Source organism: Vicugna pacos, unplaced genomic scaffold (genome assembly GCF_048564905.1).
Source record: "Vicugna pacos unplaced genomic scaffold, VicPac4 scaffold_137, whole genome shotgun sequence".
Taxonomy (NCBI): domain Eukaryota; kingdom Metazoa; phylum Chordata; class Mammalia; order Artiodactyla; family Camelidae; genus Vicugna; species Vicugna pacos.
In genome coordinates, this window is record NW_027328817.1 from 13,706 (window position 1) to 85,323 (window position 71,618).

Here is a 71,618-nt window from a genome sequence, read left to right on the forward strand (position 1 = left end):
TCTGTTTTTGTCTCTCTTCAATATCCCTAGCAGTTGCCACCTCTTACTCCCTTCAGCAGCCTCCCTCCCAACATCTACTCTAGGAAATCAGCTGTGATGAGGGGCCCTGGGGCAGTCACAGACGATGCAACTAAGGCAAAGAGAGGGTCCATAATTTGCCCGAGAAGATCAGCTTCAACCCCCAACAATGTGTGCCACGTCCCTGTGTTTAACTCTTATGCTAAGCAAGATAACTTTTTGTAGATTATGGTTATAAACAGATGAGGTATAAAAATACATACAAGGACACACATCTACTCTAAGATGCTCACTAACTCCACTATTTTGTTTCTACTTATTTCTATTAAAAAATATTAAGAACCTCTGCAGTCAGTATAGCAAAATGTTACTGGGCTTTAAATCCAGAATATAGAGGTGTTAAATGTGTCATTACTCATACTTATTTGTATGTTCACAATACAAAATTATTTGAAAGTCCCTCTCACCTCCCCCTACTCACTACTGGCTCTCACCTGAGCTCCCAGACCACACATCTAACAACCTTTCACTTTACCCACAGCTGAACTCATCAGTTTTCCGCAGAACTCCCTCTGCAGCTTTCCCTCCTCAGAGCACAGAAGGACCATCATTTACCTCATTAATCCACCCAGGAACCTGGGCCTTACTCCATCCTGCATTCACAGCCAGCCTTCATCCTTTCCTTTTTACCATCTAAACATGCCTTCAATATGTTCGCTTTTAAACACTGACCGTCCCACCGCTCAAGTGGAAGCCACCAACACTGCCCACCTGGACTCACGAGTCTCCTAAGTGGCCCCACAGCCGCTCTCCCCTACTTGAGACAAATGGGACTGTGCCACTCCCGCGCTTTTTGGACTCTTTTAAGACCCACTCTTCTTAGAAGAAACTCCAAGTTCTTCACCAGGTGAAAGTCTTTGCCATGAAATTGTCACCTCAGGGAGGGCAGGACCCGCCCTCTCCCCTCGGCCCCGCCCTCTGGCAGAGCATCAGCTTGGGAGGACCTGCTGAGCTACACCAACCTGTATTCTAAACCTGGTCTGAGTTCTTAGCAAACTGCTTCACTTATCCATACAATTCCAAGGTAAATTAGAAAGATTTTAGATGTTGAGGTAGACTATTGATTTTGGGATTTTGCACTAGCAACCTGCAAGGACATGTTCTAAAGATTCTGTCTTCTTAAAACCACACCCAGGTTAAAGGAGTATTTGTGGAATGTCTTTGGAGGAAAAGGGACTGTACTTTTACAGGCTTTATGTTTTATAACATGAACAACCCAGACAGGGTCACAAATGGAACCGCCTCACAAGTGACAGAAGACAGGTGAGAGGCACAAAGCAACAGGTTGCAAAGATGGTAAGAGCAAACATGATTCTCCAACCCCCCCAAAAAATTTTTGAAACAACCAAAAATTCTGAATTTTAAAAGTAAAAGAGTATCATATAGAGAAATGAAATAAATAATGCTCTTCATCAGGGTTTCAAGATCTCACTCCAGAGTTTTTAGCAGGCCATACTGAATCCTAGCACAGAAAAATCAAATGGACTTGTAGTGAGAAAGTTCCAGGAAAACTGCAGTAATTCCTCCACTTGTGTAAGGACATACACTCACCTGCTGAAGGTGAATGTAAACCGCATTCTGGATAAATTCGAAAGCTTCCAGGCTCCGCTTCTGGATGCCAAGGACATGGACAGCTTGGAAGCATGCTTCTAACTCAGTCACCGGCATTTTTACACTGCAGGGGAAACGGAGGCACCCAGTCAAGAGCAGAGATGTTCCTGTCGTGTCTCACAGGCCGTGCCTCGGGGATTCAGTGCCCTGCAGCAGCCCGGCCCCAGGCAAGGACCAGCAGCGTTTTCCACCCAAGCAGGAGGGGCACTGTGCTTGAGAAAGCCCATCTCCGATGGGGGCAAGAGGGGCTGGTGGGGTTCAGTGAACCTATAAATGCCCACAGAAATATGCCTGCATTCATTCAAGTGATGCAAACAACTGTAGCAGGCTATTTAACAAAATTTCAATTGTCAGTGGAAATTTTGCCATTCCTTTCCGCTTGTCCCCTGCACTCTGAGACAGGCTTAGGCTCTCTTACACCTGCAGCTCTGTGCAATAGTTGTGAAGTCATTTTACTTTACAGATACCACGGTTCTGCCCAGGGTGATATCCAGCCCAGAGAGGTGGCCCAGGCCAATTTAAAGCTATGTGGCTTGCGTGCAGGGACAATTACAGGAGCTGGTTCCGGAGCCAGGCCCCTCCCCACCCCTGCTCCCCTCTCTCCCGAGGCCCCGCTGCCAAGCACTCAGGCTCCGTGATCTTAAGTCCTACTCTTCTACTCTACTCCAAACCCTTTTCCTTTTCTTTTTTTTCCCTAATTATTTCCAGCTGGAGTGATTTTTCAATCTCAATATCTGAAAAAATTCCTGCAGCCGAAAAAGAGGTCTCCAGAGGTCAATGCCCATATGCTGGTTCCTGAAGAGAGCCCCCCTGGCTACGGGGACCCTCACCAACACTCACGGGGCATCAGAGATGTTGCAGGGTCGGCCACCCCCTACAAGAGTTTGCTGTCACCCCAATGCCTGCACAGCATCCCTGCTCACAAAATATAGTTGGTACATTTATCGGTTATTAAGAAGAAAAATACAAAATTGCTCATATTTCTTACTAATATTATCTATGAAGCTGGAAACGGAATTGTAATAAAATGTAACAGTTTTTACCCTATGTTAAATCTGTTCCTTTGAGTTTAAACCTGTGCCCTGTTTCCTAGGCTCAGACTTGGTAGCTCTGCACCATTTGAAAAAGAAAGTTGCCTTTAGCCTGAAATCTGCAGGAAACCTATTCTCCTGGCCCTGATCTTTAAAAATGTTAGCTCATCTGCACTTCTGTAGAGATGGCAAGTTGCATAATAGAGAATAGCCTTTGTTTTTTTGGAGGTTTTACAGGGGTACCATGATTTGATCCACATGGACAGCTGCAAGAACAGCGGATTCAAAGGACAAACAATTCATAAAGCAAGAAGTATGCAACAACCAACCACAACCCCCCCCTTTTTAGTATAAAAGGAGACTGAATTCTTACTTGGGGAAGATAGTTCTCCAGGACATCAGTCTGCCATCTTCTGGGTCTGCCAGCATTGCAAGTGAAGTCACTATTCCTTGCTCCAACACCTCATCTCCCGGTTTATTGGCCTGTCATGCGGCGAGCAGAACGCGTTTGGACTCAGTAACAAAATGACTGCATTGGAGGTAGTATGTCTCCAATGTTTCCTCGTTTCCAATATGTAACATGCACATCATTTATGATCTAGTGCAAATAATTCATCAAAGACAACCACAAAAAGAAACTATACTCACCTAGCTATCAACACTGAAGTCACAACCTGTCAATTTTATATGATGTTGAACAACACAATGGAAAAACCTAACATAGGGAGTTGATTCCACGGAAATAAAATTATTTCTACTCCTTCAATACTTTTTCTTTTCTTTTCTATTTTATTTTGTTTTGCTTATTGAAAGGAAAATAAAAGTCAAGTCATTTTATTTCACGTATTTTTGTTATAGCTACATTCTTTAAATACTACAAAGAGATTTAAACTGCAAAAAAAATTGTTCATATATTAGTATAAAGATATATACACAATCAATGGGGATTAGGAAAGGAATGGACATTTACTAAAAATCCACTGCAATCCTGTCTTTTACAAGCATATCCTGGAATATAAGCTGTATGATCCAGGGGGCTCCACCCCCATTCTCACTGTTGAGTCCCTTAGCAATCAACTACTAAGGCACCAGCATAGAACCATGTGATCAGTATTTTAGGAATAAATTAGGGAATTAGCACATTCAATTCTAAAACAAAAACCCTAAAATAAATACTGAACTTATTTACAGATAAAGAAAATTGGAACCAAAAAAGTAGTTATTTCCCCAAGGTCACAAAGCTAATAACTGGTAAAGACAAGATTTGAACTCATCTGCCTGATTCTAAAAACTAAGGTGGAAATCCCATTCGACTGGGGAGGGTCCAGCAGCAGAGCCTATCACCCTATCTTTGTTCAGATCTAGCCTTAGACAGCCTGAGACAGCACCCCATTCCTATGGAACTCGAGGGCAAATGATAACAATAAGGATTTTATATCCAGTAGTTTGTTAGGTCTCATTTATATAAAGTGTCAGCAGGTCAGCAGAAAAACTCTGGAAAATATGAGTGGGTCCAGAGCTTTCTGCTGATTAGTAACTCAGTCTCTCAGGACATAGTGACCTTCCCATGAGAGGCCTCATGGACATAAACTAAAGGCAGCTGAGCAATGAAAACTAACAAGAACCTGGAACTCAAGCAAGAAGTTTCCCTGCCATCCCCCACCCAGTTGCCTCTTCACCCGCATGGACACGATGGCAGGAGACCCAGATTCTTGTCCAAGTTACATCATCATGAATTCTCATCCATAATAATGTATGACTCTATGCCGCCTTATGTCCATTAAAACTCAAATATGATAACACCAATATCTCAGCAGAATATCTATGTCTCCACTTCCTGTCTTCTAATAGGAGAATATTTTTATGGACAAAAAGCAGAAATCCAATTTAAAAAACCATGCACGAAGCCAGGTGAAATTCTGCTTAAGAGACTGCTCTCACGCTGAGTAAATGAAAACTCAGAAAAAGTGGCCTTTCTCCCTCAGTAAATGGGAGGTAGCCTGATGTGTGTGTGTGTGTGTGTGTGTGCACGTGTGTGTGTGTGTAAATCTAATACAATGAATTCTGGGATGTGTACAGTTTTTTTAAGTCACTGTCATTTCATGGGAATGAGCCAACATTTAAATAATTTGAATCTAGTGTTCTGAGAGAGTCTCGGGCTCTTGGTGGAGGAGGTGAAAGGGGAGAGTGAAGGAGGAAAGAGGTACATGAAGCAAAGAAGTAAGAATACTGCCAGGGAAAGGCAAGACGTTAGTTTTGTTCTTCCTTGCACCACATACAAATTAGGGACTCGCTTTCTGCTGATGACTTATCGAGCACTGAGTTGCAGGAGAAGAGGGGACAGCTCATTGCTCACTGAGCTTGTGACTGTACGTGGCATCTTATAGACACAAATCATTTACCCTGATCAAACACTCTAGCAGCAGGCTGTAATTCTTCTGTTTTGAGAGACAACAAAGCAGGAGTTCAAACAGGATGCATAACTTGACAAAAGTCAGAGGTCCAGTAAACTAAAGAGGATTAATTCAAACTCAGATCTGAATGCAGAGTCTGAACTTCCCACTCCCAGGACTGGAAAATCCTTAACACAGGCTCCCCTGCATTGTTCCTGGCACCAAGCATTTGCCATGGCAATGGTCACCATTTCTCACAGACACAGCGCTCTGTGCAGCAAATGACCTTGATCAGACCTTGATCATCTACCTGCCACGCCCACCAGGCTTCACCATACAGGCAGGAAAGCTGGCTTTCAAGTGCATACAAAGCCACTCCTTGTCTAACCTGGGCTCTTCTGTGGTTTCTCCAGCCTAAAGGCAGCCATGAAACTGCTCACAGTTTGTACATGAGCCACACTACCTCTCTCCATCTGTCTCCCCACCTATACTACTTAGCTATGAACATTTTGAGAATCTTCGACACAAATTTTTAAAAACAAAAAAGAAAGGATTCTGGAACAACTACTTAATACTTACAATTTTAAATGACAAATTACAAAGTGAGTATTTACAAACCGAATCTTCCTTTCTAAATTTCAGTTTTAAGCGTTTAAAAATATAATAGCAAAAAATTTTCACTTACAAAATTGACAAAAACATAAACAATAATCTGGAATAAGTTAAAAAATAATGCCCATGTTCTAAATGGAGAAACTTCAGGGCTGTACTGAGGGGTAAAGTAAGAGGTGAGAATGTAGAGACATCAACAAATTGCATGGAGGAAAGCAGTTTTGTAAAGATGTAAGTTCTCATCAGAATAATTCAAAACTTACTGAAAACTCCCATGACAACTCCAAGCTGATTTTTTTTAACTTGAACAAAATATTTTGGAATTCTTCAGGAATAATAAAATCATAATACTAGACAAGAAAATTTGGGATGGAAGAAAAGAATGAAAAAAAATTCAGACTGCCAATTATTAAATAAATTTTTACAATATGTAAGTTATGGTGCTGGAGTAAGAAAGGCAGATTGACAGAAGGGAACCATGAGCTCAAAAAGAGACTCTAGTGTACATAAGTATTTTGTAAAGGTGGGATTTCAAATCAAAGAGAAAAGTATGACTTCAGTAATTGTCCTGAGACAATCAGACAATCACCTAGAAAGAATAAATACTATTCCTCTCATAAGGACCACAAGATAATTTACAGACAGTGATGTAAATATAAAAAAGTACTAATAACAGCAAATACAACACTTTGCTCTTATTAACTCAACTTACCCTTACATTAACAAGTACTATTATCATCTCCATCTTAGAGATTAAAAAAAACCTACAGAGGAGATTTATTCCAGTATAAGAAATTATTTTTAAGAATAATTTCAAAGATAAAACACATAAGGAATACATTTATTATCATAAGAATATTTTGAGACACTACCAAAATTAAAATCCTCCTAAACAAAATGAAAGGAAAGAAATGACAAGAAAAAGCTCTGTGATACATGTTGTTGAAGACAAGAAGTTAATGTTCATAACATACAAAGAGCTGTCACAAAGCAACAAGAAGTTCCCCACTTAAATGTGTGCAAAGGATAAAAGGAATCATTCATTTTAAAAAAGTCAAATGGCTAATGAGTGAAAAATGCTCAATACCTCACTGGTCATCAAATGCAAACTAAAACAATGAAAAAGCACTTTTGCTCATCATATTGGCAAATATTTTTAAAAGATATTCTATCTAGTGTCCATCTGTGGGAGAAGAAACCATGAGCGACATTTTCAGAGGACGACATGTCAATGGATATGTAAACTCTGAAAAACGTACGTACACACTGACTCAACACCACTTCTACGAATCGTTTCCTCTAGGAAAAAACAAATTTAGTCCAAAAAGATGTACCCATCAGGGCATTTACACAGCACTGTTTACAATGGTGGGAAGAAAAACTGAAGTGAAATCATATCCAGCAATAGAGAATTGGTTACATAAGTAATTGTGCATCTTTTCATTCCCCTATGGAAGGAATTTCTAGAGTTACTTGAATGGAGTCTGTGATGAATGTAAATGTCACATCCAGGGACTAAATTTCCAGAAGCCTTAACTAAAGGAATACTCATAAAAGATCACAGGAATGTCTGTACAAGAAAGATGCCAGTCAAATATCCTTTCTGACAGTGGAAAATGGAGAAACCTTAACTGTCCACCATCAAGACAATGATGCGTTAAATCACGACGAGCTGCGAGCAATGAGGGAGCCGGCGTTTCGCCGTGGTCCAGGGCCTTGTCCACAGCATTCTCTCACCAAAGGTGTGCGTGGGAAAGAGACCACACCCGCAAATCAGGAGACCCCTCCACTCTATCTGAAAGGACCGTGTGTGTCTGGAGTGGGAGGACGTCTATGATATACACCTGAGTGATTAAAGCGAGCTGCAGAAAAACATATAGTATGGTCTCATTTTTAAATAAAGCATATATACACACACGTATACATGGAATTCTCATATGTGTGTATATATGTATGTCATAGGCATAAAGGTCATGAAACATATATATCAAATTTTCAACAGTTTTTACTCTTCGGAAATAAGGGGAAGGGAGGTAGGGCCTTCCTGTACCACCACAGTTCTCTTTTCAGTATTTCAGTTAAGTATACTTGGAATTTAAAAGTTTATTTAAGTCCGAAGTAAAATGGACAATGCCTCCACAAGACAGAATGCTATACTGGTCATCAAAAATCATGCCAGAGGAGATAGAATATTGTAGAAAAACATATAAAAAGCCGAATGGAAAATGGAGGTGTCCACACAGTAAACAGTCACAGAGTGCTCTCTGGTTTTTTATGACAGAGGTGATCCACACTGATGAAAATATACGTTAACGTGTTAATTATTATCTTTGAATAGCGGGACAAGGATAGCCTTTTTTGCCCCCTTTTTCAGAGTTATTATTTTAAATGCACATTCTTTTTCATCTGAAAAAAAGCATTTTTAGGTGTGTAGTACTATGCATTGGAGAATAATACAAGAATACTTAGAGAAACAAGTAACTAGGAGACAAAGCAGCAGCATCACACAATGTAGGACGGGCGATCCTGATTAACACCACGCAGTTACATAAGGACCCACAAAGTGAGAGCACCTGCTGTAACAGGGCGTGGCCCCCTTCTATTTGTCAGCAGTGTCTTCAGGGCTGAGGCAGTTCTGAGCACGGCCAGTGTCAGTGCTGGTGTCTTGATTGATGCTACTGGGGGTGAGGGCACCTGCAAGCCGAGAGGAAGAACAGAAATCATCCTCTGCCTTTTCTGTCTTGTTTCTTTGTTACTTTAAAAGAGAGCCATATATAAGATAAACCGTGTATCTCCCCAAATGAAATTTCAGTAATGAAACCGTTTTTAAAGACTTCACAGCTTATATTCTGCCTATAACTGTCTTTTCAACAAAGATCATATTTATTAAATGTTAATTAACTCAGTTAATTAACTCCCTGTTGAAACATTCTAGTAAAGAACATGAAATGCAGTATGTAAAAGAACCACACCTGCAGTGACTAGCTCAGCTGTCTTGACGGCAGTGCAGTCAGCCCCCACCATCCCGTGGCCCTGAGCTCCTGATGCTGGTAAGAGATTACGCTGCCGCCTCAGATGGAGAGAAACGGTGAAAGCATTTCTTGAACCCTACAGCACTGACAAAACATAACTGACAAATCCCAGGCCCCTTTGAGGCTCTCATTTTCTGTTTCTGGCCAACCCCCATCAATGAGCAGAACCACCCAATCCCCGAGCCATGGGACTCACGTGGGAAGCAGTTTTGGAGAAATTTCCAGGTATAGAATGTAACCAACTATACATAGAACTCTGAAAAAAGAAAAGATGCCATACTCTGATTTTGGAAGACACTCAAAATATTCTCCTAAGCCTTAGTAGCTGGAAAGGCTGGGCTTCTCCTAAGTCACTTATTTATTTCACAGCCAGTAAGCATCTCCTTCAAATCCTGCTTCCCTGTGTCTGCTGGGAGCTTGAAGCACACTGCTGCTGTCGATCTTATAAGTCACATGGCAGAGGCATGTGTCTCACGCCTGCAACCCTCACACAGGCTCGCCTCCTAGCCTCACTGTCTGAACTGGGCCCCATTTTCTCACCTGTTTATTTGGTATCTGTTCTTCTGTAAGCTACCTGAAATGCGTTTTGGAACATGTCAGAAGAAGCAGTGGGTTGAGAAATGGACAGATTGAGAGGTGAGAGATGGGCAGACAGAGAGAGAGACTCCAAGAAAAGGGGAACAAATAAAATTTCCTATGCAAAACCCTCTTCTAATCAGGGAAGGAAACCACCACGGAAAAGTGTGAAGAGGCAGATAGCTTAGGACTGTTTCCTGGATTCCATGAAAAGTAACACCAAGAGATGAGAGGGTAGAACTTTAAATAGTAAAAGAAAAAAAGCACGCATGCTTGAAAAATATATCTACAATATGTACTTTCTAAAGAATAGACTGAAATCAGCAGGACCCAATAACACTATACTTGGGTATTTACAGAAGTGAGAATCCCATCTCCAAACCACAAGGCATCCCTTCAGAGCACTGACAGTCTACATGGGGCGGTCATAAAGCCATCACCGCAAAAGCTATGCTACCCTGCACTTACGAGGAATGAGCAGCTGTGCTCAGGCTGCCCACGCGCGTCATTTACACCCCACAGCACCTCTACGGGGGGGACGCCTAGCGAGCCCCGTCTCTGCAGGACAGAAAACCAGTTCTGGAGAGGCTAAGCCGACTTACCATTCTCCATCTCACAGGACTGGTCTCTCCAGAGCAGGACACGAACTCGGACCCACGATTGTAACCATGGTACTACAGTGCTTTGTGTGCTGTTTGTGTGTATAATACATTTGTTTCTATCATGAAAGGTTATTTAATAAATGATCGGTTGTCTTGTCTATCTCATTAGCTCACAATCAATCTTTATACTGTTGAATTGTACTCTTTTCCCCTGAAGAAAGGAACGGAAACAGCGGGGGTCAGAAAGAGGTGGGGCTCCATTCTTTATCTGGGATCTCATCTCATTGAAGTCCCCAAACAGGGAAAAGGAGCAAATGTTCTCTTTATCTTTTAAAGAGAGGGCTCCAGTGATGGTGACTTATTCAATTACAAAATCAAGGCTGGGGATAGGGCACATGCAGCAACTAGAGCAGTATCAGCTGTAGGAAGGTCAAAAGTGCTCATGGGAGGGCTCAGGGGGCAGCCTCATTTAATTTCAATCAATAAAACAATAACAAACTCTAAAAATACTGGCCTACAATGGATTAGCTCTTTCTTGACATCTAGCAAGTTTCCACAGCCCACATGTAACATTATCGGGAACCAGTGAAAGGAAGAGTCCACAGACAAGGAAAATCAATGCCACAGACAGGCTGAAACCCAGGCTGGAGTTTAGGAAGAGAAAGGGCATAGTTAAGAACTGGGGAAAGGCTGGGGAAAAAAATCATCACAAGGACTCTCAAGCATCATCCAACAATCATATAATCATTCATTCAAGAGAGAGTTACTGAGGTCGTATTCTGTGCAAGATTGTACAGCGGGTGAAGCAAGAGCGCAGCGTCCATGGTGGCAGCAAGTTGCGGGGCTCATATACACTTCTGATCCCAGTACCTTGCACACTTGTCCTCAATATAAAGGCAAAGATAATTAAAGTAAAATAATACTCTGTAAACTCAAAGCATTGTTGAAAAAAAAAGTTAAAGAAGACCTAAATACCAGGACAGACACTCCACACACATTCCCCTATCAAAAGAAAGTGCTCTTGGAATGGCAGTGCTCCCCAGAGCGATCCGTATATTCAACGTGGTCTCGATCACAATCCCAGCGGGCTCCTCTGCAGAAACTGACTATCTGCTGCTACAATTCATATGGGAATTCGAGGATCTCAGTAACCTATACGTACTTGAAAAAGAAAAATTTGAGAGGACTTATAATTCTCAATTTCAAACCTTACAACTGTACCTCCAGGTGAGATTAGAGGCCATTGTGAAGTTATTACTGTGTTAATCCTTATTTACTAAATTCTCTACAATGAATATTACTGTTACAATAAGAAAAATAAAAAGTAAGTTATCCTTTAAAACATGCACACCAATTCATTCATTGGGAAAAATTATTCTATCAATTAAGAGATAAATATCTATTGAAAAAGGACAACTTAAAAACAAGAGTGCATTTGCATTTTTCATAAATTGAAAACTGAAAAGTACAAAGACGTCAAGTTTCTAGGGAGACCAATGCAACATATTAATAGTTATTTTCAGAAATTCTAATTTAACAATGAAAACTCTGGAAAGGGAAAATCGTGACTGAGAGCCAACTGCAAACACATGGAGAGCAAAGGCCTAGAAATCACAGTTCCTTTAACTCTGCTCCTAACACAATAGGAGAGGAAATTCCTCACTGAGGGGACAGTGGAATCCCATGCATAAGACAGGATACACAGTACAAACTGCACTAGAATTGGGGGTGATTTTTTTAGAAGAATTCTAAAGTTACAAAATTGCTGAAAAACTATTAAAACACTGACAGAAAGATTAAAACACACAGTCATATATATTATATAGAAACATATGTAGTCTGCTCCCATGTTGCATTTAAATACAAATATATTTGTTCATTTATGGGCACTTATGACTTTATCCCTGGTAGAATATTTCAACTAAAACAAATAATATAACACTCCTTTGTCAAATCTACTTGATAAGTTACTCTGCTATGTAAACATAATGTGTCTAAGATAGATCTAAAATTAGTGAAAAAGAGCTTTGTATGGCTTCTTGAACTATTCTCAAAATTCAAAGCTTAATTTTAAAACAGATCTGAACAGTAATTCTATATTACCTTTTCCGTCGTGAAATGAACAACACAGTCTGTTGTCAAAATTCTGTCCTTACAATGATTCACGAGCACCGTATCCTCACAAAACTGCTGGACAGCAAGGCACTATCCAGACACTGTGACCCAACAAATGAAACACAATGAAGACAGTGACCCTATTTTGGAGGGCTTATAGTCTGTGTCAACACCAGGGTTTTATTTGATTGGTTTGATTGGTTGGCAAAATAAAATCAATCAAGTACTTTCTTCTTTGAGCATTCTATAAGTCATGACTCTGCTGTTAGTGTCATGAGCAGGAAAGACTTAAGCATGACTTGATTAGATCAACTAGCAACAATCATCACTGGAGAGTGAGTAATAAAGAAGTTAACTGATAGCAATGCTTCTCCCTACATGAGACCTAAAATAAATCGACACTGATATCCGAAAAGAAAATGAGAATTTGAGGTCCCCAATAAGAAAAAAATCTAACAAGAAATCAAAAAAGTAAAGATTGTTTCATTAACGTTTCCTGGAAAGATTGGAGCATGGTGGTGTTGAGCTCAGATGCTAGGGAAAAACATGAGGGTCTGAATTCCCACAGCACTGGGTAGCTTTGACACTAATATGTCAGTCAAATTCTCTGCATCTCAGTCTCCGACGCATAGACTGGGGACAACAACCGCACCCATCTCCTAGAACGGTCCTAAGAATTAAGTTATTTTATATATACAAGTTTTAATAAAATACATCAGATATTAAATATTACCCCAAAAGCACAAGGAAAAATGAAAACAGAGATAAATTGGAGTTCATTAAACTTTAAAACTTTGCTTCAAAAAACACCATCCAGAAAGTGAAAAAACAACACTCAGGAGAAAATTTTTTCAAATCATTTATCTGATAAGGAATTTGTGTATCAAAAAAAAAAATTCCACAGCTCAACAATAAAAAGGCAACTCAATTAAAAAATGAAAAAATAATCTGAAAAGATATTTTTCAAGGAAAATGTACAAATGGCCAATAAGCACAATGAAACGGTGTTCAATAACATTAGCTCTAAAGGAAATCAAGTCAAAACAACTAGGAGAAACCGCTTCACATTCACTACAATAGGTTAAAATCAAAAAAAGATTAACAAGCACTAATGAGGACACAGAGGAAGCGGAGCCCGCAGCCATTGCTGGTGAGGATGTAACACAGCGTGACCACTTTGGAAAACATCCTGGCACGTCCTCAGAGAGTTGAACATTTGGCTTCTGAATGATCCAGCAATTCTGCTTCCTGGGCACACAAGTAAGAGAACTGAAAACAAATGTTAACATAAAAACTCCTACAGGAATATTCACCATTACTTTTCGCCATTAATTTTCAGAGCCAAAAAACAGAAACAACCCAAATGTCTATCACGTGATGAATGGGTAAACAAAGGGGCCCAGCCATACAGTGAAATATTATTCAGCAATAGCAAAGCATAGAGTACTGACCCAGGCCACAACGTGGACAAACATTGAAAACGTTACTCAGTGTGAAAGAAGTCAGTCAAAATAGACGGTTCCACTTACATGAAGTGACTCGATTTGCATGAAATGTTCAGCACAGGCAAATCCACAGAGACAGAAGAGTGGCTCCCTGGGGCTTGGGGAGGATGGGGAAGTTGATAATGTCTGCTTATGCGTACTGGGTTTCCTGTTGGGGGGAAGAAAATATTCTAAGATTGACTGGGATGCACATTTCTGGGCATAGAGTAAAATCCGCTGTACATTTTAATGGGTGATTTGTATTAAAACTGTTAAGAACAAAAGCACCTCGGATTAGTACCTTCCATAGTAAATGCAAATTGCTAACATTTATTACAGGAAGAAGAAACTGCCCTCAGCATGAAAGCAGGAGATCAGCAAATATTAGTTAACCGAAATTGGACAAGAGCATTTCACTTGAAACTGTTGCTGAGTGTACAAGAAATATTCAGACATGACAAGGAAAATCAGTTTGACATCACGAAGAAGCATTCTGCTTCAAATGCAAATCAAGGATTCGGCAAGCCCAGCCGCTACAAATGACCAGAGAAGAAACCTGGTTCTTAAAACAAGCACCAGAGCCAACAAGGAAATGGTGGTGAGGAAAGCAGGCGGCCTAAAATCTGGAACAGTGTGCTACAAATAATTTCTCCACTGAAAATTCAAAAATAAAATGAAAGTGATGTAATGCTGTGTTGAACTCACGTGAATGGGCTTCCTGCAGTGCTTGACAGTTCTGTAACCCCGAATGACTCAGGAGAATCAGCATGGCTCCTGGGAGTCCCCAAGTAACTGCCCATCAGCACGCTGACCACCATCACATCTGCCAGGGTTGAATTGCAGAGAAGAGAGCAACCTCTGAAAGGCACAGGGAATGTTGACAAGGGAATAAAAGGCTGCGGTCAATCCTGGGACAGAGGCCCTGTGAGCAGAGGCCAGAAGGCTGCAGGTGAACTGGAGTGGCCCTGGGGCAGGAAGGGACCACAGGGGAGCATATCTCAATTATCTCCTCTCTCTCCCTCGGGTAGGAGGGATAAAGCCTGCATCCTTCTCACCTGGAACTGTGGGTTCTGGCTGGCGGAAGTCTTACCGACACGGAATAAATTTCTCAAGACTGCGGAAAAAGGAAAGAAAGCGAGAGGGATTAGGGAGCCAAATCCACGAGTCTCTCAAACGCTCCCATATTTATTGTGTATAATCAAAGTAAAAAGTCAATAACAGTTGTGAGATAGTAGGCAGGAACTTGGGGAAAGAAGGGATGAGACAGAGATTGTAGACTCCACCATGAGTACTAAGGCTTAGTTTACCTTTAGGGAAGTCATGGGCTGAGGGGAACAAGATACATTTTTTAGACATGTTCATTACAAAGCAGACCACCAGACCAGCCTGCTCCCTGTTTTGGGGATAATAGACTATCTAACACCACGCAGGCCTGGCGTTTATAGCTGAGGGCCTGGGTCATTGCTGTGCAATAAGCAGTGTGCTATCTATAACCTCAAATATGCAAGCAAGGCATTGTCTCTGCTTTTTATGGCAAGGAGACAGGAGTGAGGATGCACAGGTGTTTGCTTTAAAGCAGTTAATAAGCACATTTTTTCTTCTTAAAGTTGACAGGCGGCTGGGATGTGTTACAAAGTGTTAACTCAATCATGGGCTCCCACATGGAACCATTATGGAGGACATCCTAGGATGAAAAATCCTGGCTCTGGATCTTTTCCTGCCAGCTTCGGCCACTCCAGCAGGGTCTAGACACATCCCTGAATAACGATCCCACAGAACCACCTAAACTCTTAACTCCTGGTGCTTGAAACTTAATTTTAGCTCTACACAACTTAATGTAGAAAAGTTTCAGAAATAAAAGATATTATATTCTTTTTATATCTCATCATAAGACTGATTTTTCTGATTGCTCTAAGCTGCTTCTACATGGTAAAGCACCTAATTCTGCAGGTGAATTCAGTACTTTCCTTTGGGCATAACTAGACAGTCTGGGCTGTCTGACTTCTATTAGTCAAATACCAATACACTTAATTGATTTCTTTGTTCATCAATTTCAGCCTGGAGGTGAGGGTCTATCACTATTTTCCTCAGCCCACCCTCTACTCTTTTCTCATCAGCATCTCAGGCCTCCTGAAAACAAAACAAAGCATTTGTTTCCCTTCATCTACACTTTCCACAAAGGCAACAGGAATCATCATGTCTAGAGAATGAATTCAACACAAATGTTAAAACAAAAATCTATAAACCTGAAGCAACTCCATCTCCGACTCATGATACACAATGACATGAGAGTAAGTGTGTCAGGTACAAAGCATGCGTGAGCCTGACCACCTCATTTCTATTCTTCAAAGGAAGGAAGGTTTTCGTATTTTTTATTATCATTCTTTGTCATTGTTTCTGATTAAGCCAAAAAATTTTTTATGAAATAATTAAGCACTGCAATAACAGATTTTCGCTGTATCAATTACAGAAGGAATTCAGAGGGGATAGGAAAACCCACCTCTGTAAAAAATGCAAAATTCCTTCCCCTGTTAAGAACACGAATACAAAATGCAACAGAGAATTCAAATTCTTGTGGAGAGGACAAAAGCCACAGAATCAAAGCAAAGTCATTATTATGACTCAATCCAAAATTCACTGGACAAACATGCTCAATGCATTCAAATAATTTTTAAGGCACACTGCAAACCATTCACTTAATTATCTACAGGCTAGAGGAAGAATTTCCCTCTATAACAGACAACATAAATCAATAGGTTGCCCCACCAAACAAGGAACAAACATCAGGTTTTTTGCAGTTCTGATAAATCAGCAAGTTTTAAAGATCAAAATCCAGAAATTTTAAACATTCATTCACACCAGAATGAATCAAGCACTTAAAAAAAATAAATAACCCAAAGAAACTAAACACATTGATCACGTACCTGGATCAATGAGAAATTCTTGTACAGCTGGAAAAAAAGAACAGTCTATAGACTTATACTTGAAAAATAAAACTACTTTTAAAGATAACTGCTAAAACACATTTCATCATTCATGTTGCCTTGAAAAATCTGAGGCACTTGTCTCTGATCAGAAAAGCAATTCTGAGTATTAGTATGTTACAATTCAGTGCCAGTTTGCTTTAGAAGAAAAAAGAAAAGCTACTGTTTCTCATCTTGCACAAAGTTTAAAGAACTTCCCTGCCTCTATCTCCTCCCATTTTCTAAGCTCATGCTCCCCAACCCTTCTGAAACAATTATGAGAACCTCTTATTCCCACCAATATGCCAAATCACAAAAGAGTATCAATTTATTTGTGTAAATATATACCTACACCTTGAACTGGAGGAGAAAGATTTCAGAAGGCTATATGGAACTTATTGCTACATTCCTGAAATCACACACATACACGTTCACAGAGACACAGACATATACAAACTGAATTACTGGGCACTTCACAAGCTAAGGACTTACAACTTCTAGAAGATAACTTTGTAGTTAGTTTAAAATACAAAACGGTCAGCTTTTGAAAGCCTTGAACATTGCAAAATCATCCAAATATCAATGAGATCCAATTAGCCTTCTCTGTAGAATGTAATTCCCCATGATGGCAAAGCAGACCCTAAGAAGTAGTGGATCCAAGACTCGTGTTTTTCACTAGCTATGATCGTTTTAAAACACGTAAACAGATTTAGAAAGGTATGTCCCTATGACATTTATTCTTATTGAGATGGCATATGTATTCAATTGTCTATGCAGAAAATAGGACCCATGATGGTGTTTAAGAAATATTTTGTGTATTGAAATATTTATTTTTAAGTGCAGACAAGGAGGGTGGGTATTACTCCATTGTAGAGCACCTGTTGTGCACGCACATGTTCCTGGCTTCAATCCCCAGTACCTTCATGAAAATAAATAAATACAAGTGCTTACTTAAAAATAAGAATAAATTTATATAAAAAAATAAATGCAGAGTAAAAACCACTGCAATCTAGGAGCCACAATTATAATAAAAAACAAGTGTTTCTATCAAATATTGACTATACGCCAATCACAGACACAACCACAAATCACACCTGACAACCATCACGTGTGATTCTCAGCAATCCTACTAAGTAGACACGGATGAGAAACCCGGCTCTGCGGATGAGGAGACGGAGCTCGGAGGAGCCGGGGACACTGACCGTCCTGCTCCCCGTGACACCGCGTCAGCCCAGGGCAAGCGCTGACAGAGCTGCACTGAGGGGACACCCAGCTGCATGGAACCATGGGGGATTGGGGAGTCCTAGAAAATACTCAAAAGTGTTCAATGAAAAACCAGCTCAAATATGTTACTCTGTGCCCCATCCTCTAAACAGAGAACATGTCTGGGACCTATTTGATGCCTCCGTGTCCTTTCTGCCATCATCAGTTACGTGCCCTCTCAGCGCGACCAGTCATGAACTGGACCCCATACGAAGTGCACTCAGATGGAAGAGCTTTAAAAGCTGTTTTATGAAGTTTGTAAGACTCTGTCTATTCCTCACACAGGCGGTCATCCAGCACTACTCACCGGTGCGGATGTACCACCTGAAATCACACCTTTCTGCTTTTTAAAATCCCTTCATGTAATACAGACTTTTAAACAGCAAAGAAGCAGCTCAACCACAGACAGTGGACATCTTTTCACCAAACGGACTCAAACAGCCCATCGGACTACCTGGAAGCCCTTTTCTTCTATTAAACCCACTTCCAGGTACTTCATCTGATTGGTGGACTCGGCCTCTGAATGGCCTACTCAGAGAGATCCCATCCTCACATCCGGGGGTGGGAGAGGACCCTGCTGCTGGGAGAAATCAGTGAGGAAGGTGGACATCCTCCAGCCATTTCTGCACGGGTAGAAATGCCACATGCTCAGAAATTATACCGTCAGCACCCCTCGGCTCCCATGGACTGGTTTCACATTAAGCAAACTTATGACACACTGATGCAAGAAAACCAGAAATTCAATTTATTAATGTAACAGGAGATGTGAAACTACAAACCAGATTGAAATATCAGAGTTCAACCATGAGTACAGATTCTCCTCCACGGCCCAATCTCGGGCAGGCAGTCACATGGCAAGCGTGGACAGAAGCAGAGCAGGAAGGGTTTCTAGATTAATTCAATGGACTAAATTTCTGTTATAAGAACAGATCTACTGCCTGGAAAACAATTAATGCCAATCACGGGGCACACTCCATGGACAGTGGCTGAAACACGACTGTGAGTACCTGTATAACTCCACTTTCCCTGTCCTTTCTGGTCTAACTGATGCAGAGGTACAGAGATCCAGGGATGCAGATACCTGTAAACACCCAAAGCCCATCCCTGGGAGCCTGGAAACCAGATAGCCAGGATTTAAATCCCAGCTCTGCCACTTACTAGCTCTGTTACCTTGGCCAAATTACTTACCCTCTGTGTGCCTCAATTTCCACACTGTAAACCTGGGATAACAATCAAATCTTTCTTACTCACTTGTTGTGAAAATTGGAGGATTCATTTCTGTAAAACTCTCAGAAAAGAATGTAGCACATTTTTGGTGCCCAACAAATTTCAATTTAATAAGAAAGTGATTTACAAGTCTCCCATCTAATCATCTTCTGTGTTTCATGACTATTCTGAGTCCCAAAGGAAATCCTTATTTCCCCTCTTATAAACTCTTGAGGAGCACCCTTCTGTTTCAAGCCACCACCTGTTTAATCTGAGGGGGATTCCCTCCTCCCCACTCCTCTGGTCCATGGGAGACTGCTTCTCCCTTCACACCCCTGACCACTGGCCCACGGCTAGCCCTCCTCACACTAACAGATTGAGGTATGAGTCCGGGGAGACAAGCAGGGCATATGAAAACTTTCCTTCCCCTCCAGTGTTGGCCACCCTTAGGAAGAAGCCGGGATGCTCAGTTCCATGGCAAGACAGTCCTGTGCATTATGGGTCAGAATCTCTCAAGGGAATGCTCGCTGTGGACCAGAGTTACCTGGGACTGCGTAAGTCTCTAATTCTGGGACATAGTGTCATGACACTCACTCTCCCACAGCCCTGAATTTCATGGAGAACGTGGCTTCATCAGTAATAAAGGAGACATTTATCGCCTGCCTGTTCTTCTTTGTCATCTCTCAGTTGGCTGCTGGACACAACATGTGTATAAGTATTGGGTCCCCTTAAGCCCCAACATATATGAAGTAACAAAAATTCTGTGGCTTAACATTGGTTCAGGGCGACTGTGTAACTGTCCTGACTCTGCTGATGCTAAATTATGTATATAGGAACTATGGAACCTCCTCAAATATCTTTCATCATAAAACCAGCTTTTCTTATTTTCCTGTTTCTCAGTAATTGCCAAAGACTATCAAATGATGGCTTCACACCAAACAGCAGTTAAGATTATGAGCCCTCTTGTCATACACACTGTGCTAAACACTTTACATAATTTCTAATTCTCACAATTCTACAAAGCAGAAATGAGTGTCCCCATCTCACAGACGAGGGAAAAACTCAGAAAGAACTGACTCAGGATCACGTAGCTCAGTGGCAGCGCATGCACGCAAACCCAAGTCAAAACACCACACCCCTTTGTATATGTACCAAATCTCCTACCACCCATTGACACACAGCGGTGGGGATAATACTTAGGGAACTCAGTACACTTTTCAGCTTTAAGGTGTTCCAGAGGCCGCTTCTAGCTCTTTTATAAAATCCCGGCTCACTGGTTTCTAACACTGCAAGAAAAGTCCGATGTTGCAACTGTTTGCACAGGAAGTCTGAAATGTTCACAGCGAGATGATAGAATAAAACTAAGACATAAGCAGAATAATAGTTCCAGGTAGTCAGACGTAATGGACATTGTGCTACCCTGAAGCACTAAGCAAAGGAATCAAAAAAAAAAAAAACGTTGTTTAAGACTTCCTTTACAAACAGGAAAGTTAAGACTGTAAGAAGGTGTAACAGCGCCACCTATGGCTTAAAAGGCCTTCCTGGTTGCCTGGAAAGGTGCAACACAAAAATTGCCTGTGGATCAGAAACAAGAATCAGATAACTAAAAGCTTATGTAGCACATACTGCTCTCCTAGTCCTCATGTCTTGCACTGTAGCAAAAACCAACAGACCTGTACTAGGCCTATATTCATAAAAGTCATGTCTGTATTTTTCCAACAGGAGGTAATCTAAGTATCTTGCAAAATACTTCTCAAAGAGCCAGGAAATCATAGAAGTGTATTGAAATACAAAAACATTTATTTACATATTAAAACAGCATGAGCTTTTTTCTATTAAAAAAGCTGACATGTCAAATCAATGTTTTGATATTTTAAAACCTATTAAGAGTGCAGAAAAATAAATCAAAATTTTCTTTAATCACAAAAGAGAGAAGCTTATTCCCTGAAAATGATCAATGTGGATTTTTCTAAACTTAATGCTTCTGGTCAGAGTCCTACGAATTTAAATGTCTGAGTGTATAGTTACACGGCAGCATGAACACTGAGTTGTAACAATACACATTCTGTGTAAATAATCTTCAAGGTCGTCTGCTTAAGTCAATTTAACTAGTCCCTGTCTCAATAGAATGATACAGATTTCATTAAAACTTCATACTGCACGCACACACACACACACAACCCTGAATCCTTGTTACTTTAAGCCATATTCATATATATCCATATTGAATATGCATCAGAAACAAGCCACCCTCTTTAGTATTCACAGTTGATCCTTCTAAACTATCTGTCATTGTGACAGCACATTTTTACTAAGCAGCTCTTGGATGCTTTGTATATAAGGCGTCTACCTCTCACAGTCAGACATGGTAAACGGCATCACTCAAATTTCACAAACGAGGAAATATACTTAAGCCATGGAAACAACGTACATATTTATCATCAGGAAAGAAAAGAGTAAAGATTTTACTTTCAATATGCACTGACAAACTTTTCCTCCATAATAAGACTACATACATAAAACAAATTCAGTCATTGTAAATTATTCTGTCAATAAGCACCACTAGAGAAAAACAAGCAACATCATTAGCAATGATTGGACTTTCAAAGCCCACTCCTATTTTGCACTATAATCATTTTTAATGTTTTGTTTTTAGTGCTTACATAGCACTAATATAAAGAAAACATAAACTATTTAAGTCATTACCTGAGAATGCAACATTTGTGAAAATGTACAATTTTAATTTATGCCACTCTGTCTCACATTCTCACTGGTGTCTCTCCTTTGAAGGCCTCATCAGGCTGAGATCGCCAAAATCGGTCATTTATGGACTCACAGGAGTTCGGGAAACCACTCAACGGGAGGCTGATCAGAGGAGAAATTGAGAATGCATCCTGTGCAGCCTGGGTTCCAGCACTGAGCTAGGCACCGCCAGCTGCGTTTGATTTGGGACAAGCTGCCCACCTCTCAATCCCTCAGCTGCAAAAAGGAGACATTGATACCTACCGTCAAACACCTGCTTTGAAGTAAAACATGAGAAAAACAGTTTAGCCTTTGGTAGGTGTCCACTCACAGCAAGCTTGGTCATTATGATGATGAGGATTACTTTTAATAAGTTAAGCTAGACCAAAAATTAGAAATCACCATAAAGGAGAAACATTTTAACTCAATAAGCATTTCCTTTTGAATGGATTGATAAAAGTTCTAATGATTTTTTTAATAAACCAAATTTTGTCCATTAATTTTAGATTTACCGGTTTATGGACAAGTCTCCAAAAAAAGAATTAGAGGCCTCTAACCTCTGAATACTAAGAAAGTAAAGTTTAAAAAAATTATGGGGGAGAGTATACCTCAGTTGAGAGAGTATGTGCTCAGCACGCATGAGGCCCTCAGTTCAGTCCCCAGTAACTCCATTTAAAAACTTTTATTTAATAAAAAGGAGAATTAAAGGAAAAAGATGGAGGACTACAGAATTTTTTTTAGAGAATCCACTCAGATTTAAGATGGGGAAAAAATATCCATTTCTCACAGGAAATCTTGAGAACTATGTAAACCGGATCTGAGTTGTCTAGTCTTTAACATTATTCATGAATTCATATTACCAAGTCTTAAAACTACCTGATAACCCACAGTGGTGATAGTGATCATAAAACCTGCCAATGCGGATCGAACTCTGGCTAGGACTGCTCTGTTCTGACATCTCTGCCCCTGAGGCCTCACCAGGCTGAGAGCACTAAATTTTGTCATTCATGAGCATCTCGTGTAAGTCTTCCATTTGTGCTTCTCAGTCTCCTCTCACCAGCCCCTCTGAGGGAAGCACTGTTATCATCTTCCCCACACACAGATAAGGTCACTGAGGTACAGAAACTAAACCTGCTCCAGGTCACATCGGCATTAAAGGACGTCTGTATTTCTGCTGTTTTGCGATTGACAAAGGAATCTGAGATATCAATACAAGATAGACTGTTAAATAATCAAGTCTGTCAGCTCTTCACCTCAAAGAGCAGATACTATAAATTCCTGATGTAGGATGAGGCTGCTGCCACAAAATGACTCAGCTAGAAATTAATATCCAAGATGAAGCAGCGGATACACATAAATATTCATGACTGTCAACTCCTCTCACGGGTCTTGGCCCTTCACTGCCTGAATGGGGGTGAAATCCCCACCCGTGTCTGGGAGGGTAGCGCGGCTCTTCCAAGTCTCACCCAGGCTTCACAGGCTGTTTCCCCCTACAGACTGTCCTAAATGATTAAAAAGCTCACAAGATTTTTACACCAGCCAAAACTGAAAGACATTTCTGCATATGGAGCACTTTCTCAGGCTTAAACCATTTTTGCCTACACTCAGCAAGGGGGAAAAAAGAAACATGACTCTGCAAAGTCTCTTAGCCTTACCACTCACAGGAGTTGAATGGTCTCAGCACAAGATGACCCTTCACATTACAGGATGAGAACAAAATAAAGCCGCCCCAACAACAAGCACTCCCAGAGACAGCGCTCAGCAGTCTTCTGCACACTCACGGTTGTGCAGCCCTCACCACCATCTATTTCCAGAACACTTCATCACCCCAATAGAACACCCCTGTCACTAGCAGTCACTCGACAACCCCCCTCCACCCAGCCCCTTGCAACCATCATCTGCTCTCTGCCACTGCATGAGCCAATTCTGGGCATTTCTAAGATCACTGAAATCAACAATATGTGGCCGTTTGTGTCTGGTTCCTTTCAGTTAACGTGCTGTTATCAAGGCTTTCCCATGTTGAAGTGGTATCAGCATGTCTCTTTTTTTTTGAAAATGTTAAACTTTATTAGAAGGTGGTAAATACTATCAAAAATAGTAGAGTGGGGTATAAGGGGTGGGGTTTCAAAGGGAAAAGGCCGGGTTGAGCAGTCAGGGTGGACTACCCAGAGCAGATGGCTTTTTTCATATTCCCCTTTATTTATTTTTTCTTTTTTATTCACTCTTATGTCTGAATAATATTCCACTAAATGGAGATACTACATTTTGTTCTTTCATTCAGCAGCTATATATGGACGAGGTCCAGAAGAATGAGTGTAAGTGGTGGCTAGCAGGGATGGCATTTAAGCAAAGGGCAAGATGTGCTTTCAAAAAAAAAGTGAACAATCAGAGGCACAAGGAAATTCAGCGCGTTTCTGAGAAAGTGCATGGTTGCTTCAGTAGGACTGCCATGCAGGGCTGTGGGGGATAGTGACAGGAGACACAGTGAGGGAGTCACCTGAGAATATTCCCCACTGCAAGCAGCTCAGCCAATTCTCCTCCCTCATCCTGTATTTTAGAGACATTTTTGCTAGCTTTTCTCTTATTTCAAGTAACAGTACTTTAGTTACACATCTGATCATCTGCATCAGACCACATTAGCTCCAAGCCACAGAAAATCATTCACTGACCGGAGCAGCTCCAAGACATAACATTGATGGACCAGGGAGTCCTGCAGCATCCCATCCTGCAGGCACAAACCACACATGTTCCCTGGTGATGTCCGGAAAGTAAAATGCATGGAAATATCTCACTGCTGCTGCACGACATCTGCCCACAAATTGCCCCCAAATCATGCTGGCACAGCACTACTCAACCCTCGCACTACCCAAAAAAAAAAAAAAAAAAGAGAGAGAGAAAAGAAAAGAAAAGAGAAGAAAAGAAAAGAAAAGAAAATATAAGAAAAGAAAAGAATAAAGCTAAGAAAGCAAATTTAGGCTCTTCCATTGAAAACCAGCAACCATCACTGCCAGTATCTGAGCTGGAATGATCCTGACTTCAAAAACCACTGTGCAGTTACTATTCAAATGTGACAGACATATATGTATTTCACTTAGATGATATTACAATAGGATTTTTCTTTTCAAAATTTCCAGTTGCAACAATAGCACAAGAAAGTTTATGTTTCATTTTTTAAAAAAAATCAATTATTTTCCACTTTGTTAATTTTGAATCTATTATTATTTTATAAAGGGAGCTATGCTGCAGATTATAAACCAAATATCTGGCTTCTGCAAACAAGACCTATATGACTTCACTATTTCAGAGCAAGCTTTAATGATGCTTTCAAATTGGGGGCGCTCACTAACAGCTCTTTAAATACTGTCAAAGATGTGCTATTATGTAATGCAAAGGGTCTACCTACACATCAACTCAGAAACCAAAGAAACTACACGAAAGCCTTAGTTTATCATTTTAAAATATTACTATTATTTTGAATATTAAATTTCTTAAAAGATAAGATATTTTTTGAGAAAGACATCAGTTGTATTAAATTTCCTCTCACCAAGAAAGCAATCTTTATCAAGAATTACTACCCCTATGAAAATCCAAAAGACAGGACGTTTCTAGCTAAGTTAACTTACAGAACTCAACACAAGCCTAAATCCTATCTGCTCTCACTTGAACGAGCCCAGCAAAGTCCTGGGCTACTCTGGAACTTAGCTCTTCTGTTCCATATGTTGGCAGAGCTAAGATCATCACACAAGGCAGGGAAGGAGAGAAGAGGTAAGTCCACCTGGCGGCCTCCATCTGTTTACTTCCAGCCACAAGGTGTCGCTAGAGCGACCCCGCTAACAAGCCCTCCACACAAGGAAACCCGGCATCCACTCTGCCCCTGCGGTCCCCAAGCAGTCCCGACGCCCCTCTCCCACTGGTGGCCTCCGAGCCTGTGAATGGTCTTCTAATGACCCTCCCAGTTGGTGACACCCTCCCCCTCTTCCCCGCTACACACACACACACAGCCAAGGCAGCCTTCCCAAAGCACAAATTTGATTACATCTCCCCCACTTCAAACCCATCAGAGGCTCCCTGGTAGAGTTCTAGCCCCACCCCCGACCCTGCTTGTCCATCCTCACCTCAGTACCAGGTCCCCAGTGACCTCAGGGGCCCCGTGACCTGCTGCTACTTCCCACTAGCCTCCAGGCTCATTTTAACTGTTTGTCAAGGAAGTCTTCCTTCCCTCCAACCTCCGCACTTTGGATTAGGTGCCCTGCTGTGTTAATAAAACATTTTAATCTAAGTCAACTTCTGACACTGCTAAGCTCTCAAGAAGCAAGTACATTTTGCTTACTACTGTGGGTCCACCCCCTCTCCCCTAGACACTCATAATTGCGTGTGTTGTGAATAAAAGAATGAAGGCGTGGGACTCAAAAGGACAGGCAGAGCTGCTCTCCTAAGGGTCACTTCCTGCTGACACCCTTCACTGCCTCTTCTGTGTCAGTTCTAGTAAAAACCAAGCTCCTCCAAAGCCCTCCACCCCTAGGCCCTCTCCAGTGTCCTTCAAAGCAGGGTCACCCACCACCCTGGACCACACAGGGCAGTCTCCCCGAGTCCCCACCCCACAAGCCTCCAGGCCTCTACCCGGGCTGCTCCTGCCACCTGAGTCACCCTCTTGATTCCTTCCCCTGGCTGACTCTTACCCTGTCCCCAGAACTGAATGTAGAGCCAATTTCTTCCAGGAAGTCCTCCCTGATGATGTCCTTTAGCTCTTGGCTGGGCTCCATCTACAGCAGCACTGCTTGGCGACCAACTGGTATTTGTCCACCTGCTCCTATGAGACCATGACCTCTTGGAGGCCACGTGGGAAAAAGGAGTGAGGTGACAAGAGGGGTGGGAAGAGCAAACAGGAAAGTCGCAGCTCAAGTCCCAAATTCAAGGATTCTGTCTCAGATAAAAAGAATAAACTGTTTCATACGTGTGTCATTTGGCTATGATTTTTGTGGCTCATGGAAAACAAGAGCTTGGTGTTCAAGCCTGAAATCCAAGTTACATGCAAAGAAATGTATATATTCATATCCAAAGGAAACCAGAGCTGCTCAACAACACTTTGCAGTTAAAATCCAAAGGAACTTTGATAAAGGCAATCTCCCTCTCTCTCTTTATTTTTATTTATTTATTTTTTTTGGTATCATATAGTTTTAGAAGTATTTGTATAACTAAGTGATGGCTACAGCCTATGATTCTGCACTGGAGTGTTTGGGGCTAAGGAAGCCCAGATTACATGCACTGTGTAAATGCAATCACACCAACACAATGACAGGCGCCCTAGTGGCTGAGCTGAAGTTCCAAAGCAGAGAACCTTATGTTGGAAGACAGCTCTCAGTAGAAAGTAAGAAATGCAATGTTCTGTACTCAATTTCATTAGCTTTATGAGCCATTAACAGATAGTATGTCTTGTCTAATGAAACCCCAAAATATATTGTCATCTTCGATTTTCTCCATCTGACTGTTCTATGCTAAATTTGGATATCAAACCCTCACTCCATACGGAAAGCTCAGGCCTTAGCTGCAGCACAGTTACATCCCGTGGAAGAAAGCCGATCAAGGGAGAACAGGAGAGTTTCCCTTCAGAAGCTGCTAAGTGTGGTTTTGCACCTGTATGTCATTTACAACCACGCCATCGTCAAAGGAGTAAGACCTTACATCTGTGGGGCAAAAAGCACTGCGGTGGTTCCGAACCATGAAAGAACACTGAGCTTTGTGCAACAGTCCTGAGGCACTTAAAGCGTACTTTCTCTGAAAGGCTCCGAAACTGACTCACTTCACCATTTCAGGTACAACCGGAATTAGTAGGGAGAACATGCCCTTGAAGTCTGACAAGGCCCTGCTGGAATCCTGCTACAGCATTTACTAGCTGCTAAATGAACCAATTCCTTAAACCTCTGAGGAGGCTTCCCAATCTTCAAAACGGGGCTGCCACCGCCCACTTGGGAGGCATGGATGTGAATGCAACACGCAAGTAGGGCGGCCGACTGGTACGTGACACGGGACCTGGCTAGTTTCCCTCCGCTGCCCTTCTCCCCCTTTAAACTTGCACTGTTCCCCCTGGTAAGGGTGAAGCCCCAGGAACAGACTGCCCGATTCTTCTGTATATCCCCGGATACATACCTTACCCTTAGGAGGTCAGAAAAACAACTGCCTCCTCCCCAGTCACTATCAATATTCTTAAGAGTCTGGGTTTCTTTAACTCTATGTTTCAGGGAGACTATTCAAGAATTGTTCAACCACCGTTCTCCAGGTTGGCTCCTCTCCCAACGCCCATCCCTTCTTACCTCAAATCTTCTGTCTGATTGCCTTTTGTTCGTGGGAAAGAGAGTCCGCTAGGGTGCGGACTCCCTAGGCCTCCCTCCCTTCATCACAGGAGAGTGTGACTACATTCTCCCAACTCCCCACTCCGACTCCAGCTTCTGAGGAGTTTCCCCTTCTGGACCCTGCAGCCTCTGGATCGTCCCAAGACGCGCACACGTGGCCAAAACCCTCTCTTCAGATTTCTTCCTGTGTGGCCCTGCCCACCCCCCAGAACCTTAAGGATAAATGCCATTGCTCTGAAAATCACAAACGCCGCTGACTGACACACCAAAGCTGCATGGTCCGGGCTTTCCTCCAAACCAGGCACAGCCCTGCCCCCCCTCAGACACAGTCTGCACCTCTTGAGATGAGCTGATCCACTTGCACGGCTGTGAACACCAGCTAAGAATGACGAATCCCAATGTGTATCTCTAGTCCGGCTCCTTCACATGAGCCCCAGGCTCATAGACACGAGTGCCTCTTGGAAGTCCTAACTTGGATGACAAATGGCATCTTAAAAATGCCATATGTCAAAAAAAAAGGCCTTATGTCCACCATTTACTCTAGACTTCGATTCCTGGCAGGTACCTCCCAGGCTCCCCATTTTAGTAACAGCCCCAGCACCCACCTAGGTGTTTGAGGTCACATTCAATTTCCACTGTTCCCTCCACCTGGCCCTGCCCTGGAATCAGTCTTGTTATTTCTGTCGCTAAGCCAGTCTCAAGTCTGGTTCTGCAGGGAGCACGATGGAAACCCACAAGCTCACAGCAAGGTGCACTGAGTCACAGTCCTCCGAAGGGAGTTCCCTGGAGGGGGAGGCATCTCCTGCTGCCAGTCACCTCAGAAGGCACTGGATTCTCACAAAGAAGGACCAGAAGAAGGGACTCAAGGATCTCCCGTGATCTGAGGTTTGAAGGGCCCGAGGTCTGGGGGAGCTCCTAGTTAGCTGACACTCCTGTCAGTGAGCAGATGAGGATGGTAGGAACCCAGGCAAGTCTGTTCTCGCTCCGACCCCTTTTCTCTCGGGAGCCACGGGAAAGGCCAGTTTCCAGGGCACAGACCGGCCATCACAGATCCCAGCCTGCATTTGCCAACCCAGACAGCCTAGACTCCTACTTGCGACTCTTACTTCTGTTCTGTTCCCCCCCAGAATGTGATGGACTCTTTCAGAAAGTCTGGACTGTCTCAAGCGAGACCAAGTCAGTGAAGGATGAAGTGTCCACATTTGGACCAGAGCATGAAAGGAGAAACAAGGCCTCATGTCCAGCATGACGGTGGTGGCCAAGCCCTTTCCCTGGGTGAGATGAACCAGGGTCGGGGTGAGAATGCAAGGTCCCTTCACGGCTGACAGGGGTGTTGGAGACTCACTACCGCAAAATAACCACACGGCCGTCAGTGGTGGACATCAGCTGCAACAGACACAGAGTCAGCTATTTACTGCCAAAAAGGGGTAAAAGTAAAGGCCGGTGCAGGGAGGCCTGCATGGCTGCTGAGGCAAACCACAGACCTGGCTCTGAATGCCCACTGGCTGAAGCAGAGAGGAAGCTACGGTTCCCTTTAGCGGTCCCTGTGTCCACCAGATCCAAGTGAACCAGTTACTTAGGACAAGGCAATGTTTTCCTGATACTTAGAAAAACCAGCCTCATAAAGGGAACAAAAGAGTGGCATGGTTTTAGGCCCGCTCCTGCCCCTCTATGAATGCAAAGTAAAGTAAATGGCACTGGGAAGGTGAATGCAAAAAAAAAAACCAAAAAACAAAAAACCGGTGACTGCTTCCTCCAACAGCGTCCCCTGCAGCTGCTCACCCCCGAGCCGGCCACTTCCTCACCAGTGACCGCCGGCCAGGAAGCGCCGTCACGCACGTCACACAGCGACAGCCAGGAACCGTGTGCCGAGCACGTTTGTGTAAAAGCCAGAATCAAGCAAGGTGCTGCAGATTTTGACTTTCCAAGTTTAAATACTCCATGAAAAAAATCCCTCAGCAGCCGCCTAAATCAATTCGCATCTCACTTCTTCAAAACAAATAAACAAAATTAGTAAGAGAGCATTTGTTACCAAATATAAGGACGAACTAATAGGTTCCTCAAAGCAAGGACTTTAACAGATATCAAACTCCAGTGGGTGATGTGCTAACATAGCAAAAATTCCAAAAATTAGAAAATAAGATGACTAGGATAATATACGAATCATGGCAACTGTTAAGTTTTTGCTTTTTATAGCGATGGAGACGGCACAGAGGGCGATCTGGCTATTCCAATGCAGGGTGTGCACAGCCCACATTTTCAGACCCAACAACATGCTCACGGGGTGGTATAAGGGAAAAAGGAAAATAGAAAAAGGAATAGAGGAACAGCCAAAATTAGAAACACACGAGAACAAAAATGACTTTGACAGCATTTACAAGAAATTACGTCAGTGTGATGAGGACAGGGACGCAGGGACGGTGAGACCCACCCTCACCTCCTGATCCAGGGAAGGCAGGGGCCTGAGGGGAGCGATGCTGCCGGGGGACCCCAACGTGGTCAGCGCCCCAAACCAAAACTTCACCTAGATGCGTGTAGACAGCTTTTGAGCTACAAAATGTGGTCGCATTTCAAGCTGGACAAATTTACTCACTCCCACCAAGAGGAACAGGGGAGAATTAGGTTCTGCTCCTGAACCAAAGCATTGTTTAAAAAATTAATGACTGTGTAATAGTAAAAGCAACAATGGAGTAAAAATCACTGGAGGAGAACGTGCTTGACCCGAGCTCACTGGCCACGTTATCTCACTGACGTTCAGATGCTGGCTGAGCCCTTATGGTACCAGAACAGACAGACCCACCAGGAGGGAGGTTTAATGCGCTGCTGTATTTTGATGCCGGCAGCCATGCCTGGTACACGAGGTTCTGGGTAAACAATGGTGACAGTGTCAACCACTATGGGCTAAGCACACATCCAGCTACTCCGCCAAATCCCAAGGGCAGACTTCAAAAGGCAAAAACAAGCTGGCATTCTCTGTTGGCTCTGCAGAATCAGAGCCAAGCAGTTGCTGAGCAAAAATGTCACCAGTGCCTCCTATGACAAAATAGGAGGCACTGGCGTGGGGCTGGGGCAGGGCTCCAGGCTTCCACTGATCACCCACCAGTCTGTCCAGGGGGTGAAGGAGGTCCCTGCTTTCATTGCACCGATGCACCTACCTTGAATGATGCCTTAGGACTCAACAGGAGGTGACAGGTGAGGTGAACGGAGCCAGCCTTGGTGTAGCACGGTTCTGGCAGCTATGCCCTCAGCAGTGCCCAGTTTCCTAAACCTGACACCTCATCTCCAAGGAGCAGAAGTGTAGTGTGGGCATGTAGATCACAGGGCCCTGTGAGGACAAGTACAGATCATGGCCACGACATGCCTCTCCCCTTCCTTAAGCCATAGAGGAATGTCCGGGGAGGAAGTGAAAATTATTCCAGAGCCTGCCAGGCACCACACGCAGGTGGGACACGGATCCCCTGTGTCTGTCATTCACAGGACTGGTGTGGATTTTCTTTTTATCAATTCTCTGGCATCTTCTCCTCCATCTTACCAACAACAAGAAAGTAGAATCTGACCTTAGAATCACAGAGAATCACAGAGCCCCTCCTGCACAGCGGGCCCGGCAGCACGTGCCATGTCCTCCGACCGTCACCTGTGGGACCGCCATGAGCGCTCTCCAGACTCAAGGCCCGAGGCCGTAGGCCGGGGGGACACAGCTCACCTCACTCTCCCCAGTAAAGGGGGACCACCTCTCGGCAAAGACGTCTCACCCTCTTCTGCCCGAGGGACAGCTTGAAAGATACACAGGGAAACATAGTAGAGGGTGAGGGGTTAGGCAGCCCAGAAGTGATCGTCTGCACTTCCAAGGCAGAGTGGGGCCTTTGACATAATCACAGGGACAAAGTGAGGACGAATTTTTCCCTGCTGTGTCCCATACACCGTGACACGCCTTTCCCTGCGTAAGGAGCTAATTCAGAAGCCCCTGGCAGTGTTTCTGATGTCCTAACTTGGCATGGTGGCTGTCAGGCAGGGGAGAGGGCCTGAGCCGTGCTGGTGCTGGGCCTGGGAGTCACGAGACATCGGCTCCACCCTGAGCTCAACCAGCACCTCGTTCTGCGTCTCGGGATTCAGAGTCTCATTTATAAGCAAAGGGATGAAACTGTCCCAGGACAGGCTGTCCAACAGGAATGAAATGAGAGTCATGTAAATAACGTTTCCCAGTTGCCACGTTTAAAATGTAACAAAAAAAAAACCAAGTAACTGATTTTAAGAACAGACCTTACTTATTCTACTGTATGTAAAATACTATCATTTTGACGTGTAATCAATATAGAAAGTAACAAGATAGTTTATATTCTTTTTACTAGACAAGTTTCAGCGTCTGATGTGCATTTGACTTACAGCACATCTCAGCTCAGACCGGCCTCCTCCCCAGCACTACTAACATCAGTAGCTGTGGCTACTCTATTGGACAGCAACTCCAGGGGTCCCCCCAAGTGTCCTGGCTGAAAAGGGGGAGTAAGTGTCCACACTAACCCTAAAAGGATCTCTCTGAAACAAAGGCGGATTTAGTTTTAAACGTCTGAAAACCGGCGGGCTACACCTCCTTCCCGCCTTGGCTACAAGAAAGCCCTCCTCCTTGATGATCCCATTTTGGATGTAGGGAAGCAATCTGTCACACAGCCAGGGTGGCCCGGCCTTCAGGTTGACTTGCCTGCTGTCTGTGTCCAGTCCCAAGAAGTCCTCCTTCTCAAATAGGATGTAGAGGAGGGGGGTCTTCTCCCCAGAATTTTCGGGGTCCCCATCCAGCCACTTGGACTTGGGCAAGATGAAGAGTGACTCAGTGAAGTCGTCGATCCTCTTCTCCACCACCCGCAGTCCTTGTAGATTGAAGGCCACGTCGGTGTGCGGCTGCTCGGCCACCTCCCCATACAGCACAAAGACAAAGAGCTGAGAGTCGTAGAGAGTGGTGCCATACAGCTCCTCTGTGCGTGGAGCTTCTAGAAGGTCTTGGCCAAGAGGCAGTCAGTAATGGTGACAAGGCCCATGACATTGCGGTGGGTCTGGAAGTCACTCCATCCATTATCGGGCGCATAGAGATACCTATAGTAGATACAGAGTGCCCACTGGGAGCCGCACGGTCTGATCTGGCTCACCAAGGAGATTCCATTATAGATGCAAAAGAAATTCTCTAAGATGATCCCCACGGGTTGGACCACAATCGGGAGAGTCTGGTGGTCCTCAGCGCACTGCACGTAGTCAGGGGCGTTCATGTTGCAGGCCCTGCCGAGAAGGGAGGGTAAATCGATGTACATACTGTGCTGTGGGCTGCGGGCCTCACTGGGGTACGGCGACCTGGTGTACACCAGCCAGAAGGCAAGGGAAGTCCAAGCAAATTGGGGATAATTTTGTCCTCAGCATCTGCACATGGCTACTGAAGCTCAGATCACATTACCCAGCTTTTGGTCTAGGCTTCCATCCCCTGCAGAAAAGGATCATTTCTTGTTTTCTGTTTCCAAGCACCTAGGCAGGCCCTGATGCAAAGTCGGTGCTCAAAACTGCTGAATAAATGAATGAATAAAGGAACTGCTTCCCCACCCCTCAGCAGGATATAATGAAAAGAACCATAGTAGGATCAAAATATCTGGATTTCAACGCCAATTTATTTGAACTCCTAAGGTGCAGAATAATGGGTAAGAAAACTTGCTTTGGGGAGGAGGGTACAGTTCAGTGGTAGAGCACGTACTTAGCATGTTCAAGGACCTAGGCTCAATCCTCAGTACCTCATTTTAGAAAAATGAAACAAATAAATAAACTTAATTAACCCCCTCAAAAAATATTTTCTCCATTCAAAATTCAAAAAAAACCACCTTGCAATTGACACAACATTGTAAACTTGACTATACTTCAATTAAAAAAAAACTTCTTGCCTTACAAGAATATATCTGGATTATGGAAGTTTGCAAATGTAAAATGCCTAGGGTACCACCTGCATAAGAAGAAGGAACTGTACAAATGTACTATCCCTCATTAATGAGCTATTTTTCCTTTGGGGAGATTATAACCTCTCAGAGATATTTTTCTCATATTAAAAAAAAAAAGAAAAAGAAAACATTACCTGATTCTCCATACTGCTGAAGAATCAGATAACCCTATGAAAGCATCTGACCCACAGAGTTTATTCAATAAATGTTTGTTGAATGAATGAATAAACAAGCAAAGTGAATGCTGCTCCCTGCCACAGACCATCATAATGGTACTGCTTGGAAATGCCAAGCCCACGTTCCACCCAAATCTTCACTAACCACGTGGGTGACCTGGGCAGACCCGTGTGCTTCTCTCAACACCAGTTTATTCATAAATAGAAATGAGGGCAATAACACAAACCTAAAAGGGTTAGTGAGTCACGAATGAATAGTACCCCAACTTTGCAAGATGGAACTATTAAAGAAAATTGGGCAAAGAGTCCATAGGCCCTCTCCATATTATCTCTTACAACTACATGGGAATCTACATTACATCTAAAAATAAAAAGTCTATTATTTTAAAGAGGCTATTGAGTTTAAATCAGCTCACCGTCTCAAATAAGGAACACACAGTACAAATAAGAGAATGCGCAGCCCATGAGATGCACTCAGTAAATATTCCCACTGAACCCACTGGTCCCTCCAAATTCAGAGCATGAGGATGTGTCCTCGTGGCCAGAGGCCACTGCACCTGAAGCTAAAAAAGCTAATGGTCCCCACTTTCAAAAGCCCCTGCCACCAACCTAGGTCTAATTTTGTATTTGTAATTATTTTTCTTTTTATAAAATAGAAATCCCCAATTGCATAGCCTTCAGGTCACCAAAACCTGACCACAGAGATCATGATGGCAACCCTCCTTGGTGAAACAATAAAATGAAAAGCCATTTCCACAAGACCTGTGTGTAAATCTACTAGGGAACTTCATCCTGGACTGAGAGGAAGAGGACTGGGGAGGAGGGGGCAATCTGAGGCACACAGACCCATGGGACACCTGTCCCACGATGGACATTACACTCAACCCTCACCCTCCAGGAACTTCAAAATACACACAGACAGAGTGATGTGGACAATATATATGTATTTTTAAAGAAATTCCGACTCTCTAGCAGGTCTTGTATCTACCGAGACACAAATGGCTTATGTGTATAATGTTTCACAAAAGCCTTAAAACATTACCACCCCAACTTGACACATTAAGAAACTAGGGATAGAGGTTTATCACATTGTGCAAGATTAGAGAGATGCCACATCAGACACTGTATTTAAACCCAAGCCTTTGCTCCAGTGCTCACACAAGAAAGTGTGACATACTGCCCCTTTCCTGCCCTCTCCCTGCAATAAATCTCTGAAGAGTCTTTTCTGTGCCACGTGGAATCACAATCACGTCAATTTACCACAAAGAGCTATGTGACTCCTTGGAGGACGTGTCAAAATCTAAAGGGTTGTGATGGGAGGAGAGATTTGAATTTTCTGTTTCTCAAAGGAAACATGGCTTTAAAAGAAACTGAAAAGCACTTATCTAGTCTAAGCCCTCATTGTGCAGAGAAGGAAATGGAGGCTCAGAAGAGATGAGGAAAGGGACTTATTAACAAATATTGCCTCAGTGCAACACCAAGCCAGCCCTGGGCCCTTCTGGGGGAGTACCTGGAAGGCCCAGGAAAATGATTGTTAGAAAAAGGAAAGAGAAGAAGCATACAAGGCCCTGTCTCCACACCACCATACCATGAAGTTCCACCAGATTATCCAGTATTGGGTGCAGCCAAAATTTAGGTGGGCTAAAGAGGTTATAGAAACCTGGAAGTCTCAACCATAGTGGAAATTCCAACATTTACTGTTTTTTTCCAATTTCAAGCATCAGTTCAGTGGGCGCTCCATACGAGGGACTACACGAGGCCTGGAGTTCTCCCAAATACAGATCTCTATTATCACGTGTGCAAACCACACACAGGCCCACCAGAAGAAAAACGCCCACACATAAGATGGAACTACTGAAACAGAAAAGAGCCAACCAGCATATATTGCTAGCAAAAACGGTGCTGCCAAAAATAGACTCATGGACATAGAAAGCAAACTGATGTTAGCAGGCAGGAAAGGGAGGATTAACAGATACACATTAATAAATATAAAATAAATGACAAGGACCTACTATATAGCACAGGGTACTATTTTCAATTTCTTGTAATGAGTTGTACTAAAAACAATCTGAAAAACATTTATATACATATGCTTAAGCTTATAACTGAATCTCTGCTGTACATCTGAAGCTAACCTGGTAAATTTACAACACTTCAATAAAAAATAATTTTATATAATAAGTAAAAATAAAAGCAACGCCATAAAAAAAAAAAGTAAAAGAACACGGTAATCCCCTTAGCTGTAGGTGGTGGAGAACTCTGCAAGCACCAAGTCCACTCGAATACTCCAGCACTGGCGGTCACTCATTCTAACCATCAGAGAATCACTTGGCTTCTACGAGGTTACTTTTCTCTTCAGTGAAAGGCTACAGTTGCATCTAATGATGTATTGAATCTCATCATTCACAAACCCAAGAATTAATGAGGATTTCCCATAGGCCTGGCTCTGGACAGATGAAAAGATAGGGTCCCAGATATATTCATGTGTAGAAGAAGTTTATGCCATAAAGACATTAATTCTTCCTGCTTTGATAGACAGATTCATTGCAATTCTGATTAGAATTCCTCCCAGATATTTCATGGAATGTAACAAGTTAATTTATGGTCAGGAACAGCCAAGAAACTTCTTTAGAACCACCACTGGGAAGGGGTGGATAGGTCATGCATTTCAACTGGTCTTTCTGATGTGATGAAAACGTTCTGGAATAATAATGGTTGCACAAATGTGAATATGCTAAAAGCTGCTGAATTGTAACATTCAAGTGGGTGGACTTCATGGTGTGTGAACAATATCACAATAAAGCTGTTATATGAAAAAATCCTTCTTGCCAATTATTTTTCCCTCTCTACTACTAGTCTGTCCCACAATTTAAGTAAAACAAACAAACAAAAAAAACCAAAACAAACCAGATTTTGCCAGGAGCTCTTTAGGAGTGCAATGTCCCTGGGTCTCCAACGCCTAGGGTTGTGCTGTTCCTGTTAACACACAGTAGCTGGGCTGGACTAGTTACGGACTATAAGTATCTTTTTAAGATCGACGGTCTCACGTTTCACCCTGGGAGAGTGAATGATGGAGGATGAGACAGCCTCATGCCTTCAGCTCATTTTTAACTGAACCAAGCCCTGCTTTCACCACTGTAATCCCTCTCAGTATAAAAACATGTGACATCAACAAGCACCGCCATCATAACACCTGAAAGTGTTCAAGGTACTTACCTGGGGCAGAAATCCTGATCAAGGAGACAGAAGCTCCCTCAGCACTGCCGCTCCCTTTTCCCGACTCCACCAGGAGAAGCTGGGAGTTACAGCCGCGGGCTCTCAGCCTGGGGAGCAGCGCCCACGCCGCTAATCTGGACCTCAGGGATCGGGAAAGGGAGAGGAAGGCAGCCCCGGGGTCGCGGGGCAGGGAGAGCGGGGTGGGGGACGCGGGCTGCAGCCCCGCTCGGAGGCCAGCCCCAGCCCCAGCCCAAGCCGCCCGCCCCGTCCGGGTGTGCAGACCCCGCCCGCCCGGGACACAGCCCGCCCAGTGGTGGGGACGGGTCAGCGGCCTAGGAGAGGAAGCCCGGGAGGGGAGGACTCGCGGGCGGGAGAGGGGAAGCGGACGCCAGCCGCGGACTGAGGGGAGCCCGGCTGGGCCAAGAGGCGGCAGGGGCACACCTGGCCCTGGACAGCTGTGGCCGGGGCGCCGGGGCAGGTGGCGCGGGCAGAGGGGTCTGGCCCGAGCAATCCAGCTGAACACACGCTGACTGGCGCCCTGGGGGGCTGTGACACGCCGACCGCCCTCCCGCAGCCGCCTCACCCCTTTCCCGATATCCCCTCACCTTGCACTTCCACAGCCAGAGGCCCCGGCCCCAGGCAGTAGCCAAAGGCCTACAGGGCGACAGAGCTGAGAAGCCATTGGGGCCGATCCCCGGCTCGGAGCTGGAGCTTCCAACCCGCGGTCCAGCTGGCAGCAACTGCGCATGCGCAGGAGGGCCAGCGATCCGCTCTGGGTCCTGAGAGAGAAGGGGAACCGAGGGAGGGAGAATAGGGGAGGAGGAGGGGAGGCGGGGAAAAGTGGAGGGAGACACATGGACAGGAGGAGCAGAGGGAAGGCAGTTATCTGGAATTGGGAGGGGAGTAACAGAGATGGGGAGAAAGCGTTTTACCTCTTGTGGCACCCCGAAGGAGGCAGCAGTCCTGCCTATACACCCTTCTCTTACCCGTCATTGCCCACAGCTCATATTTTACGTCCCTGGCCCAGCCCTCCAGCTAAGGTCTCTGCAGAAACCCTACGGGTATCATACCCGTTGCCCCCACAAGGAGCTAGGTTTACTGTTGCTCAGGGAACCAAGCACCCGCAGGTGTTGTTTCTCAGAACTACCTTGGGAAGAGTACATATTCCCCTTTTACACGCTGGGAAACAGGCAGGCACGATCTCTGCCTTAGCTCCACTGTCCCAAATGTTGGGCTGGCAGGGAGCGGGAGGTAAAATGTCAGAGCCCCAGAAGGAGCAGACTGCCTGAGTGTTGGTGTAGAGTCCCCATCCCTCCTGGGTAAACCACACCCCAACCTCGGGGAATAATCAAGGGCTCACCGTAGGCCCCTGTGTGTGGGAGAGCTGCCCTCAGTCCCAGTGTCCAACTTGCTAGGTAGGTAGAAGTGTTATTGAGTCCAAATTCATTCTCCTCAGTGCAGGACAGGCCAGTAAGTTGGGAGACCAAGTGTTGGGGCATGGAATAGCAAGTTTCTGTAGACCTAGATGGCAAACTAATGTCCTGGAAAACCATCTCCCCAAGTCAGAATTCAGGCTGCTTTCCTATGTGCTTGGTTTTTGCAAACTTCTTGGTGTAGGAATTCCTTCTTGTTAGAATCCTTTGTTCTTGCAGCTATCTCCCTGGGTCAGATCCCTGTAAACCTCCAACCAAACAAACGTTATTTTCTATTCGCCAACGTGTTATCTTTATATGATTGGAAAAGTGTTAAATACCCTTAAAGGTCAGAGCCTTCAGAATAGGCTCTCCTGTATATTTTAGGCTCTAGGCAACATTGTTTTACAAGCAAGAAGAAGCCTAGGAGACAGAGCACAGGGTTAAAGTCAAAGGGACAGATCTAATATGGAGTCAGATTTCTTCTTTTCTATTACTGTGGCAGAAGCCACTTGAGGATTTAAATCCCTTTAAGTTAAAAATAAGTAAAACTTTAAAGGAATTTACATACATTGGTGGGAACTTGCATAGCATATCTGGAAAAGCACACAAAGGATTGTAAACATTGGCATCTCCAGGGAGGCGTGTAAGAACAGAGGATGAGGGAAAACTTCTTTCACTTGAGTATTTTTTGCTCTGTTTGAATTTTTTTAACCATATGCATATATTTCTTTTTCAGTTAAAATAAATGTGTAATGGAGCAAAGGAGTAACTAGCTCAGCAAATACAGCAGCCATAGACTCACTGAGTCATCATTTTCGATTTAAGCCAGGAAGCATTGATTGTCTCTCTCCTATGTGCCCAGTGCTGTTTTAAAACTCTTTTATATATTTTTTTAATAAAATAATAACATGCTATCCCTCACCCCTGCTCAGGGCTGGTGGGAAACCAACTGAGTTTTTATTGAGTTGTTTTCCAAGGAGTAGAGATGAGTTATAAACAGAACACAACTTCAGGGCAAAACAGGCGGACTGGTTTTCCAGCAGGCCAGATAGCGATGACGGGTTTTCAATAGAGGCGCACAGAGGCTGAGAGAGAAAGCCTCCAGGACCCTACAGAAAGCTGCCCACAGTGCCTTCTCCATGGCACTACTGAAATAGGAAAGAACAAATCTGACTCCATATTAGATCTGTTCCTTTGACTTTAAACGTGTGCCCTGTTTCCTAGGCTTAGTCTTGCTGTTTCTGCACCTTTTGTGAAACAATGTTGCCTAGATCCTGAAATATACAGGAGACCCTATTCTCAAGGCTCTGACTTTGAAGGATATTAACACTTTTCCATTCGTATAAAGATAACAAGATACAGAATAGAAAATAACATTTGCTTGTTGGAGGTTTACACGGATCTGACCCAGGTGAAGAGCTGCAAGAACAAAGGATTCTAACAACAAAGAATTCATGCACCAAGTTTGCAACAACCAAGCATTCCCGCTTCCCCTTTTTAATATAAGAAGAGCCTGAATTCTGACTTGGGATGATGGTTCTCCAGGACATTGGTCTACCATCTTCTCCGCTGGCTTTACAAATTAAAGCCGCTATTTCTTGCCCCAAATCCTTGTCTCCTGATGTGTTGGCCTATAATGCACGAGTAGAACAAGCGTGGACTCGGAAACACAAACATACATTGAAAGTACGCATTTGGTATATTAAATGACCTGCTTCCACTCGTATTCCTGAGGTTTTCTTCTCTTGACCACTCCTACTATATTTATGAAAAACCTGTCATGTGGACACATTTCCTTCTCTAGCCACTACCCTTCCATGTAAAAACTGATGCCAAGAAGGCAATGGAAGTTGCTAGAAGGTATTACCTGGCCAAAAAAGTGCAGAAGTGGGTTCTGGCTGATGTTCAGTAGCAGGCCGGGGCACCTGACAAGATGTCATAAGTACGGATAGACAGCTGGGCACCAAAGGAGAAGCTTCTAAACTTCCATGAGGGAATTGTTGGATAGGAAGGAACAGTCCCAGACTATAGCTCTGATCCCACCACGAGCTTCCTGGGCAAGGCTGGGCAAGTCATTTAAATTCTCTAGACCCGTGCTGTCCAACACGGGAGCCACCAGCCACATGCAGGATTATGATGTTATTCTGTAGCCAGACAGAATTATAAATAAACACTTTATTGCAAAGGGTCAGCAGGTATAATATTTAAAAACATTATTGGTTATCTTGCCCTAACAAGTTATTTTTGTATGTCTAGCTTTCTGTGGGTTGTAATGCCTGCGACTAATGTTTCCCTTACAGTGAGGTATTTTGAAATTATAAGTTACTGGACACAGTACACTCATATCACAGTTGAAAAAAAACTGATCTAAATAAGCAAGGTGATCTGACTTAGTAGTTATGAGCAGGGGCTCTGGGGCCAGCCTGCATAAGTATTAATTCTCACTCTCCCTCCAGGGAGTTCTGTGTGAATCTTGGACAAATTATTGTTGCTGTTGTTGTTGTTGTTGTCATTGTCATTGTTATTATTTGTGCCTCTTTTTCCTTACCTTTTAAATAGCGAGGAAAATGTAGACTCTATCCCCTACAGTGTTGGCAGGATTAAGTGAGTAAACGTCTGTGCTGCCCACTTCCCTGGGTTTCAGCATTCTCCAGGCAATCAGTGCCAAACGCAGTGGCATTCTCCACTGTCTTCGTCAGTCTGGGATTCTGTAACAAATTACCGTGTGTCGGGTGGCTTAAACAACCAGCATATTCCTTATGGTTTGGAGGCTGAGGCTTTCAAGGTCAATGTATCTGGGAGAGGATTGCCAGCTCGAAGATGGCTGTCTTCCCACTATCTTCATGGCCCAGAGAGGAGTGAGAAGCAAGCAATTTGGGGCCCTGTATAAGAACACTAATACCATTCATGAGGGCAATACTCTCATGACCTCATTTTATCCTACTAATCACCTCCCAAAGGCCCCGCATCCTTATATCATCAACCTGGGAGATGAGGTTTCGACATATGGATTTTGAGGGGATGCATTCAGTCCACACATCGGCTAACTCTCCCAAACATGCAGTCATCAAACCTGTAGCTAATTTCAAAATAATGTTTATATCTCTCTGCCCATTTCCATTCCTACATCTACTAACACTGAAGCCCTGCTACATTTTATTTCTTATTTTCCTTGTAGAGGTTTAATTGATTCCTCTAACTCCAAGGATTCGCTCACTCCAGTCTGCTTGACAGCCCTGCCAGGTAGGTCTTCCTTAAAACACCTTCCCACTTCACCTGGTAGTTTTTTAGGTGTAAATGTCAGAATTCTCTCCACACCCCATCCTAGACCTTTAATCCCTTACACTACCGCTCACTATGTTATTTTCCTATTACCACTGTAACAAATTCCCATAAGCTTAATAGCTTAAACCAGCACAGACTTATCAGCTTATGGCTGTGGATGTCAGAGATCCAACACAGTTCTCATTGGGATAAATTCAAGATACCAGCAGGGTTCCTTCCTTCTAGAGGGTCTAGAAGAGAATGTTTCCTTTTTTTTTTCCAGTTTACAGAGGTCACCCACCTTCCTTAGCTTGTGCCCCTCAACTTCCTCCATTTTCATGGTCAGCAGCCTTTCTGAACATTGCTCCATCGCTACACCTCCCTCTGATTTTAAACTCAGCTGGGAAATATCCTCCATTTTAAGGACCCCTGTGATTACATTCAGCCCACCTGGACAATCCAGACTACTCACCCTATTGTCTCATCTCAGGATCCCCTTGTCCCATCCCACTCAGGCAGTATGTATGTGGCTGTGACATTCACCTTGTGTAACATTTCCTCATGAGCAATTTATGGTTCAAGGCACTTATAAGTGACTTTTTGTTTTTCTTCCTTATCCTTTCTACATTCAGTTTGTCTGGTGAGATTATATGAATCCTTTTTATTTGTGCCCCTGCACTAATCTATAATAATGTATCATGGGTTTAAAGGCTAACTAATAGACAATTTAGGAGACAGAAATCCTCTAAGATTTTTAATCCTAAAATATCTGTCATCCCTTTTGCCATGTACAGTAACATGTCACAGGTGGCTACCCTGTGGCCGGGGAGGGACATGATTCTGCCATCACACTCCCCTCATTCTTACCAATGTGCTGATCAACTAACCAAGGATCTATGCTCTCCAACTCACTCACTTCCTCCTCCTTTCCATTGACTATCCTGTTCCCACCGCTTCCTTCATTCACCACATCAGGATTTCATGACCACATTCTCCCCTAAATGAAATGGGTATCTTGCATCTAATGCCTGACAGCTGTTCTTATTGTACATGCACACACTGACCTACACATAATCTCGTCCATCTCTTTATTTTCCTAGAATCTTCCAGAAGAATCAGTTCCATGATGATAATGATGATACTGACAATGATGACAGGGGCCTCTCAAGGATTCTGATAAAGAGGGAATCGATAAAGGGAGGGAATCATTGCAAAATTGCCCCAGAAACAGGCTTAAAGGTAAATAACTCTTATAGTGTTTAATGAAATTGACTAATATTTAACTATTTTTAAGACTTTATATCACTGAATTTAAAATTTTAACGGGAATTTTCATTCACCACTAACCAAGATTCAACTCTGGGACCAAAATCTAAGGATTTCTGTCTTCTAAAAAATTGTCCACTAGCCTTTTAAACACGTGATCCTTTTAAAAAGTTTAGTGCTGGGCTGAAAATAAGCAGGATTCATATAATCTCACGAGACACAGTGAATGTGGAAAGACTAAGAAATAAAAATAAAAAGCCATTCATAACGTCTTGAACTTTACGTTGCTCACAGGGGAAAATGTTTGCCAATGTGTGTGTCACATCAACATGACGACTGAGTGGGATGGGGAAGCTGATCTTCCTCATCAGTCATTTATGCTGATTTGTTAGATGCCAAAACAGTTTCCTCATTGAAATTGCTTCTAACAAGTATGGAAGAATTTAGGTTCTACCAAAAGCAGGCTGAACATTTTCCCCTGCTTTCAGGTCTCTGGACTGAGTGTCCCCACAAGAAGGACATGATTATGTTTCATAGGGAAGTCTTCCTGAGAAGCAACAGGCTTTTCTAGGGCAGAACTGCAGGGCCCCCCATGGAGGGCTGGAGGAGGTCTAGAGGGGACACTGGAAAAATAGCAGGAGTGAATTCAGATACTGCTGCTCAGGTCGCCAAAGACAGCATTGCTATCTCTAAGGATATGACATTCTCCCAAATTTTCCATGAGTGAAGGAGCCTGTGAACACTAAGCAGGTTGTTAAGACACAGCAGCACATAATTTGCGTGACAACACAATTAGAGTATGATTTGATATTTGCAAAATAACTAGCCCATTGTTCTTTGAAACTGCAGCAGTAGCAATAGAAATAAAAAAGACTGAGCCGTCTTGGAGACAACAATCAATAAACAATTCTAAATCTGCAGAATTCCTTGACAATATTCAAGCAATGAGCTAGATGTGTGCTGCAGATACCTCTTACTGCAGGGCTCACTCCTGCAAAGCATAGAACTAGTTTCTCAGCACACAGAGGGAACCAAGTCAAGATTCCTAATCTTTTGAGATTTACTAAATGGCTGGAAAGATCAGACAAGTACATACAGGCAAATATGATTAAATGGAATCAAATAATATCAAATGTGATTTGAGCACAGACGAAAGAGAAATTCCTTTCACCTGGGATCTAGAGAGACTTCTTCAGAAAATGTGGCTCTGGAGACGGCCAAAGACATGGGTGGAATTTTGGCAGAACAGGATGTAAGGAATTTAAAAACTTATTCTATAATTCATATAAAAATTCAAAGGATCCCAAAAATCCAAAACAACTTTGAACAAGAAAAACAATGTTGGAAGACTTGCACTATCTGATTTTCAAACTTTTTTTTTATAAAGCTACAGTAATCAGAAATTATGGTGTTGGTGTAAAACAGGAAAATAGAATAATGGAACACAATAGAATGTTCAGAACTAAACCAAGACTTATACAGACAATTGATTCTCAAAAAGGATGCTGTGGAGAAAGGATCTTTTCAGCATGTAGTGCTGGAACAATTAGATAGTGATACGCGAAAAAAAAAAATGAACTTTGATTCACACCTCACAAAATATACAAAATTTACCTCAAAATGGATCATAGATCTTAATAGGAAATCTAAAACTATAAAACAGCTAGGAGAACAAGCATAGGCTTAAGCTTTATGGCCTTGGGTTTGGCAAATTTTTCTTTGCTATGACACCAAAAGTATCATCTATTTTAAAAAGAAACTGATAGAGTGAACTTTATGAACATGAAGACTCTTCAATGCTCTTCTAAACACTGCTAAGCAAATGAAAAGACAAGCCATAGACAGAAGCTATTTGCAGATCATATATCTGATAATGGTCTCTCTTTGTATCTGATCCAGAATAAAGAGGTCTCAAAATTCAATAATAATTCAAACACCTGAATGAATGAGGCCAGAAAACACACTTCAGTAAAGATATCCAGATGGATAATAAGCATATGAAAAGATGCTGATTAAAGGTGTCATTAGTGATTAGAGAAATACTTTTAAAAACCACAGTGAGATACTAGTTCACATACATACTAGAATGAATACAGTTAGAAAGACTGACCTTACAAGGTGCTGGCAAGGAAGTAGAGCAACCAGAACTGATACACACCACGAGGAATTTGCAATAGTACAACCATTTTGGAAAAGTCTTTAACAGATTCTTTTAAAAAGGTAAACACCTATGTACCATATAATCCAGATATTCCTCATCTGGTGCTTTAGAAAGGAAAAGCATATGTCCATACAAAGACTTATAACCAAATATTCACTGCTATTTTATTTATAATAGCTCAAGTTGTAAATAACCCATGCATCCATCAAGAAGTAAATGCAGAAAGAAATGATGGTCTATACAAACACTGCTCACAATAAACTCTTCAGTAAAAACTCAGCACTAAACAATACTCTACTATAAGACAAATAAGCTATTAATACAGCAACACAGATGATTCTCAAAATAATTACACTGAATGAAAGAAGTCAGACAACATAGAGTAGATACTGCATGCATCCATTCATATAAGGATCTTGAAAATGCAAACCAATATGTTGTGATAGAAAGCAGATCAATGGTTCCCAGGGGAAGAGACGGGGAGGGAGGGAGGGACAACAAAAGTCAGGAGAGAAGCTTTGTGGGTGATGGGTATGTTCACTGTCTTGAGTGTGGTCATGGTTCCTTGGGGATATTCTTACGTCAAAACATATTAAGCTGTACACTTTAAACGTGTGAAAATTATTTTGCCAAGTATACCTCAAAGCTGTTTTAAGAAAAAAGGCACTTTAGTCCTGATCCACCTCAGCGCCTGATTGGAGTGACATGATCAGTCCCTCACACTGTCTGCCTAACGGGAAGGTAGAAAAGCTCTCACAGAAGATAACATGGATTTTTCATTTGCAATGTCTGCCATGTAATAAAGAATTTCTAGACATGCAACATGTCCAGACTATATGACAGATAACATGAGAATAAGGAGCATTAGACAAAGGATGCAAACCCCAGGTGATGTAGGCGTCAGAGTTACCAATAAAGGCTATAAAATACTTTTAATATATTCAAGAAAATAAGGAAATGATGGGAGAATAGATAACAGGGTAGAGACTTTCACCAGAGAAATATACTGGAATGTATTTTTAGGAAAAATCAAACTGATACTCTAGAACTGAAGCTTTCAGCTCTGGAAACAGGTAAACAGAGCTAATTAGGATCCCTTTTAAGTAAAACTTTCAGTAATTCTGGGTAAAATATAACAACAAAGTAACACAGAGCTAACTATGGAGAGAGAAGTTCCCTGATGACAATACAAAGAGGACACTTAAAGCCCAGAGTGGTCATCTTGTGAGCTGATGCCACCGCACCCTGGAGGGAAGGGGTTTTCATCTGCACATAAATAAGGATACAATGTCCATGTAGGAAAAAGTGTCCATACCAGATGTAGAAGACTCTTCCTCTATATCTATATAGTCAGAGACAGAGATGTAAAGTGGCAGCAGAGGTCACAGTGACACAGGGCCCTGGGCCAAGGAGTGTGAGCACCTCTGCAAGCTGGGAAAGGTAGGATGACGAATCCCTCCCAAGAGCCTAGGTGTGGAACTTAGCCTTGGCCACTCGTTGGTTTTAGCCCACTGACATTGACTTTGCACTACTGCACCCTAGAACAGTGAGAAGATGAATGTGTATTGCTTTAAGCCACTGAGTCTGTGGTCCTTTGTTACAACAGCAATAGGAAAGGAACTCAGGAACCAATATGAACTTGAACCACAGGCTGCCTGCTGTGCTGGCAGGGAGTCCTTTGTCTCTGATCCTGGGGGAGTGTCCTGTCCTCTGGCAGCATCCACAAACTACCTCATGCTAACTTGGCAGTTTGCAGAGGGTTAAATCTTATCCCTGCACAGTTCTTGATATTTAGTTAATAAAAATGATGGTGTCATCATGGGTATTTTTCCATCTTTTAAATACCCTTCAGTCTTCTAATAAAGCTACTTCTAATTAAGAGACCATGTAAATAGTTTTCAATCTTCATAATAAATAACTGGTTTTATCTGGTTACTTAAATTATGAATAATAATGTTCACATTTGTAAAAGTTATTAAAATCAACATTGTTTAATGAAAATATCATTTCTTTTCGCATGAACATGTATTAACTACAAGAAATGTTCCATGCTTTCTTCTACGATTTACTGTTAGAGCCTTAAAGAATAATATTTTCCTCAAAAGATATTACGGCAAAGGGATTTCTTTTGGTGGAACTGTTCCGGCATCAAATCTGGTGCATGTCTCAGGCCACTGGCAACATAGAGATGATAGAAATTAGGAGGCATTATAAACACAGAATCATTTTTAAAGGAATTAAAAAAACTGGATGTGTGTAAACAAAGAATCAGAGAATATTCTGGTGAAATAAATGTATTTTTCAGCTTAAGCAAGACATGGGGTGAATAAATCTGAAATGAAAAAACCACCCAGAGATTAGCAGCGAGTCATGCATGCAGTGTGAATGATCAAAACCAAGTTGTTTCCAAACCAGTGTGCAGGCTTGATGCCTTCATGAATCAAATCTGTGTGGCACCAGGCCACCTCGAATACATGTTGATGAGGTATTTATAAGCCCTTCACCATCCCAAATCAAAGCCCACGCACGAGCCACAAGACCATCACCTACACATTTGGAAAACACACAACATGGTGAATAGCACTTTTCTTGTTCAGTAGCCGGTGGCAGCGAACTGTGAGCAGACAGAGATACAGGGACACAGAGGCACCTCCCCTCAATCAGCTGATAAACTTCCGTGCATCCCTGGGGACAGGATTGTCATCAAATGCACCATGGATTGATCCTCCTCCTAGGAAAGGAACCGTAGTGCTGTCATTAGGTTTGAGCAGGGGTGGGTGGAGGATCTCAGAAGAGTTGTTTCAGCACACCAATAGAATTCTTGGCCACCGTGACCACGAAAGACAAGTCCCCTGCCATCCCGGTAGGCACTTGGGCTCCTGACAAAAGCTGGGCTCAGTAAAGGGTTGAGTAGAAGGCACAGACCTGAGGGATGCCCCAGCAATAGGCAGGAGGTAGGGCCTGGTTTATACTGCTCTGGGTGTATCCCAGACTCATCCGAATACGAAATCAGAAATTTGCAAAACAGCAGAGCTGGGGTGGATCATCTACTCCAGACTCCTCACCTTACAGTTAAAAGGGTGGCAACCCTGACAGGCAAAGCAACGTGCTAAAGGCAGAGCGTGGAAGTGGCTGTGCCAGATGAAACGCAGCGTGCAACCCCCGTTCAAGGCCGCTGACTCTGACGACGGGGCCAAGGTTTCCAATGAGGAGAATAAGACAGTGTAAATACTTTGTTCCCCCTAAAACCCCAAATGTTTTTTAAAGGCACAAAAACTCACCTTAACTAGATCTCTTCTGAGGGGGCTCTCTTCTGCTTCTTCGTCTTTCTGTCTCCATTTCCCTCTCTCAGACACAAACACATTCAGTTTTGTGAAAGGGGACGTCCTTCCATACAAAGACAGACTTCACATCTTCAGAAAGATACCTGAGAAAGCACGTTTCTCAATTCAAGTCTTTGTGTGAGTTCTGGGCAACTGGCTTATTTTCTAGAACAATCGGTAGTTACAAAATCAGGAAATCATCTTCCACAAAGGCAGAGTTCTGGTCCGTGTTGATAAAGTTGGGGATGTCACATTTCATGAGTCTGTTCGGCTCCTCCTCTGGCCACCTGCTGCATCTGATGGCTTCCTGGAGCCGAATAACACTGTAAAGGGCTATGGTAGGGATACCAGCTTTGGCCTTGTCCAAGTGGTCCACTTCATTGATGTAGCAGTGAAAGAGGGACCTAGATTCGTCATTGCACTGCCAGAGAACACCTTGGGCAGCAGCGGTCTTCCAAAGTCTGACACAAAGCTGTTGAGTCTAAATCTCTTCTCGGGAGACTCTGCATTGCTACAAAGAAAACCAAAATAAAATATCGTTCACAGTGTAGCGCGGTGACCTGAAGAATCATAGTTTTTGCCATCTACTGAGAGTAAATCCCTGCACAGAGCATGCTGACATGCACTGGAATTGAAAGACATCACTTCTGAACACATACAATTAAACCCAAGGCAAAAGTCTAAAGTGAGGGCTCATGGACCATCCTAAAAAGACATCGTTCCCTGAGAATCCTCAATATTGGTGCCTCGCACACCAGTGTTTCTCCGTGGGACACTCAGATCTCTTCATCAGGATTCGTTAAAGTGCTTCTTAAAATGCAGAATCCTGGGGTGCACACCCTCAGAGTCTCCAGAGGTAGCGACTGGTAGTCTGTATTTTCATAGCCACCAGGATAACTAAACATGCTCAGGTTTAGCACCGCAGTCTACATCGGGTCACCTGAGCATCGACAATTCTGTCTCACGGGATGGGGGGTGCCATGTGTGTCAGGGTGCTGTCCTACCCATGTGTCTCCCCTGATTCTCAGAACTGACAGTGCTGCCCCATTGGGCACGAAATACCACCGTTTCACAATGCATACGCAGGGCGCCCGACTGAAAAACAATCAGTGATAGGAGAGGGGACAAAACTCAGCTTCCTGTTACCTTGTTTCACTTACTGTGGGACGAGTGATCAATTCAAGGGTAATAAATCAGTGAATGAGTGAATAACATGACTCGCGTTAGTCCCACGAGTGCCTGGAAGAGCAAGCCTGGGCACATTGAGAACCATAACAGCCCATCTACTTAAATGTCATCCTCCACAGATCTATGTAAAGGTTACTTCCACCCAGGCAGTGACTCCAGAAGGGCAAGAATCATGTATGAACACACTCTCAAATCCAGAACAGAACCTGACAACAATTAGGCTCTGGAGTCTGTGTTTAGCGAGTGTGGAATCTCAGTGTTTCCAGCTCTTACACCTTGCCTTCCCATCCCACCACACACGATATGGCCCTTATGTCCAGTTCTCCCGGGGCTGGGGCCACGGAACCCATTTATAGGACTGGAAGAATCTGATCATTTAAACCATCCCCCAGATTATCATCAAGAGTCACCTGCATTTCAGGGATCAGTAATCCCAGAAGCTTTGCAGTTCAGGCAGCTGAGGGATTTTTATATCAGCTCTGTCTTCTACTGTGACTGCCTGGGTGACATCAGACAAGGAATTCTGAAAAGCCTGAACTTTTCCTTTCAGGAATAATCTAATTAACAAATCTCGTTGACCACTCAACAAATGTGATGTGAAGATCAATAATTTACACAGGAGTACAACATTCACTAGGTCGTGGATTTAGAATCAGAGGAAAATCATTTTAGAAAGCTTGACAGAATGTAGCTTTAATGCGAATTTAAGTATTCTTACCTTTCAGTAAATCATCTTCCCCTACTTATCACTTCACCCAAGTTTAAAAGATGTCTGAGAACAGGGATGAGTGTGTCAGCAATCTGAGACCCAATAACCTAAAATGTCACCTAGGAAAAAGAGGGGAGTAACACATTTTTAAAAAGCATGGTGAGGATGGCGGGGCCATCCCCAACCCCAGACTAAGAAGCTCTGAGTAATAGCTTTCCTGCCTGCCTGGGGCATCAGCTGATGTGAAAATCCACCCAGAAACCTCACTGTCCAGCAGCTCTTCCATAACACAGGCTACACTTTCTCAGAATTAAGAATTGCGTCCAGTAACCACTTCGCTGAAGAATAAAGACAAAGGAGAACAAGAGAGTTCTGCCCCTCCCAAGGGAGAGCCCAGACCTCGGGCTGCATGCACTGCGCCCACCTCCCTGGAGAAGAATAAACTGGAGAAGGGCGTTCTGCGAAACTGCGGCAGCAAAGGTTGAGATGGGAACAAATTGACCAGCTGGCCAGGGACAGCCCCCTCCGTCGCTGCCTTGGCGGCTGCCTCAGCCCTCTCAGCCCATCCTGCCCACCTCCGGTGGCTAAGCTGTCAGAGAAATTGCTTTGCGACCTGGAGCAACAGAGGCTGCCCTCAGGCCAATCTGCGGAAAAGATGGGAGCTAAACCCCCAGCTCCCGAGCGGCAGGCTCCATACCCCCGCCAACACCCCGACGCCCCCGCACCCTACCGCAACCCCGGGGAAATATGACCCGAAGAAGTGTGACCTGGGAACGAGGGGCAGCAGAGGCCGCCCCCACGTCAGGCCTGCAGAGAGATTGGAGCTTATCCTCCAGCTCTCCAGGGGCAGCCCCTGTCCTCTCCACCTCCTGATCTCACCGCGCCCACCTTCCAGGAGCAATCAGACCAGGTGTGGGGTGTCAGGCGAATCTTGCGCCAGAGAGGACGTCCCCAGGCCAGGTCAGGAGAGAGGAGAAGAAGTGGCCCCATTAGGCGGGGCAGCCGGCCGTCGCAACTGCCTGCCCCTCGACCACATCGGGCCCGTCTCCCAGGAGCAAGCTGACCTGGAGACGGGCATCCGGCTTCTTGGGCAGCAGAGGACGCGGATAGGTCACGGGGAAGAGGAGAGCAAATTGACAGGCTCCGCGCTGCAGGTCTTCTACCCCCGCCATCGCCACCCCCGCACCTTAAAGGCACCGCCCAGGGCGCCCCTCCCCCAGCAGGCTGAGTGGGACAGGTGCGTCTGGTGACCTGGGGCAGGAGAGGCCACTCCCACACCAGGCCATCGGGGAGACGGGAGCCAATCCACCAGCTCCCCAAGGCAGCCCCTACCCCCGCAGCAGCCACCACTCTTGCCCATGACCTCACAGTGGCCTTCTCTAGGGAGCAGGCTGACCTGGAGATGGACGTCCGACGAACTTGGGACAACAGGGACCGCCCCCAGGGCAAACCATGGGGGGAAGTGGGAGCAAATGGACAAGTTCCATGGGAAAACCTGCTGCTGCTGCCACCCCCCCCAAAGTACCAAGTCCAACTCCCGGGGTCAGGCCGACTAGGATACACGCGTCTCATAACACAGGGCAACAGCGACCGCCCCCAGGACAAGACGCGGGGAAGATGGGAGCAAATGGGCCGCTCCCCCGCTGCAGGCCCCCGACCACCGCCACCCCTGCACCCTGACTACCCTGCCTCCCGCCCCCAGCAGGCAAAGTGGGACAGGGGTGTCCCGGGACCTGGAGCAGCAGAGGCCGCCTTCAGGCCACGCGGTGCAGACATGGAGCTAATCCACAATCTCCTCCGGGGCAGCCTCCCTATGCCTGCAGCCACCACCTTACCAGCCCCCTGACCGCACCGCACCCATCTCCCAGGAGCAAGCTCACCTGGAGTCGGACCTCAGGCAAATCTCCGGCGGCAGACGTCGCCCCCAAGCCAGGCCGTGGGGGAGAGAAGAAATGGAGCAACTCCCTGGAACACATCCCCTGCCCCTGCCACCTCCGCCGCCGCCTCCCAGGAGCAAGTTCATCTGGAGACCCGCGTCCCGCCTCTAGGGCAGCTGAAGCCGCCCCTGGCTCCGCCTCCGGGGAGAGCGGAGCGAATTGATCGGCTCCCCCGCGGCAGCCTCCCTCCCCCCGTGGGTCCCGCACCTTAACGGCCCCGCCCCCACTCCGCACTCAGCTAGCTGAGTGGGACAGGAGTGTCCGGCGACCTGGGGAAGAAGAGGCCGCTACCAGGCCCAGCAGCCGGGACAAGGCAGCTATTCCACCCGTTCACCAGGGGTAGACCCGCTCCGCCCCTCTGCCGCTGCCACCGCCCTCTGACCTAACCGCCCCACCTCCCAGGAGCAAGCTTACCTGGAGTGCAACATCTGGCGAATCTCCGGCGGCCAAGCCCCACCCCAGGCCAGGCTGCAGGGAAGAGAAGAAATCGATCGGCTTGCCCGGGCAGCCTCCCAACCGCCACCGCCGCCGCCGCCGCCCAAAAGCATTGCAATAGCCTACCGGGGTCAGGCTGACTGCAAGGATGTGCACTTGCCTTCTTATCCTGGCCAGGTCCCTGAGCACCTCCCTGCATCCCTACACTCCCTGCACCTCTGCACCCCTGCTACTCTCTGCAATTCTGCATCCCTCCACCCCCACATCCCCTGAAATGCCTGCGCCCTCCACAGCCCCTGCACCCCTGTCACCAGTTACACTTTTGTGCTGCTTACACTCCTGCACCCCTGCATGTCCCACACACCACCTCTTGGGCCTTTGGCAGAGTCTCTGCTGTTAGACCAATGCACAGTGACTCACTCTTTGCCAGTATATGATGCATCAGTGGACGTCAGGGGTTGCCTGCAGGAAGGTACATGTTCCCGGTCACTAGCCTGGGCCACTAGGGTGATCTCTGTGAGGTCACCCAGGACGGGTTCAGAGATGCTGTTCTCTGGGAAGAGAGGAGTTGAAACCGGTCTTGAGGGCAGAGCTGTGCTCACCAGGCCGTCCACGCTTCATGTTTTACACAGGGCTTCGGAGAAGTGAAATGGATCCGGCCAAGTAATACCGGCCTGCTGTGAGCCCACCTCAGTCCTGGGCTCTGAGTCAGACCGACTGGCTCCCTCAATCAGGGCCCAGTTTGGGCACCTGAATGGTCCCTTTGAGGCATCCCAACAGTTCTCAGGATGAAGTCTGGCTGCTTCCACCCCATGGCCCTCCCTCCTACTGTGCTGGCCTCAGGAAGGTTCCTTATATGGGGAAGAAGGCAGCCCACACCCTACCCCACCCCTCACCTTTCTCTAAACCAGGCTGGTGCTCTCTCTGCCCCTCAGAGTCTGGGAAGCCATCCCTCTTCAGTTATGTCCCTTCTGAGATGGACTTGCTTCCACTCAATTCTAGGTGAGGATGCACCATGGAATGCACTGGGTAAGAGAACCAAAATAAATAATTTCTTCTGTGAGGTTGTCTGTTTATCTACTGGGGCTGGGCTGTGTGTAGTTTGCTACAGCTATTGGTGTGAGAGGCTAAAACAGCCTGTGTGTCCTTGTTTTCATCTCCCCGCTGTCTTTGGGTTTTCCCTAGACACTCCTGAGACATTTACTTCTGTTAGTATTATTCCTGTTATTACACACGGGCCCTACTGACATGGAGGTAAGGTGTTGGGGGAGCGGGACAGAGCAGGGCATCTGCAGTCCTGTGATTAGTTCTCATTGAGCCTGTGCCCTGAGCTGTGACCTCCGCAAGTGTGTCTCTTTCCCCCCACCCCAATTTGGGTGACACAGAAGGGATTTCCCTTCTCCCAGGTTGGTTAGGCTCTGGTAAAATAATTTCTCATTAAAAAAACAAACAAAAAACAACTTCCCCCAATGAAACAGAATGTTCTGGGTGTATTTCAATACAGTTATTTTCTCCTCTCCAGGCAGGAAGCATGAGGAGTTATCCTCTGACCTTCATTCTGAGAACAGGACACGGTCCTGGATGTAAAATACATGAAAAAGAGCATGGGGCCCCTCTGACTGGCCCCCTGGAGTAGTCACACTCTGATTTCCCCACACTGAGCCTCCTGCTGGCCTCAGGGACCTGTTAAATCTGCCTGCCCCCGGGGTTCTTACAAAAGCAGGTTCTACCTTGGGAGCTGTGACTCTCCAAGCCTGCCCGCTGTTCCCTTTGCAACCTCTCTGGGTTGGAAACAGCTTTCCCCCTCAGTCTTCTGGGATCTAAGAAGAGCAGTGGGTTTGCAGCTCCCTCAGATTTGGTGTTATTTTCAGGACAGGAGGAAGAACTTCTGAGCTCCACACGAGCTGGACCAGAGGCTGGAATCCTCCCTTCCTCTGCCACCGTGCAATCAGTGGCTGTGGTTCTAGCCGAGTTTCTGAAGATGTGGACTTAAACACACATATCCCAGCCCTCACAGGAGCACACAGTCCTATAAATCCCCCTAGTTTCCACTGGTAACTATGGAGCCGATGGGGACACGGGTTTCGGGACCACAGAGGCCTGACTGCACGACTTGCTCCATGGCCTATTTACGTGGTTGCTCCGGGCCTTGTCTGAAGTGGCTTGTTTACCACACCTGGTACGTAGGAAACACAAAATAAGTACTAGAACCTTCACTTTTTCTCCCTCCAGGGCCTTCAAACGTAGAAAGTAATAAGTGAACTCAGACAGCCTAGTCACCACAATGAGGTCCGTCCAGCCTGGCTCTCCTGAGTGATGGGCACTGACTTGCACCTTAACTCGGAACAGTAGGGGAACTGCCTTCCTCTAACTGGGCCTCTCCCCACACCAGGCACGCCCGCAGCTCAGACGGGGCCAGCTCCCCAACTGAGGTGTGTGCTGGTGGCTTCAGTGTGACCTGGCCCTGCCGGGACATGAACCTGCAGTGAGTGAGGTGGAGGGTCGGGTGGAGGGGGGTCCCTTCTGGGGTGGCAGGGGGCCCGGTAGCACCCCTCCCAGCCTGGTGCCTGGGGCTCCCTAACACCTCCTACAGCTCCTGGGTTGGCTCCGGTCCTGGCCACTCCACACACCCTCCCAGTATCTTTTCATTATGCCCCTTTTCTGCTTTTATCAGCGAGAAGTGGCTTCTGTTGCTTGTTCAGTGAAACAGTACATCGGGAAACCAGACTACTTCTAACATCAGTAAAATACCAACCTCGGTCAGCTCGCCGGGCAGACCGTGCAGCACAAAGGCCTGAACAGGGCTGTGCGAACGGCTTACGTGAAGGGTCCTCAGCATCTGTCTTCAGAGATACAGAAGCTGATGGTTCAGGTAAAACCTCAGGGTGGGATTGAGGAATCCAAAGCTGGTTGGTTTCAAAGGCTAATTGGTCAGACCAGACCCCTGAGCTGTGGTCAGAAGCCTGGCTCACCGTCACGCAGACTCAGCGCCCTAAGTGCCGGGTGGGGCCGGTGCTGTTCCCTTTGTAGGCTCTCGTTGGGGATTCAGTGTAGCCCCTTAAATACAGCAGAAATTCCAGCCCCATTAGCCCCCACCCTGAGTGTTCCATGACACAAATCCCGGGAGTGTTTAATTTTCATCTTTGTTTAGGAGGATGAAGGTGGTTCAAGAGAAGACATAAATTCACACTTAGTGACACAAGGTCACAGCCAGTACTTCCTCCACGGAGAGCTATGTGCTCCCACAGTGGTGGCTGGGGGCTCGGCAGAGACCCTCTGCTGGTCCCAGAAGGACTCGCTCCTCTGGCCACAACTCATGGGTTGGACAGCAGATCCAGACGGTGACAGAGCATCTTTCCTGGGAATTTGGAACTGACACATAGAAATCAAGTTCACTCATCTGGAGTTTGGCGGAGGGGAGGGGCGGTGGTTGGAAATCAAATGAAACCAGAGCATGAGAGACACTTAGAAGTGAAAGAGCGAGAGACAGAGAGACTGAGCTTGTGAGAGCAAATAGTCAGAAAGAAGGCAAACAATCAGGGGACAGAGGAATTCCAGCTCCTGACTGTCTAGTCTGTCCCAGCCCATCAATGACCCCGTGAGATGTTTAATAACATTCCAGTTTTGCAGATTAGGAAACAGGCTGAAAGAGGTGGGGGCTGGGTTTGGGGGCACAGTTAATTCAATTGCCACTGGACCCCACACTTCCCATTGCCTGAAGGCACCCTAATCCTCACTGGGACCCCTGTGGTCCCCTGACAGCCCAGCACCCTGATCAAAGGGACCCTGCGGGAGTGGGAACCCCTCTTGAGTGTGGAGAGTTCCCTGCCCCGAGATGCCATGCATCAGCAAGCTCCCGCTCACCCCAGCTTAACATCAGCCCAGCTGTACAGTCTCCCAACCCGCTTCCCTCCCTGCCAGGCACCCCCAACCTTACCACCGAGTGTACTGCAGGAATTCAGGCACAGGGATGCCCAAATCAACACGAGCCCACCGGCTATAGAAACAGCAGACTCCCAGCCCCGCCTGGGTTGCGAGGGGACAGAAGGTGTCCTCAACTTTCATGTGTCTAAAACAATCTTCTTCAGCTGGAGGTTCTAGAGAAAAATAAAAGGTCCAAAACATAGTTCGGTGAGGAATTCCTCCAAGGACCTGACTCCAGTGTCTACAACCATGTGTACCTACCCCCGGAATTGGGGTGAAGGTGGATTATTGATCAGCACAACCCCTGGTGGCCCAGCTCCTTGGCTTGGCTGCCCAGAGGGGGCTGGGGGAATGGGTAAGGCCAGGGCACTCAGGAAAAGCACAGAGGACCTGAGCTCTCCCTTCTGCACTCGTAAACCCTTCCCCAAATCTCAAGGCATTGGACAGAGATCCGCCACAATAATGAGATGCTCCCATCTCTTCACTCACTCCTGTCGGTTCACTTACATGCTGAGCATCCACTGGGTCCCAGGACAAGACACAAAGGATGGCTGATGGGACAGGCTTGGTCCTTCCCCCTGGAACCTGTTCAATCTGATCAAAGAATGATCACTTATAAAGAGTTTCTCAAAATTATACAGAGACCAAAGACCAACTGCAGAGTGAACCAAATTTAAAAATATATATGAAGATCCCCCAGTCTCCCCGCCTAAGGTTAACAGCATAAAGCAAAAAGTTCTTGCCTTTAATCAGCAGGGAAGTTGTCACCCCCTCTCAGGTGGAAAGGAGAGTTATTCTTTGAGCACGTCACAGAAGTGCTCCATCGGATTGGACCAGGGCATCTACATTCATTCAGCAAATGTGTATAAGCTCCTACTACATACGGGAATCTCCTAACTAGACCGTTCCCAAGGCTCTCGGGCTTTATCAGTCAACAAAATAGACATGACTCCCCATCACTGGGGGCTCAGAATTTTAGCAGAGGAAACAGGCAGCATGTTGGGGTAGCAAGAGTTTGGAAAAATTTTTAAAAAAGAGTGATATGAGCAAACTCGGGTGATGGCGGTGGGGTGGGAGGCAGGCAGGAGAGAATAAGGCAATCCTGGCAGATCTCACGGAGTAATGAACTTGAAGCAGAATAGATCCGGAGGAAGAAGGAAGAGCCGGAGCCAGAGGCCCCCAGAGTGAGGGGGAGAGTGTGGGCAGAGAGGCAGAGCACGCCGGGTCCTGAGGCCTTTGTGACGACTTTGGCTCCTAATGACATGGTGACCCGTTTAGTGAGTTTTGAGGGGAGGGGTGATGTAGTCCAACTTATGCTTTTGTGTTTGTGTTTTTTGGGGGGAAGTAATTTATTTATTTTAATGAATGTGCTGGTGATTGAACCCAGGATCTCAAGCATGCTAAGCATGCGCCCTACCACTGAGCAACACCCACCACCCCCAATGTATGTTTTTACAGGCTCCCTCTGACTCTGTGTGGATGAGAGATTGCAGGAAAGCAAAGATGGAAACAGAAGGCTATTGGTATCCAGGAAAGGCTGAAGGTGGCTCTTAGGAGGGCGGGGAGCAGAGAGCAGGTATTTAATTAAGACAGAATATCCAGAATTTTCTAACAAGCTGGATTTGCTGTCTGTGAGTGTAAAAGAAAGAGAGAGAAAGGACATGGTTCCAACATCTGGGCCTGGACAATGGGAGGGATGTCCTCTCCGGATGGGAAAGGGGATGGGAAAAGGTGGGGCTGAGCAGGTGGAAAGGGGCTGGTATCAGCTCAGTTCTTCAATGTCATGGTTGAGGGGTGTGTTGCATATTGCCACAGAAGTGCCTAATAGGTAGAGGAATCTGTTTTCTTTTTCTTTTTAACATTTAAAAAATATAATTAAACATATTAATTGTATTATGTGAATGATTTGGGAATTTTGTTTCATGCCAAGTTATATGTTATATATAGCCAAATGGAGCATATATCAAAAAGGGGAGAAATGAGGGCTTTCACATAAACTGACTGTCCGTAACGTAGGTAAAATTTCAATAAAACCAGTCTTCAGGGCAAAAACCTCATCTCGGTGTTACATAAAAATAAATGAAAAACGACTATGTTGATGTACCATTATTTCATGTTACATAATAGCCCCAAACTAACAGTGTTTAACTATGAGGCTTGTAGAAATACTATTCGCTTTATTCACATAAATACAGAAGTGCAGAAATGTTCTAAGGTAGAATTAGCATCTTAGTGGGAATAATACATATTTGAGCATTTTACATGATATATATGTACTGATTCAAAATTTGGAAAAGTAATTTCATAGTAGAACATATGTATGAATGTGAAAGCAAGATGAATGAAAGGAAAAGAATGTGATGCGAGTCTCAGGGATAAAGGCTCAGATGGAAAGGGGAAATCAGGGAATTTTGGAGAAATCGAGAAATTGATGGCATGCCAATTTCCAAGGCTGGGTTGCTTCCACCAAAGGAATAGCAGAGAGAGAGAGGAGAGGCCCAGGAACCCACCCTGGGGAACACCCACAGTATATGTTTGGAAAAAACAGGAGACATTGGCAAAGGACCAGCCAGCAGGCCAAAAGCAGAAACAGACAGAGAGATGGGCTGGAGGTTGAGTGAAGCAGGAACACGGGGTAGGAGGGATGGAAGAGCTGGGTCAAATGCTGCCGAGGGGCCAAGCATGATGAGGAGTCAAAATTGACCACTATATTTAGCAACATGGGGTCACTGATGGCCTTGACAGGGCAGTTTCCATAGAGCGAGGGATCAGGCGAAAAGCCAGAATGGGTGTAAAAGGGGATGGCTCAAGAGAAGATGCAGACAGTGAGTTTAAACAACTCCTTAAAGATTTGCTGCAAAGACACAGGGTGGCAATTGGTGGGGGTGAATTAGGGTCAAGGAGTGCTGTTGGTTTAAGAGGATGGACGTTTATATACTGATGGTGCCAACTAGCAGGAGAACAAAATAGATGAGGCAGTGAAAGAGAGGATGGTTTTGGGAGTGACAACCCAGAGAAGATGGGAGGGATGGGGCCTCGGGGACTTTTGGAGGAACTGGCTTTCGATGCCACTTTTAATAAGCGGTGGGGCACAGAGAGTGAGGTCACAGACATCAGAAGGCGAGCGGATGTGCTGGGAGTTGCTTGTGAAATTTCTCTTCTGTTGGCTTGTTTGCTTGTTCAAAGTAGAAAACTAACCTTACCAGCTGAGGAACAAGGAGGAAGAAAGAGTTACTGGAGCCATGAGCAGAAGATAAGAAAGAGCCTTCCAGGGAGAATGGGACAGTAAAAAGGGCAGGGGGGGCGGGGGAGTGCGCTCCCAGAAAGTTACATTTTCTCTTTGACGTCCCCAAATGTGTGACGTGTTATTACCCTTCCTGCTGTCTACAAAATAAAAATTAATTATGGTTCAGAGGAAATGCTATTTCATTCTAAGAGGCTGCCTGTTTCTCAGGAATGGTCATCTTAAACTGCAAATATTACAAACAATGTTGAAAAGATGAACATGTGTACCTAAAATCCCCTATTTTCTATTAATCTGTTTACTACTCAGTTCCCCTATCAATAACACATAACAAATACTGCCATGATGGAGGTACATCGATGCTTAAAAGGAAATGAGATCTGTATCCTTTTGCTAAATTCCATGGCTTCCTTAATATGCAGTTCCACTTGGAATTTAGGAATGTCTGGTATAAGAAGTGAGAAACAGTTTGAGAAAATCCCGACTCAGAATTATACATCACAACCACATCTCACAAGTATATACAGCCGTAAAAAAGTTTAAAAGCAAAACTCCGTAACTACTCTTAAAGACCTTTGCAAACCTGGGCCTGCCAAGATGTTTCCAAACTGGAAAGGAACTCCAATCTCTTGCCTGGTACCGGACCAGAGGCTGGCCAGCCTTTTCTGTAAAAGCGAGAGAGTAAATATTTTCAGTTTTGCAGATCATTTTGTTGTAACCATGCAGGTAGGCAATAAGAAAGCTAAGAGCACTGGGAGATAGGAAACAAACGGGCATGCCCACACTCTCCCTTCCACTCAGGGCAGCTTCTCTGTGGTGGGGAGCTTTGCCACAATCACTCGCTTCTTTTTTCCATTGGTTTCTTTGTTTCCACCTTAGTGCTCGAGCTCAGAACTTCAGGTGGGCCTGGTCCTTCAGCATCCATGCAGAGAAGGCTGAGCGGGGTTGGGAACCCCACCTGATGGAGAAGAGAGATTACTGGGAGGGACATTGTGGAGGCCACCATGACACGAGACAATCACACCTTCCGGGGTGAAAGGGAACGAAGACAAGGGAAGGACACAGTAGTGGGACCCCTAGGTCGCCTGCCAGGCTTGTTCTCCCTCCACGGCAACCATGGGGGCCTGGGGGGTGTTGGGCTTCAGCTACGGTGATTAGGATGAAGGGACTCAATATAAAGGACCCTCCAACTCCTCACTAGGTTCCAAACGCAGCCCCTCTAATTCCACCCTCTGAGTTTCTGGAACTCTGCTGGAAGAATACATGAGCAGGCCAGAACCAGAGCCCAAGCCAAACATGACAGGGGCTCGTGGGGCTGTAACCCCATGCTCAGTGGTCGGGGACTCCTTGCAAATCTGCAGAAATCCCTGTTCCTCCTCATTCCTGGGAGAAACCCCAGATCTCCTCCTGCTCTGTCTGTTCTTCTCTTGAGGCTATTGTCCTGGAGGGATGCTGAGTCCTTGAACCTGGTCCTCCAAACGTACATAAGCAGCCTGTTCAATAAAACAAATTATGCACTTTTTCACATTTGCCAGTTTTTTGATTCCAGAAAGGCTGTGGGTCTCATTCTCACAGTCTCCTGTGCCCCCACCACATGGTGGCCCTCTGCTCATGTAAACACGATTTCCCACAACTGCACCCTGCCTCCCAGCTTGTCAGAGGGGAGTGTCCCACAAAGACACAGGTGTTTGTGAGGATCCTGTCCCCCAGCAGAAAGCCTGCTCCTGGAGCCACGGACAGGGATCTGGCCTCCTAAGCCGCTCAGCTCTAATTCAAAGCCTAAAGTGGGGGCCCCGAACATTGCTGAATGACTTTCTGAATCACCTGGACTGGAGGGGACTGATTTTCTTTCCAGGAATGGAGGTAGCGCAGCCTCCATTTTCAGGGCTGACCTTGACGATGGATCTAGTTCCCCCGACTGCACCGCAGGAAGGAGTGGCCCTTCCATCCCACAGGTTGGAGACCCAACCCAAGGGAGTACTGAAGCAGTGCATTGCTGCCAGGTCCAGCATCCCTGCAGAGTGGCCTCTGCCCTTGAATGACCCCCTTCCCAGGGCCTTTCTTGCCCGGACACCACCACACCCCAGGCTGTGCCAGAGCTCTGGGGCTCTGCGTGTCCAGGGCACACAGGTGGCACCTGAGCCAGGTGTCCCCTGGGCCTCAAGGGAGAGAGGTCTGCTTCTGCATCAGGGGAAGGTGACCCCACAGGGCTGGCAGGACACTCTCAATGTGGACCTCCAGGAGCCCTGGGAGCAGTTTCCCTGCAGGTGTTAAGAGCCATCATCAGGAGGGCAGGCCCCTCTTTGTGCAGACCATCCAGCAGTGCTGGGCCCACGTGCTGACCTCAGAAATCTACATGCCCCCAAGATACCCCAGGCAACCTCACAACTTCGTCACTTGGTGACCTGGGTACCACGAGCTCCTTGGCCATCCCATGAGGGTGGTCCTTGCAGGCATGGTCTCCAGGTTCTCCCGTTGAGAAATCCCCCTGGGTTTCTGTGGTCACAGAGCAGACACCAGAAGATTCTAGTCCTGCAGTGACCCCCACAGCAGTCAGCTCCCCTGTGCATGTCCAGGGACAAATGACAGCAATTTATTGCCAGGTACCGTGATGAACAAGGGGGTGGGATTCCATACTAAGTTCAGGATCCTGGTAACTCACTCTGCACCCCAAAAAGCTTCCATGAGAAATGTGTGTATTGGGATGTCTGTGCCCCTAGAAGAGCTGTTCCTGAGGGTTCCTGGGACCCTCCAGCCCCTCTCAAGGTTCTCAGATCCTGGGTCTAAATTTCTATCTGCCTCTTTTGGTGTACGGCCACCTGTGTCTCGTGGTCATGGGTCACTTTATTGCATGACTTGGCATGTTCTTAGTGCTCGTCCTCCACCCCTGCACTAGACTCCCAAGATGTTCCCACTGACCCTTGGCTCCCTGGGTGGCTCAGGGGGCCCTAAGTCTGCACCCTTCACTCTCCTCCTCTACCCCCACCTCTGGGGCCACCCCTAGGTGGACTTGGAGGTGTTTGTAAATGAGTCTTACACAAGGACATGTCTGGACAAAGCAGGACCCCACCCCCGGAAAACTCACCTGCTCCCTTCTCAGAAGAGGACCCCACAGCCCCACATTGCCTCCCAGGGGTCTACTCAGGACACAGTCCCCCAGTTCTGGGCAAGGTGTCTCCCTGGAATCCTTGCTTCCAGGAAGAGTCTCTCTGTCCTTCTTCAGAGTTTAGAGGTGTTCCCATGTCCCTGACCACCAAGATGCCCAGCACAGTCCCTTCAGTGACCTGGAGAGACAAGTAACTTATGTGGCCACAGGTCTCACAGGACACACCTGCTGGGACCCCAGGCTAAAGGGCTGTCCTTCTGCCTTCTCAGGTGTGGCTCCCGTGGTAACTTTTTGCAGGGGGCCCAAACGGGGAGTGTGGCCCAAAGCAGTTCATGGGGCTCTCTGGGCAGGGAAGACTTGGGCCAGGTGGCCTTGCCTGGTTTCCCTGCTGGGCCACTCTGAAAACCCCCGCTCCTCTGGCTGTGGCTGGAGGCCCCTCAAACCTCAGGGCGGGGCTCTTTCTCTCAGCCTCCACTGACTCCAAAGCCACGCTGGTGCTGGCGAGGGGAAAGAGCTTTCTTGCCTTCTTTTGGCCAAGTTGCCACAGGTGGATGCTGCGGGGAGCTGGAGAGAGAGGTAGCACTTGCTCAGATGTGAGTGGTTAAGCAATTTGACACCCTGTCAACTAGCCTTAAACATTGGAATGAGGTCTTTCCCGGTAAAGCTGGAAGTTACTTTCAGTAACTTGTCTAAAGATTTCTTTTTTTTTTCCACTTAAAGACTCATAAAACCTCTCCCAGGTCATTCCTGGTATGGACCATTATCCAGGGATCAATCAGGAAATGCAGGAGAAGAGGGGTGGGGGTGGAGGAGCGGGGAGGTTAGATCAGAGCCCACGGAGAGGAGATGCCCCTCCCAGGAGCCTCACACTGGGCAGTGGCTTCTGGCATCCAGCTCTCCTGTTCTCAGGCCCATTCCATCTGCGGGGTTTTCCAAAAACATAATGGTGGAAGGGCCATGGAGGACACCTAGAACTTCCAGAATAGACAGGGGGAGCAGAGTTACCATGCTGGCCCTGGGTTTGGAGACAGACCTGCAGTGGAGACCACAGGCTTCTGAGAAGCCAGTTTCGAAATAAAGGCAGTATGCACTGGAATACCCGGCTCGAGAGAGTGCTTCATCATAGACATGTAATTTACATAGTTCTCACCACTAAATTCTGTGTTCCCAACACGCTACATGAATGACGGCTTCAACACACATTCATTTCTGAGATGTGAAAAAGTGTAGAGCCGCTCTTTCATCCTGCATAATGGGCATGGCTACACTTAAGAACACTTACCAAGATTTCTCAGCAAGAGCCAATTTCGAAATAAAGGCAGTTTGTGCAGGAAAACCCTGTTGGAGTGAGGGCTTCCCCATACACATGTAAGTTATAGAGTTCCCCTCACCATGAAACGCTGTTCCCAACATGCTACATGCATGAAGGCTTCGACACACATTCAGTTCTAAGATGTAAGCATGTGGAGAGCCGCTCTTTCATTCAGCACAAAAGGCATGGTTACACCCAGGAAGATTTACCCAGATTTCTCAGCTGCTTCCTTCAGCCAGATTCAAAATAAAGGCAGTTTGTGCTGGGAAAGCCTGTTGGAGCGTGTTCAGAGCTGTTTCGGGCTCTGTCCCAGCTGGAGGGTGCAAAGCCCAACCTCCAGAAAGAGGGACCAGGACCCCACCCGCTAGGTGGTGTTGCCTTTGTAGGGGAACAGTGATCTTTGGGTAAGATATATTGCGGCTCTCTCTAAAAACTGCTTTGACTTAAGTTTGCATCCTAGTCACCAGTTCCAGGACAACAGAAAAGGCATACCCTACATCCCTTTGCACTCAACTCTTCCCAAAAGAGCAAATATTTGTCCATGAAAATACCAGCTGCTCTTCTAAGGCCCACTAAATACCCAGCAGTGTGAGCGGTGCACTCTTGATCAGGGACAGGTGGAGAGGGAACAGCGGTCCTCCAGCAGGCTTGGCCTGGTGTGGCAGCTGCGCTGTGGGTGCGTGGTGGGGAGGGAATGCAGGGAATCCTGTTTGAGGGGCCTCTGTGCACGCCTGCATTATAGTCTGAGGTTTCATACAAAGGCTCCAGGCATCCTAACTGGTCAGATACAGCCCCCACCCTTGGGCTGGAACCACCAGGAGATAAGTACCTGTAACAGGGACGGTGCCTGGTGTGGGGAGAGGTCATGGGACACTCCGGGGGCAGGGGCGGTGGTGCTGGGGAAGGCAGGGGATGCAGTGAAGGGTGGAGGGAGCAGGGTCCTTTGCTTGGGGGTGCGAGTTCTTTGGGAGACCACAGGGAATGGCACACATCATCCCCACCCTATACCCCAAATTCCTAGCCCCGCCAACACAGGGGCTGCTCTGCACCCTCTCAACGTGGCTCTCCTGTAAGACCGCACCCAACCAGGCATCTGGCACCCTGCCCTACCTCCCCTCTTGGGACAGATCCCGTCTTCTTGGAAACTGCCTAGCAGCGCGTATTCAAGGCCGGCAGCCGGCCTGGCGGATCTGCACTTCAGGTGCCCTACCTGGCCAGACGTGCCTGCCTGGGCTCAGTCCTCTATCTTGCCCACAGGTAGCCTGGGTCCACTTCCGGTGCAAGCGGAGGCCGCGGAGCCCAGGCTGAGCCCTGCACACAGACAGGTGAGGGTGCCCCCGCCTCGCTGCCCCGCCGCCGCGCCCACTGTTGGCAGCATTGCCCCAGCCTCCGGCCGGTGCCACCTGCAGCTGAGGACCTCCGCGCAGCCCCGCCCGCCCCGGCCCCGCCCAGCTGCCCCATAAGCCTCCCCCCACCCCCGTCCTGGCCGCGCCCTTGCTCCCATTGGCTCCAAAAGTTCTGCCCTTGCACGTCTAGCCTCGGGAGGACGTAGACGCAAGCGCTAGGGGAGGGCCCCGCGGCGTTGCCATGGATAAAGACGCCGCGCTCCTCGCGGGCTGGCGTGCGCTTCTGGGGCAGGCAGCGGGCTCCGGAAGTGTGCAGCTGCCCGGGGCCATGGCGGTGTTTGCTGCTGGGGATGGCGGCTTGCTTGGCCGGGCCACTAGTTCTGGCCGCGTCAGTCGGCGGCCGACATCCTTTCTGGGGCGGCGTCTCACAGACGGTAAACGTAAGGCAGCGCCGTTGGCGGGGCCAGTGGACATGGACCGGGGTGGGATCCGGGTTGGTGTGGCGGCCGGGGAGGGCTGAGGTCATGATGGCAGCCCTTCTTGGTGAAACAATAAAATGAATAGCCATTTTCACAAGACCTCTGAATAAATCTACTAGGGAACTTCATCCTGGACTGAGGAAGAGGACTGGGGAGGAGGGGGCATTCAGGGGCACAGAGAACCATGGGCCACCTGTCCCACGATGGAATTTAGACTCACCCTCACCCTTCAGGAACTACTAAATACACACAGACAGAGTGCTATGGACAAGATTTTTTTTTTTAAACAAATCCCTGAATCCCTAGCAGGTCTTGTTTCTACCCATACACAAATGGCTTATGTGCATAATGTTTCACAAAAGCCTTAAAATATTATCACCCCAACTTAACACATCAAGAAACTGAGGTAGAGAAGTTTATCACATTCTACAAGATTAGAGAGAGGCCACGTCAGACACCGTATTTAAGTCCAAGCCCCTGCTCCAGTGCTCACACTAGAAAGTGTGACATACTGCCCCTTTCCTGCCCTCTCCCTGCAATCAATCTCTGAAGAGTCTTTTCTGTGTCACCTGGAATCACAATCACATTCATTTTCCACAAAGAGCTATGTCACTCCTTGGAGGACTTTTCAAAATCTAAAGGGTTGGTTTGAGAGGAGAGATTTGCATTTTCTGTTTCTCAAAGGAAACATGGCTTTAAAAGAAACTGAAAAGTAGTTATCTAGTCTAAGCCCTCATTGTGCAGAGAAAAAACCGGAGGCTCAGAAGAGATGAGGAAAGGGCCTTATTAACAAATATTGCCTCAGTGCAGCACCAAGCCAGACCTGGCACTTCTAGGGGAGGATCTGGAAGGCCCAGGAGAATGAGTGTTAGAAAACAGAAAGAGAAGAAGCATACAAGGCCCCGTCTCTTCACCACCATAACATGAATTTCCACCAAATTACCCAGAATGGGTGCAGCCAATATTAAGTTTGTCAAAAGAGGTTATAGAATTCTCAACCATAGTGGAAATTCCAACATTTACTGTGCTTTTTTCCCAGTTCAAGCATCAATTCAGTGGGCACTCTGTACCAGGGACTACACGAGGCCTGGGGTTCTCCCAAATACAGATCTCTATTACCACGTGTGCAAACCACATTAAGGCCACCAGAAGAAAAGCGCCCACAGATAAGATGGAATTACTGAAACTGAAAGCAGCAAAAGAGCATATATTACTAGGAAAAACGGTGCTCCTAGTAATGGACACATGGACATAGAATGCAAACTGTGTTTAGCAGGCAGGAAAGGGGGGATTAACAGATACAAATTAGTAAATATAAAATAAATGACAAGGACCTGCTATATAACACAGGGAACTATATTCAATTTCTTGTAGTGATTTATACTAAAAACAATCTAAAACATATATATATACATATGTATATGTTTATAACTGAATCTCTGCTGCACACTTGAAAATAACATTGTAAATTGACTACACTTAAATAAAAAATAATTTTAAAAAATAAGTAAAAATAAATGCAACGCCATTAAGAAAAAATAAAAGAACTCTCTAATCCCCTTAACTGTAGGTGGTCGAGAAATCTAGCTGCAAACACCAAGTCCACTGGATCACTCCAGCACTGGCTGTCACTCTTTCTGACCATCAGAGAGTCACTTGCTTCACTGAGGTTACTTTTCTCTTCTGTGAAAGGCTACAGTTGCAACTAACGATGTATAGAATCTCATCATTCACAAGCCCAAAAAGTAGTGAGAACTTCACATGGGCCAGGCTCTGGTCAGATGAAAAGATAGGGTCCCAGATATATTCATGGGTAGAAGAAGTTTATGCCATAAAGGTATAAATTCTTCCTGTTTTGATAGACAGATTCATTTCAATTCTGGTTAGAATTCCTACCAGATTTTTCTTGGAATATAACAAGTTAATTTATGGTCAGGAATAGCCAAGAAATTTCTTTAGAACCACCACTTGGGAGGGGTGGATAGGTCATTCATTTCCACTGCTCTTTCTGAAGTGATGAAAACGTTCTGGAATAATAATGGATGCACCACTGTGAATATGCAAAAAGCTGCTGAATTGTACCATTTAAATGGATGGAATTCATGGTGTGTGAACTATATCACAATAAAACTGTCCTATGAAAATTATTTCTTGACAATTATTTTTCAATTTATACACTAGTCTGTCCCACAATTTAAGAAAAACAAAAAACCTAAACAAGCCAAACTATGCCAGGAGCACTTTAGGACTGCAATATCCCTGGGTCTCCAAGGCCTCTGGTGGTGCTGTTCCTGTTAACACACACTAGCTGGGCTGGGCTAGTTAGGGACTGTAACTATCTTTTTAAAATCGACGATCACTCCTTTCACCCTGGGAGAGGGAAGGAAGGAGGATGTCACAGCCTCATGCCTTCAGCACATTTTTAACAGAACCAAGCCCTGCTTTCACCACTGCAATCCCTCTCACTATAAAAACACGTGACATCAACAAGCACCGCCATCATAACACCTGAAAGTGTTCAAGGTACTTACCTGAGGCAGAAACATGGAGGGGGGAGACAGAACCTCGCTTAGCAGTGACGCTCCCTTTTCCCGACTCCACCAGGAGAAGCTGGGCGTTAGAGCCGGAGGCTTTCAGCCCAGGTAGCAGCGCCCACGCCACAGAGCTGGTCCTCAGGGAGCGGGAAAGGGAGAGCAGGGCAGCCCCGGGGTCGCGGGGCAGGGAAAGCGGGGAGGGGGACGCGGGCTGCAGCCTCGCTCGGAGGACAGCCCCAGCCCCAGTCCCAGGCGCCCGCCCCCGTCCGGGTCCGCAGACCCCGCCCACCCGGGACACAGCCCGCCCAGGGGCGGGGACGGGCCGCCGGACGAGAAGAGGAAGCCCAGGAGGAGAGGACTAGCGGGAGGGAGAGGGGAAGGGGACGCCAGCCGCGGACTGAGGGGATCCCGGCTGGGTGAGAGGTGGCAGGTGCACACCAGTCCCTGGACACTGTGGCCGGGACGCCGGGGCAGGTGGCGCTGGCAGAGGGGTCTGGCCTGAGCAATTCATCTGAACACGGGCTGACTAGCGCCCTTGGGGTCTGTGACAGGGGGACCGCCCTCCCGCAGCCGCCTGACCCCTTTCCCAGGAGCCCCCCACCTTGCACTTCCACAGTCAGAGGCCCCGACCCCAGGCAGGAACCAAAGGCCGACCGGGCGACGTAGTTGAGAAGCCTTTGGGCCCGATCCCCGGCTCGGATATGGAGCTCCCAACCAGCGGACCACTTGGCACTGACTGCGCATGCGCAGGAGGGCCAGCGATCCTCTCTGGGTTCTATGAGAGAAGGTGGGACAGCGAGGGAGGGAGAAGATGGGAGCGGGTGGAGAGGACGGGAAAATTGGAGGGATACAGATGGACAGGATGAGCAGAGAGAAGGAAGGGCTCTGGAGAAGGGAGGGTCTTAGCGGAGTTGGAGAAAAAAAGCTTTACCTCTGGGGCACCCCTAGGCGGCAGACCTGCCTCTGTACCCTTCTGTTACCCTTCAAGCCCCGCAGCTCAATTTTACCACCGTGATCCAACCCTCCGTCCGATGCTTCTGCAGAAACCCTAGGGAGATCACACCCGTTGCCCCCACGCGGAGCTGGGTTTTCTGTTGCTCTGAGAACCAAGCACCCGCAGGTGTTGTCGCTCAGAACTACCTTGGGAAGAGCACATATTCCCCTTTTACACGCTGGGAAACAGGCAGGCAGGATCTCTGCCTTAGCTCCACTGTCCCAGGTGTTGGGCTGGCGGGGAGCGGGATGGTACAAGATCAGAGCCCCAGACAGAGCAGACTGCCTGAGTGTTGGTGCATAGTCCCCATCCCTCCTGGTTAAACCATACCCCACCCTAGTGGAAACATCAAGGGCTCACAGTAGTTCCCTGGGTGTGGGAGAGCAGTCCTCAGGTGAAGGAAAAGTCCAGCTGGGCTAACAAGCTAAGTCACAAATCTAAGTGTGATAAGTGTCAGTTTACTGATCTAAATTCTGCTGGGCTATCTCGTAAATCTGAAGTTTAGTGTCAGTTTATTGGCCTAACAACCTAACTCGTAATTCCAAGCTCAACAAGTGTCAGTAATGTGATCTATTACAAATTGATAAGCTCCAGTGTACTTATTCCTTGCTTTTTGTTCTTTGAGCCTTATTGGCTAATCCCCCCTTACTTGTAACTAAGCCTTTAAAACCTCATGTGCACGTCTTGGAGGTACTCAAAACTTCGGAGCCGAAGCCCCTCTGAGCCCACCGGCATAATAATTCTGAGTACTCCAACACTCCGATTGGTGCTTTTGTCTTGGCTGGCCTGTTTCCATAACACTCAGCTCCAGTGCCCAGCTTTCTAGGTAGATAGGAGTGTTACCAAGTCGAAATTAATTCTCCTCAGTGCAGGACAGGCCAATAAGTTGGGAGACCAGATGTTGGGGCATGGAATAGCAAGTTTCTGTAGACCTAGATGGCAAACTAATGTCCTGGAAAACCATCTCCCCAAGTCACAATTCAGGCTCCTTTCCTATGTGCTTGGTTAGTGCAAACTTCTTAGTGTAGGAATTCCTTCTTGTTAGAATCCTTTCTTCTTGCAGCTATCTGCGTGGGTCAGATCCCTGTAAACCTCCAACAAAAGAAACGTTATTTTCTATTCTGCAATTTGCTATCTTTTAATGAATGAAAAAGTGTTAAATATCCTTAAAGGTCAGAGCCTTCAGAATAGGGTCTCCTGTTTATTTCAGGCTCTAGGCAACATTGTTTTACAAGCAAGATGAAGCCTAGGTGACAGAGCATAGGGTTAAATTCAAAGGAACAAATCTAATATGGAGTCAGATTTGTTCTGTTATATTACCCGGCCAGATGCCACTTGAGGATTTAAACCCCTTTAAGTTAAAAATAACTAAAATTTTAAAGGAATTTACATACATAGGTGGGAATGTGCAAAGCATATCTGGAAAAGCACCCAAAGGATAGTAAACAGAGGCATCTCCAGAGAGGGCTGAAAGAACAGAGGATGAGGGAAAACATCTTTCACTTGTGTATTTTTGTTCTCTGAGTTTTTTTTAAACCATTTCCTTGTATTTCTTTTTCAGATAA

At 45.7% G+C, this 71,618-nt stretch overlaps 1 protein-coding gene and 2 long non-coding RNA genes across 7 annotated transcripts; all 3 read right to left on the bottom strand.

Annotated features, from left to right (window-relative positions):
* Positions 1-7,314: 7,314 nt before the first annotated feature.
* LOC140695095 (uncharacterized) lies at positions 7,315-39,075 on the bottom strand. 4 transcript variants are annotated; one of them, XM_072958013.1, is made up of 9 exons: positions 38,777-39,075; positions 38,022-38,302; positions 37,417-37,495; positions 14,240-14,357; positions 13,580-13,703; positions 8,954-9,013; positions 8,698-8,788; positions 8,299-8,419; positions 7,315-7,587 (listed from the first exon to the last, which is right to left on the bottom strand). In XM_072958013.1, exons 1-8 carry the CDS (start codon positions 38,967-38,969, stop codon positions 8,325-8,327), a joined length of 1,041 nt encoding a protein of 346 aa, XP_072814114.1. In that variant the 5' UTR covers positions 38,970-39,075; the 3' UTR covers positions 7,315-7,587; positions 8,299-8,324. The 4 variants fall into 4 exon arrangements, 1 of the variants encoding a protein (XP_072814114.1); XR_012070782.1 differs by lacking the exons at positions 7,315-7,587; positions 8,299-8,419; positions 8,698-8,788; ... (1 more) ...; positions 37,417-37,495; positions 38,777-39,075 and adding an exon at positions 13,027-13,298 and having other exon boundaries at positions 38,022-38,207; XR_012070783.1 differs by lacking the exons at positions 7,315-7,587; positions 8,299-8,419; positions 8,698-8,788; ... (1 more) ...; positions 37,417-37,495; positions 38,777-39,075 and adding an exon at positions 13,044-13,319 and having other exon boundaries at positions 38,022-38,207.
* A 10,006-nt stretch (positions 39,076-49,081) lies between these two features.
* On the bottom strand, positions 49,082-57,211 carry LOC140695097 (uncharacterized). Of its 2 annotated transcripts, XR_012070786.1 has the most exons (7): positions 57,052-57,211; positions 55,870-55,957; positions 54,011-54,139; positions 53,535-53,667; positions 53,094-53,147; positions 50,752-50,861; positions 49,082-49,356 (listed from the first exon to the last, which is right to left on the bottom strand). It is a non-coding gene; the product is annotated as an uncharacterized lncRNA (long non-coding RNA). The 2 variants fall into 2 exon arrangements; XR_012070785.1 differs by lacking the exons at positions 53,094-53,147; positions 53,535-53,667; positions 54,011-54,139; positions 55,870-55,957; positions 57,052-57,211 and adding an exon at positions 52,623-52,751.
* A 4,443-nt stretch (positions 57,212-61,654) lies between these two features.
* Positions 61,655-69,312, bottom strand: LOC140695098 (uncharacterized). The gene is made up of 4 exons (XR_012070787.1): positions 69,057-69,312; positions 63,832-63,952; positions 63,368-63,566; positions 61,655-61,775 (listed from the first exon to the last, which is right to left on the bottom strand). It is a non-coding gene; the product is annotated as an uncharacterized lncRNA (long non-coding RNA).
* Positions 69,313-71,618: the final 2,306 nt, after the last annotated feature.

Bases quoted from the DNA above. Each gene is read 5' to 3' on its own strand.
- LOC140695095 (XM_072958013.1), bottom strand. From the start codon at position 38,969: ATGGTTTTCCAGGACATTAGTTTGCCATCTAGGTCTACAGAAACTTGC. The intron at 38,303-38,776 runs GTGAGCCCTTGA...TCCCAATTCCAG, and splicing joins CCCACACACAGGGGCCTACG to ATAACTGCCTTCCCTCTGCT. The intron at 8,789-8,953 runs GTGAGTCCCATG...CTGAGGCGGCAG, and splicing joins TCTCCAAAACTGCTTCCCAC to CGTAATCTCTTACCAGCATC.